Genomic DNA, 60,948 nt, shown 5'->3' with positions numbered 1-60,948 from the left:
TTGTGGCACAGGCCGAACCTAAGTGTCTAATTTGTTAATGGATCCCTGCTGCTGTTTGGACTGTGAGCGCGTGTAATTATTTGTCCTCAAGCGAGGTAACTGAGGAATAACTAATAGAATGAGAAAATCATTATTTTGCAGTTGGCTCCCAAACTCAGGGCACTGCAGCACATTTTACCTTTGTTTGCTGTCCACAAAGCCTTGGTGTCATTCACCCACAGAATAGGGTCATTACTAATGCTGACAGAAATATTTGACAAACTTCCCTGGAGTATAATGTAAAATCATAATGGGTTTTCTCTCAAACTTTCTAAATGGGAAAAATATATGGTAGTATGTAATTAATTTTAGCTGGGTATGAGCAAAAAATTTAATTTTCTCAAATCGGATTGGATGATTTAATGAAAGACAAAACTCATATGCACAACAAAGGCAGTGTGAAATGGTTCTCCCTTTTATGTGGGAAAAGCACACTTATAAAGGCAGAGGAAGAACCCAAAAGGCAACTTCTGTTAAAGTGTAGTGTACCATGCAGCTCTGAGGAATTTTGACTTAGACCTATTACAACATGAACCTGCAGAACCTGTTCTGTGTTCCCAATTATTTCAATGCCACAAGCTCGAGTCTCAACATTTCCCCCCTGAGGGATATTAACTTTGCTTAACTGTCATGACACGGTTACATTTGTTGAGATGTGAAATTTAGAGAAGTGGAGATAACTTTATGTGGTTTTTAATTGAATTGCTTACAAGGAGGTCACGCTGCCATTCACAAGGCTCTTTGGTTTAGTGGCCTCGGTGTGGTTCAGCTAGACGGTAGGCTTAAGCTTGCCAAAGCCTCTGGGAGGTAGAGATAAGGAAAGGCAGCATAAAACCAAATAAAGCTGCTTTGCACTTGGTGTGAGACAAAGTTACAAGCACGCTTAATGTGCCTGGATAAAGCGATTATATCCGTATGGAATTAATTTAACACTAAAAGTACATATTGTATCATGCAAGACAACTGTCACGCATTCAGAAAAACATCAACAAAACCCTTCATCCATGATATCATGAATGCCAGTTTCAAATAAGAGGAGATCCTAACATCAGACAGCTCTTTGGACAAAGTGAATAAATGATGACTAATCTAACACGGCAGCATTTCCAAAGCCGAGTCCTGCTGTCAGATCCCAGTCTGAGGACTACTGAAGCACTGTGCCCCGTGGCCACTCATTCAATTGCAAGCCAAAGAGACCAAGCTTCTCATGTTTCCTATAATGACTTTCCCTGTATAGTCTGTCTGGAACTTCAATTATCACATGAAAGATAAGAAGCTAGTGAGATGCATAACAAATGAAAATAATATAGCAGACCATCACATATTGTGCAGGGCTGGCAATTCATTTTGGTCGCCCTTCTCGATCGGAGTTCTTTTCATTTTAACACCAGCCAAAGCATGGCGCTCATTAGAATTTTGGTTACGTGATTCCACATCTATTATAAAACTTGGTATGCCATTATGAATATTATCCTAAGTGGCATTCCTCTGCTAGTATCTTGGGAGGTTTAAAGGGCACAAGTATGCAACCATTTGCCAACTTTAGAATCATGGCATAACAAATTGAATTAATAAGGGTAATTTTTCCAAGCCACATTACACAGGGCAGCACAAAATCACACTCCATTGTCAGGAGATTATTTCTAAATTAATTATACCAAAAAAAGAAACCACCACAATGTTCACTTCCCATCTCATTATGGTTCCATAACCGGGTCGGTGAATTGTTTTTTTGTTTTGTTTTGTGGAAAGATTGAGATAAACAGTTACTGTGTATGTGTTTTTGTTGCATTAAAGACTTACACAATGTTAGGAGAAAAATCACAATATATTATTTCATTTCCACAACAAAATGAACAGCAACCAATAATAAAAAAATAAAAATGCAGGCAGTGAAAAATAAAAATGACAAATCCACATTAAGTTTTTTAGCTAAATCATCAAACCTGTTTTTGACAACAGAGAATTAAAATGTGCCCACAAAGCAAATACTTGTTCCCCATATGTCCACTGTCAACAAATCTCCCATCGGGGCATTAACAGGGTTTTGCCTCGGGCCTAAATGATCTATAAGACAATCAAATTGCTTTGGTTTTCAGTCAAGCATCTGTGCTTTGAATGTGCAACTAATCTCTTTAGTATATGTGTAAATTCCACTATTGCCGACTGTGATTCAGCTTAGGAACTTCCATCAGTCAAAACATTTAAGTAAAAATAATTACAAGTTTAACATTTATAGAAGTTTGAGCTCAGAATTTGGCATGGAAGCAAATTGCACTTGCTTTTAACACTTAAACTTACCACTTTGCCCCTTTAAATAGTTTACCCACTTTAATCACTCAGCATGAAAAGTCCAATTTTCCAAATGGCTGCTAAATCCTAATCTACTCCTTCACTTAGATCAGACGATTGGGGTTAACCTGACACAAAGCTAAAGTTGCGTTTTTCACAGATAAAGAAGATTTGTGGTTCAGCTTAAGTTGTTACTCTTATTCTCCCTGTCTTGAGTAATTTAAGTCCAAGAAGTACTTTATCTTTTAAAATAAACTGCCGAGGTATTTGATAACTCCACAATAAATACAATGTGTAAATCATATCAGAGCACCTTTTTTAGTCTATTGAACTGTAAATGTTAAGACATAAGGAACTGTTAAGATGTTTTCACTCGCATGTGGTGTGACATTAAGTGGCCAAGGTTTGATGAGGTGTATTCAAACCACAACATAAGGATGCTGGTTTTAAGGTGAAAAGTATCCTAAGACATTGTGGAAAGTCTTGGCGAAAAAAAAGGCATGTGGGTAAAATATTCAGCTGTGTAAATTCGCCAAAGTGAAGAAAACATTTTTAATCTTTCTTCACTTAGTATCTCAGCAGTCTCTGTAACCACTGTGTTTAGCTTATCATTATCCAAAGCAGTAGTATTCATCTGTTTCCACACGGAGTTTCAGTGGTGATTTGCTGAAGGTATCCCCATCAATAGCTGTTTTATCAACAAAACAGTCAAGATCTGTAGGTGAGGGGTCATCCGAGAGGTCCTCTGCTAGAGTGTCCAAGTAGCTACCCACAGACAGACTATCCAGCCCGTCACTATTGCCGTCATTCAAGCTGTTGAAGCTGCCTCGCAGTGAGGTACCGTCCTGGCTGTCTGAAAGGCTGTACAAGCTGCCCGTCATGCTGCCCTCTTGGCTGGCCACGCCTCCTTTGTCTTCTATCATCCAACGGATGGACTCAATGCCCTCGTTGATTGACATAAGCTGATGCATCAGCTTCACATCGATGGCTCGTAGATGATCCTATGTGTGGGAGAAAAGCATCCAGGTCAGGTCATGATACGTACGGTTGATCAAGCATTTAACATAGCAGTTCAACTTTTTGTGAAGTTAATTTAGTAACTATTCTGGAGCTTTCCAACATATAAAATATGGTTTTCCTTCAAGGATGCGAGAGCAGAAAAGATTGAAATTCGAAAATCTTCAATTCTTTATCTGCAGATGAAAACAATGTTATATGAAGGAAGGCTCCAGATCAGCTACTTACACACTACTACATTTCCATTTTAAAACACGTTTCTTTTGCTGCGTTTACGCTGAATGTCCACACTAGGCCGGAGTTTTAGGTCATCGAAAATGAAGGAGTTTAGAAACGGGCAAGTTTGAAAACGCCATGGTTACCTCCTAGTGTATACAGGTGTATCGGCATAAGTATTAAAACGATAAAGTAGATATCTGCGTTCTCTACTTGATCTTGACCTTGTTGCCTACACTAATAGCTGTTGAGCTCTGCATTTTATAATACTTCTACTGCCGACCTTGCAGGAGTAAGCTAACTTTTATTGGAGCGATTAGCCAGCGTTTGATGTTACGGTTGGCGGCTTTTAGGTTGGCGATTGACACATAACGGAGGTAATTTCATTTTCTTATTAATGCTTATTGTATTCTGCACAACTACGGGGAAGTCCACACAGACACTGTAAACGAACAAAAGCATAAATGCTTTCCAGTACGACAGGACTTAAGCCAACGGCAGAGCAATGAGTGGGAAAACAGACAACGAAACCAAGGAAAGGAGTGAGAGATGTGTTCTGACCAAAATGATTGACCCATAATCTAGTAAACTTTGATTTGTAAGGGTTCATTTTAAAGTACATTTGATGTGTGTTTGAGAGACATAGCGCAAGACCTGCAGAGTTGTAACTAGGTTTGAAAAATGTAACTTCTAAACTTCCCCGAAATTGATCTGTTTTAGTATATAGAGGAAGATCTTAAGTATCAAGCAAAACCTTTTATTATTAGAGACAACTAGTTTTTAAAAGAAAACCTTTGTGTGGATTTAGCCTTAATGAACCTTGTGGTCAGTTTTTTTCTCATCAATTGTTAGTATTCTTATATCCTCATGTGGGCAGAACACTATGTGCTATTATGTTTAGACTATCATGCTCTGTTGTGAACAAAGAGACTTGACTATGTTGCACCGGAAAAAGGAAATGTACTACTCATATAATAGCACATCCAGGAAACCGTTTGCCTCCAGGATTCTCAATGATATGCCTACTTTACACAGTATGGCCATTGATTTAACTCCCTGCCATGACAAACCGTGCCATTGACTGGGCATGGAAGTGGACAGCATATGGGGTCAATAAACGGGATTCCTGTGTCACTGGATGACTAACACTCTGTCAGAATGAAAAATGGTAAGCGAACAGCTGTAACAGCCTGCCTCATTTAAAATGCATTGAGGCAGATAAAGGTAAACAGGGCTGGTACAGTGATCCAGACAGCTGGCTTGATACAACAGCCCTTCTTAGGAGTGGATTTACAACGCGGCTTCATTTGACTCATATTGCTGCCGGTGTGTTTGTTTCGTGAGAATAACCACCCCGCTATACACACACACACACACATGGAAGACGAGCAGATGGAGTCCTATTGCTATTTAAGTCCAAGCAGCGATCTCGTGTTAATAAAGCGGCATCAGAGGGTCGGTATCACAAAATGAGTTTGGGCAACACAATTAGAGCTGCATAATTTTGTCTCTGCTGGATAGTAACACATGTTTAATTTGTCATATGAAACTAATAAGAGCTGGTCCATAACCTATTTCTGAACTGCATATTTCAGACTTCATTTGCTCTTTTGATAGGCCCCTCAAGTATTGTTAAATGTGGCTAAACACAATGATGTTGCAAAAAGTCAATGTGTGTGCACGCCAAACAGAGCATTGTGATTGGATTACTGATCAAGTTGTGAAAAACACAGAAGCCCAAGATGGCCCAAATTAAATAACTAGGTGTACGACAATAACAGACCACTAAGGGCATTACACGATATTCATTTTTCAAAGTAAATGAGTCATTTTTTTCACATATCAACCCAATTGCAAGACTGTCGGGTTGAAACACAAGCAAATTAAACCAATGTCTGTTATATTTAAAGATACTGTTATCGGTCTGTTATAGATCTCATTGTCTCTGTCCCATAAATGTAATCCTATCAACACAAACTCTCTGGGTGATTGGTCAGTCTGCTGCAGTGGACAAAAACTCTGTCAACTAGGCCATCTGCTCAGGAATCCTAATACCTTTCATGACCTTACTTAATTGTGTGGTGGGGGGGGGGTTGCTGTGACTCTGAAGTCAAAGCTCCGGAGTCTAACAAGTATGACATTTGAAAATAATATCAGTGTTGGTAGATAGAACTATGAGATAAATCAAAAAAGGTAATTACACAGGCACTGTGTCTAATTACCTTTTCTCACAGAGTGTTTTTGAATAATCAAGGGTAGGTTGGGGGTGGGGTATTGCTCAGGTGTTAATGGCTCTCACACAGTGGCCGGTTTCACAATGCTTTAGAACACAATGAGGCGCAACCACCCATCAGTGGAACTTTTGCATTTAACCACCGCATGTTGATATGTAGACCTGTTTTGCATCTAGCATAGGCCTCTCCCTGTGAAGCCTTGGCTTGGTTGCCAACAGTTGTGATACATAAGGGAGAGCCATCTTTTTTTTTTTTTTTTTTAACTTACCTGACATTAAGCCATGCATAATTGGCTGGTTCAATAATACAGTAAAACATGTTTTACTGTTTCCATTAGCCTAATTAGAACGTGTGTGGACGAATAAACTTTAAACTTTCAACACTGGAGCCAGGGGCGCCGAAAAGGGGGTAAAGGAGACGGATTCTAGGGGCCCATGATGGAGGGGGGCCCAGAGAGGCCCCTAATGATGATGAAATTATAATACAGAAAAAATAATGACACTAAGTTATTAACTAACATATAATCACACATGTTTTATATTCTTCCCCTACTGTACATGTCAACTGTCATGCTGTTCTTCTTTCACAAATATGGTAATGATAGTCAAAAATACCATTAAAATGCATAATTGTATGTAAAATAGCATCAAAAATTTTTGCCGCTGTGTTGGGGGCCCTGTAAAGATTCTTTTCATGGGGCCCAAAATCCCTAGCGGCGCCCCTGACTGGAGCATCTATATTTCTTGATGCCATACGGTTTGTAGCATTAATGGCCATTTATAATAATTGGCACATTGGCACACCCCTTAAAAGTTACTGTAATAATTCCCCAACGCCTCGTTTGAACAGGATACAAAAAAGAAAAAAGAAAAAAAAAAAGAAGCTTACCATTTCTTGTTTTAGGAACAGCATTTTGCTCTCCAGTCGTTTCAGGTCTGCATTGTCAGCATGCCGTCCGCGGTGAACTGAGTGCGGTGCCGCAGACTTCTCGGGATGCTTCCCCGCAGCGAGAGACCGGACGAGGCTCTCCGGGACCTTGAGACCCAATTTGGTCTCTATATCCTTCAAATCAGGCATAACGTTGTTATCCTCGTCCATTGTAGACTGGGAGAACTAATTTACACGTTGACACTTTTAATGTGGAGAAGTTTTAAAGGACAGTTGCTGCAAGTTGTTTGAGGGAGACTACATCCAGAGAAGAATCGATTCCAAAGTTGCCATGAGCGCTTTGCTCCTCACGACTTTCTTTCCTCTGTCTGCAAGCAGAATGCAGTGTTGGGGCCAGTGACACTTCACACTGAGTCATAAGGGTTACGCCAACAGACCTCCCATTCAAGAGTCCGACCAGTGGTGAGGAAGTTTACCAACAACGTGCTCTGCTAGACCCTCCCATTATGGAGCTTCCTCTGAAACCAGACACCAGACAGGTGAAGTGACACCGGGCTGTTATGGAAAAAAACTGACTTATTAGCTCCAATAATATGGGATAAACACGTTGAGCTATTTCCTAATTTATGTGTTTCTGCTAAGACTTTCAAATGCAAGATAAATGCTTGTAAACAAAGTGAAGCAAAATCATTAATAGAAAGCAAAATATACAGTAATACCCTCTAAACATGTGATCCGGAGATGAGAAAATATTGTATAGAATTTTTTTGTTGTGATTTGTTGTGTACATAAATATATTTCTGGTGTGTTTATCAATGTTTTAATCACCCAGTGTCAGTGTAAAGTGGAACAAACAACTGTGTGGACATACAATTGAATCAATTAACAACAACAACATTCTGGGGAAAAAAAAAAAAAAAAAAAAAAAGTATAAATGTAAAAACAGAAAAGCATTAATGAGCATTTTGCATAGATTTTGTATCAATAAAAAAAAAAATGCATATGGTTTGAGCACACAGTCACCGGATTATAACCACTTTATAGGCACTTTTCTTTGAACGCTTCTTTCGTTAATTACATTTCAGATGGTCATGTGGATCAACTTATCTTAACACACCATTAAAACACAAACCTCCCTCACCTCAAAGCATTCCTCTCTTACCAACAACATAAAGAGTTTGAGAAAATGAACTCTAGCACCCCCTTGTGGGCGTTATGGCTCCATTACATAGGAATTGTATTTTTATAAAAAAATCCTAACGCTTCACTTTTATTATGATAAAAGTGAAACATGGTTGAATTTGTAGTAGTGTATGTTTTAATTCATTTCTATTACTCCATTCCTTTAAATGTGTTCAAAATCAGAATGGACATCCTCTACAGATTGACTTGTCATTTACATTTGACAGCACCAGTTCAGCACCACCTGCTGGCATCACCATCACACCAACACTTCGGTTGGCCATGTTGTCTTTATTAGAACACATTTCCAAATTTCCCGATACTGAAAATGAAGCATATATCTAAACCTTTAAATTCAAGAAAAATGCATCTTCAATGAGTGCTTCATATCTGTAGCTACATCAGCTTTGCTAAAGGGACATGAATGTAGCCAAAAGATATTGCTCTTCAGTGAGAACAGACTCATGCTTCAACAAACTGTATTTCTGTGTCACATTAACAGTAAAGAGAAGAGGGGGCATGTGTTCAAACAAAGATCTTAGACCACAGACTGGCTTTTGACATCGTCGTAGCGCTGGTAGTGGTCTCCAAGCAGAGGCTGGTGGCCCTCCATCTTGTGCGACTTGGCACGCACGGCACACGTGGTGGCGGCGAAAACGACTGCGGCGAGCACGAGCGCAGCGACTATTGCCATGGTGATGATTTCAGTCAGAGTGAAAGCTTGAGCTAGAGAGATGGAAGAGGATGATTATTACCTGGATTTATTTAAAAGGCAAGATTTAAAGCAGACCCACAAAAATGTGCCGAGTACTAGAAATCATCCAAAAGGAATACCTGGCCATTCAGCTTCATAAGAGTAACCAAGATTTTCGGGGGCGGTCAGAAACATCTCGGCGTTAGTCACTGGAGGCCAGAAGGGCACCATGTTGTAGCCCCTATTGTGACCAATGGGGGCATTTTCTTCGGGATACAGGGTTGAATCTGTAAAGAAATACTTGAAGTGAGCCTATAAGATCACCATGCTATATATAAAGTATGAATATGCAGGTTCAACTAGAACAAGTGCTTTGAAAAAAACATAAACCTGGGCTGTGTCTCCTCAGCCATTCATCAAATATAGCGTCGGTGTAGGTGTGCAGCAGGACGAAGATGGGGTCATTGGGTGAGAGGTGAGTCTGTCCTCCTGTCCCGTTCAGGAACAGATGAGCCAGGTTGTGGAGGCTCCTCACCACAGGGTCGTAGTTCCCCTTGGGGGCGCTGTAGCCTGCCGAAAGAACACCAACGAATTATGAAAATGCAGAAACGTTGTTTGCCAATGTAAGAAAAACACTGTTTGACAGAAATGTCTTCGTTGTTTGCTCACCTTCAATTGTGTTTCTGAAGCTTTCGGAGGAGGTGGAGTAATAGGGCGGTGTGTCAAAAGCGTTAACCTGCAGACAGTCTGCCACATCCTGGGGCTCTGGGAGACGCTGGACCATCGGCCTGTTAACGTTCCCTGCTGGGTTCCTTCTGATGGGAGACGTCTCAGTGTCTGGGAGGAGACAGGAACCAGATTAGACACACTATAGAAATGTCTCTGCACTAACAACATAAAGGGGATCACTGTAACAACACTAGAGTATTTCCCATGGTGAATAAACAATAGTCTTACTGTTGCAGATTGTTCCCAGTGTGTCGTAGTCTTCTACGCTCTCACATATGACTCTCCACTGGGAGAAGATGGAGTTGGTGCTGAGGGAATTCATGTCAAAGCTGCTCCTGGCTCCCATCAGGTCATCCGTGCAGATGTCACATGTGCTTCCACCGATGGCAAAGTTCCAGTAGGGCAGGGCGAAGGACGGGTCTTGCAGCATGTCCTGGTTGTTTGAAATACATATATGAAAGCATGGCTGAGTTAGTTTGTGAATGTGAAGATCAAGGATAGGAGTTTGCTAGAGGCTTTATTTTATTATGTTGCTGACAATGTGTTTCCGCCCTCCTAAGGTAATGTGCCAATGTATACCAACAGTCTCATAAGGTAATGGAGCCAAGGCACAGAATGCATTGGTTATCATTTTCACACACACACACTGAGAATTGTTTTAAAGAAAGTCTATGGCAATATCTGTTTACCATACATGAATACATCTGCATATTTGTTCTTTAAAAGCCTCTGTGAACACAATTTTAGGAAAACATTTTTTTGAATGCACATGCAACCAGTGGGCAGCAAACAGATTAGTAAAAGATGATGGATTTGGAAATTTAAGAAAGCTTTCTGGAAAGAAAATACTTTTTGGGAAATTGAAGCGTGATTTCTTTACCACCAACTTTTTGGGCATTCTAGTGCAGAAACCGGTTGTATTTTTTGTCATTTTAGTTAATATATTGAATCCTTATGCCCTTGAACTTGAAAATTGCATTAGTTATGGCAGTACAGTTGTGGGGAAAGGCATTAGTTAAAATAAACAAGCTTGGGAATGACAGCTGGGGTAAACTAGACAGTTAGACTGTTATGCTGTTCATTCTGTACACATGACATCTATTGCATTCTGTCCATCCTGGGAGAAGGATCCCTCCTCTGTCGTTCTCCCATAGGTTTCTTCCTTTTTTCTCCCTGTTAAAGGGTTTTTTTAGGGGAGTTTTTCCTGTGCCGATGTGAGGGAAGGACAGAGGATGTCGCATGTGTACAGATTGTAAAGCCCTCTGAGGCAAATTTGTAATTTTTGATTCTGGGCTATACAAAATAAACTGAATTGAATTGAATTGAAGTTAGATGGTGATATATTGGTAATTTAAAGATGTGGATAAACAATGAACCATCACATTGTGTATGTTATTACGTCACCCCTCTTTATACAGCATTTTACCTGCATGTCTCGCTCCAGCTGCAACAGGTGGAACCTGTGCCAAGTGACAAACCCAGGGCCTTCATGGGAGAAGTCTACTCCCCCGAAACTGGCCTGCCCCGCACCCAGGAACGTCTTGCTGACCGAGAAGTAGTGGGTCCACACGAAGTAGTTGTAGACGGTGATGTTCTCGAACTGCACGGTGTTACCGTCGGGCCCGAAGATCTCCGGATAGCGCCGCGTGGCGATCACCAGGTCGGGGTGCACCGTGCGCTTGGCCTGGTCCAGCGCGTTCACGAACGCACGCTTCTCGTCCGAGCTGAGCTGCATCACGTTTCTTCTTACTGGGGGATTAGAGAAGAGGGAGAGTGGATTAAGTCAGTCAGTCATGCGTTAATTGGGGATCAGTTTTTTTTTTTTTTTAATGACAGAGAAAAGAAGTACAGAAAAAGGAGGTTTGATCAATTCAGCTTTTTTTTTTAATTTTTTATCAAATGCCCTTTTCTAAATGTCAGGGCTGTAACTATTTGAAATACATTCATCTTATTTTATGAGGCAATAATGTGAGATCATTTAAGTTAAATAATCTCTCTTTTTCCCTACAGAATAGTTCAATCGACTATAAGTAAGACAAAAGTGTATTTAGCTCCAGACTGTCTAGCTCTGTTCTATGTTAACATTATTACATTACATTACATTACATTACAGTCATTTAGCAGACGCTTTTATCCAAAGAGACTTACAATAAGTGTATTCAACATAGGTATTCAAGAGAACTACTAGTCACCAGAAGTCATAAGTGCATCTCCTTTCTTAAACAAGCATCTAAAAGCATAAACCAGAGCAAAAGTACAGTACAGAAGCAACATTATAACATGGTGTTTCTCACTCACCGACAGTGACTCGCTGGTCACATCCGGGTCCCGTCCATCCGTGTCTGCAGCGGCCGCAGTTATAACCGCTGAAATTTCCATTACACTGACAAGTCCGGTTGAAGAACCGCACCGGCCATCGCTCCCGGTCGTCGCGTCCGTCGTGCGGGTACTGAGGACCGTGCGGACGGGCGTCCACCGTGATGGAGACGCACTGACCTCGACCCACGCTGGAGCCACACGGGTCGTCGTCGAGGCCAGAGGGCGACGGACAGCACTGCCCACTCCGGAGGCCCTCGGGGGTCACACACTCTCTGGGGAACTGAGCACTCACGACCACCACCCCCAAAAGCACCAAAGAGCACTGCCACATGATCCCAAAGAAAAAGGTTGGTCTAGAAGATTTAGAGTCAGTTTACTATGCACTAAAACTAAGCTTTTAAACACAGCAGGAATTATTTGTATCTGTGTGTAGGCCTATAAAACATCCTTCCATGCACCCAGGCCCCAGCTTCTACTTCCCCCCAACCTGGTGAACTGCAGATCTTAAATACCAGATTAGCACATGACCGGATTTTCCCCCTCGTGATGCCATCACACATCATCACATTTCTTACTGGGCATAGAGGGACAGAAAGGTAGTGTGTGATCCCTCATCTGCAGTGTTATTCTTCTTAAAAACTCAACACTAAAGTTGCCTAAATGAGTCCAACATTAAATGTGAAGAAGACTAATACATGACGAGTACATGATGTATTTTAAAGATATTCACTTTGGTATGGTACTTTACAGCACAATGCTTAATTCATGTAATTCGTTCTTTATCGAAAAACAATGGAACAAAGAACTGCATTTTATAAAACGATTCAAATGCCTGTTGAATATTTGTGCAGTCAAAATCACTTGTTGCAGACAATGTTACCGTCATAACCGACCATAAACGTTTATTATCGTTTAACATTTGTGTCAATTTCCCGGTACTCTTCATTGTGTCAGATTAAAACACAAATTATGATGAATGAGCAGACCTGTGTGAACTTTAATATGTGTACGTGGACTACGGTTCAAGCACGCCTTCATGAGCACTATATGAAAATGTATCTGTTATGAAGTGGAAGCATTTTTATTAAAGCGTAGCCGCTGGCACACAAATAGATGTTTTTGGAATTCAAAATAATCAACTTGGTGCTGCAAGCAAGCTCATAAATACAATATGGCTTTTGTTTATTATAATTTACTATTTCACTTGTACATTTTTACGTTTTTGTCCATTACTGACAACCAAATAGAAAAGCAATAAATGACCATAAATGTATTTATTTTGAATATCCCGAATGTCCATTCCACTGTCGCAGTAAAATGCCAGCATCTAATCTTGAAAAGCCTCAGAGGTTCGTGTGTTTGCTCGAGTGATTATATTTCGGGTCATTTGACTTCTCAGAAGGCCTCTCTCTTTCTCTCCACCTCCTCCTTCTTCTTTCCCCCACCTCAAGGCTCAAGGCTGCTCTGAGCATGTGAGACGTGGAGGCATGAGGGCATTTCTTACACAAAAGACACCTTGTAGGAATGCGCAACTCATTCTATGATGTCTATGTTTCAAATCAAAGTGAAACAGATGCAGTATACAGTGAAAAGATGTTTCATAAATCCACCTCGTCGTATTTAAAAACACCTTTTAAAGTTTTTTTTGTAGTGGGAATATTTGTAATATTTGCAAAAGCCGGCACATTTTTGAAGGCATTAAACATTCCCAAACTTTAAAGGGATACTCAAGAGATGTATCATTACACTCCCAATAAGTTAGATGACTTAAGGTTAAATGGATCCTCCACTTCCCATGATGCAAATCAATGGCGTCTAGCTGGATGGTAGAGATGGGAAAAATACCCAGCATTCATTTAATCTGACTGTTGTTAACTGGCTGACACAAGACATCCATGTTTGTCTGTCAGAGTTGTCATAATGACATCTTGGTTATTAATTTGAACACTCCAGACAACATGGGAACCGGCAATTCTGATAACTCCGACATGACAGGAAAGCATCATTGGACCCTTAATGCCTGGTAAATGCCCATATCTTTCAAAACCAACTCATCTAAATTGAAATTATGTTCTTCATTTTCGCCTTGAGATGATGACATCATCCTTGTTATTTTTCACAGTTGACAAAGCTCCTCCAGAGCCGCGGAACAAATTGTACACCTGTCTGTCCATTAAGAGTGGTACTATTCTTAACTAGTAACCTGTAAAATTGGTGGTGAGCCCCTATAGATGTACCATCAGTCAAATGTGAACATTTCAGGTAAAAGCAAGTATAAAAATATGTTGTGTACCTTACCACTCCCGCTCGCTCTATCATGTCGTTTTTGCTTACCTTTCTCATGAGCTGACTGTGCACCATTCATTTGAATTCTCCCCCTGATCGCCCCTCCAGCGTGTTCACCGTTTGTTTATTTGGTTCAGTGTTCTGCCGGTGACAGAGTCAGTCTGAAAACAAAAACCTTTGATTAGTTTAAATTAGCTGATGACACCAGTGGCAAAATCAAGATTTTTTTGACATTCTGCAACTATAACCTCAGCACATTTTTTGAAAGAGGGGGAAAATGATTGGCTGTTATTGTTGACAAAACCTGCAGCTAACCCCAGGGGAGTTAGAATCTGGGGCAAGATCAGCAAGGAAGGTTCTTTCAAAAACCTCCAAAGTCTCACACTCTTCCCATCATTCACTGAAAGTTATACATGAGTCGCAGAGAGGACACTGGATAATGTGAACAATAGCTTTTTGGGTGCATTAATTGTTCTAACGTGTATATCAGTTTTCCCCAGGGGGATCAACAACCACTAATTAGCAAAACAATGCTTCATGAATTCACTCATCAAATGATGGTGATGGAGAGGAAAAACATAGTAACAATGTCAATGCTTCCACTTTAATACAAGGCATTTCAGTAAAGAGTGAAGCAGCAGATAACCAGGGACCCTTACAAAAAATTAAACAGCCACTAAGACACCACTATTAGCAGTTAAACAGCCCTATCAGATGGCAGTAAATGTGAAATCCAAACAGTGGTGGAAAATAACCAAGTGCATTTACTCAAGTACAGTACTTAATTACAATTTTGTATTTTACAAGAGTACATCTATTTTACAAAAACAAAAACATACAAGAAACACACAATACACAATTAAAGATTAAACCTTTTTTGACTTGTGATCCCTTACAATAAAAAGTGTCTGGTTTGGGCCATGTTTCAAATGAGACGAGTTGTTAAAAGTTTCACTGAAAGAGTGATTTCATTTCTCAGATGGTTTGATTGAAATAACTGTTCAAGGCTCAAATATGTTAAAGTATACAATATTTCAGAACCTTGCTTTTTCCTTATTTTCTCACAACGCTTTCCAGATTTATCTTGTGCCCGCTGGAGGAAACAACCTCAGTATATATAAAATAAAAGTAATCCCTTCAATAAATGCTTCATAATGATGCAAAAGTATAAAAAAATATATAATTATATTGGTAGTAGGGGCATAATTATCTGTGCATTTGGTACTTTTACTTTTGATACATTTTGCTTATAAAACATTTGTAAGTTTTAACTCAGTAGTATTTTGAAAGCAGAACTTGAAATTAAGTATATAAACGTGTGTTAATTTGGTACTTTTAGTCCAGTAAAGGTAATGAGCACTCTTTCCAACCCTGGTTAAAAATAATTTATATAACTTTTTTCTTGGAAAGATGTGATGAACCCGATGCTGTCAGTATTATTAATTAACATGTTAAGTTGAAACCAAATCATTCATAATGAAATGTAGCCCTTTAGGCATATAAAAAAACATCATAACAATACAGCAGTTTTGTAGGAAGAGGGGAGTCGTTTTCCAATGTGATCTGAAACACTGAAAGGCAAAGATTCTTAAGCCAGTCACATGTGTTTCACGTAGGTTATCATTATTCCAGTTGCATGTATCGTTTCATAATTGGGGCGTGACGGTGAGGATTACACAAAGCTAGCGCTAAGCTCATTCCATGAAGTACACTTGAAAAATACAGCCACATTCCTTATGTTTGTGCAGTTCCCATGTTTCCCTTGAGAATTAGCAGGAGACCCATTAGCGTGTCAAGGATGTTATGACCGTTTAAACATAATTAGTCTGCAATTCTTTTAAAAAAGGTCAAGATGAATGCTGTAATAGTTCCAATGATCGATTCTTTTGACCTTAGAGTCTAATGCTGGCCTTAAATACATTTTCTAGGATTTTTCATCATCATCATGGACCTGTGGTTATTTAATAATTCAGAGTGCTATTGACCTGAAAATGCACCGCAGTGTTTTTACGGTCACATTTGGGTAGAGAAGGCATCTATTTACTGGTTAAGTCTGTCATAAGTTTATCATCTCTAAAGCCAATTTGTCAACTATCTTTAAATATGTGCATGTTAGATTAGTTTAACAGTCAAAATACAATTGTAACTTAAAGGTCAGTGATCATGTCGTGTAGTATGCTGATGTATTAAATCGAAATGAACACACCAAACCCAAACTATGTACAAAAGTACAACATATTGGTGTACTGTTAAGGAAATCTACTGCTTCACTCCGCCAGGGTTACTACACGTGTACACATCCCCTCTGTTTGTCCCGTGACCAGCCCTCATCCAACCTCCATTTCATCTCCACTCACCCCGGCTACCAGTCTGTGTGTGCTCACGTCGGTGCATGTGTGCGAATAAACCTCGGGCAGAATAGAGGATCATGTGAGAAGATGTGACTCGGGCTTAATGGTAATCCTTGCCTTTGGTAAAAATGGCACAGTGGGAGTCATTAGGGGGGAGCTATACAAGCGGTTCATATGCCTCTGTCTCTCCTCTCCCCTCCCATCCCCTCCCCTCTAAGACAATGCCTGCAACTGCTTGTCATTCTCTTTCACTTTCCCATCACAGGCTGTCTTCCTGCCATTCATTTAACCTCAGCCCCTGCTTTTTACACATGTTCATTTGCTTCTCTGTAAATGATGGGGGAAGAAAAAATACAAATATTTCTCACTATCTGAAAGAATGAGTCCCATGTGAACACACTGTTAGAGCTTGAGGCATCTATGGTAAAAGCAATGAGTCCACAGCTATTCACACTATTGCTTGGTTTCTTTTATCCAAGCTTAGTCTTTTAAACACCAACCAAGATGGTTTTCCAACATTAACCAACCAGTCATTTCAACCCAGACCATGCTGTTTTCCTAACCCTAACCAAGTGTTTGTGCCTGAACTAACAAAAAGTAACCATGGCGATATCAGATGATATAACAGATGTGATTTGAAACAGCTGGAGTTGACTGATTAACCAGATTTCAATACATATTTAGGGCAAATGTTAATTTTCATAAAAACAAACATGTGAATTAATAGGTGTTTCCATCTTGTACCACTGTGCAAATATTATGAGTTGGGTTAGGTCTGTTTCCAGTGGACTATGTTGCATTTTGCTGTTATTTTACATCTTTCCACTCCTATTTTTGAGATATTTTGACATATTCTGTCATTTAGACTAAAGAAGTGAGTAACCATAAGATATTGACAATCATGGAGCAAAAAAAAAAACACAACAGGAGAGTCTATTAAATTCATTTCTACCGCAGATGATTTTATCTCAGGGACAAGTACTCCTCTTCTGATCTTTAACTACTATGTAGTGTTTGCAGAAGATAAGGCAGGGTGAAAATGAGTCCATATTGGTTTTTGAGACAGATGGGGCTGCTATTTGATATCATATCATATCATAATGTAATGACTTCATTAAGAACAGCTTATGAAAACCTTAAGCTGAAAATACAGTATGACTTTTACAGAAAGTTCACTTCCTAATTGAGCTGGGAGTGAATGGAGGTCCATCCTGCGGGACTGTCTGCTGACAGAATGAAGCTGGCTCATAACCAAAGCTCTGGGCTGTAGCAGGAGGAGTGTGAATGTGTGTGGGGGGAATTTGCATTCACCAGAAGCTGTAAGTGCCAAATGAAACTGTGGGCCACAAAAACAATGTTAGAGTATGTATTTTGTTTTCCTAGCTTGTAATCTCAAACAAAATACCAAAACTAATGAAAAGCCCAACAATTTGATAAAAAGCCACTACAGGTCTGCTATCCCACAGTGAGAACATTTCTTACATACATTTGCGGTGGTCATGACCTTATATTTTTGCAGAGGAGAAATCAATTTGGATCCTTGAATGGAAAACAAACTCCATTAAGTTTCACACAGAAATAAAAATAAAGCCGGGGAATAAGGGAATGCATTTCTATTGCAAATAGTATAAGCCTATGTGCTGGGAAAGACAACAGAGATTTGTCAACAATAAAACAATTAATTCTCACAATGTGATAAGCATGTTAACAGTCCCACGCTTCAATTCCAAATGCAATTGAGTTTTCCTCAGGAGCATGGTGACAGAATACAACTAGTTTACTATAGCTTATACAAATTCTGAACAGGTACTGTATAAAGAATGATTAAAGCTTCAAAAATGTTTTACTTTCCTTTTTTTTAAAGAGAAAACAGCCTTCAACGTTGCTTAAAATGGATCTCTTCACTGTAGGTGTAATACAGTCTAACAACCAACAGAGGACAGTGACATCTTATGTAAAGATTTGTGCCAAGACAAGCATCCAGACTGTGTTTACAGCAGTTCTGGGTGGGGATCCATCCACTGTGCAAATACTGTACACTATAGAAACAAAATTACAATTAGTTCTGCCAACATTATCTTGATCTTGAAGAATTTGACCCCTACATGAAAACTTATGAGGCTTTCAATACCTTTCTTAAATTGACAATATTAATAATATCCCAACCCCAAGTTTACAGGAAATACGAAGCAAGTAAACCCATTACAATTAATGTGCTTCCACTACAAGCTATAGTTCCAAACTTTTCGGCGCTTTATTTCACATCAGTTTTGCAGAAATACAGAACAAGCATTTTATATGCGAGTCAGAGAGGACTTCATTTGTTCCGCCAACGAACTTCTCAGAATGTAGTGCCAGCTCGAGGTGGACTGACATGCTGATGAATTGCAGGAGTTAGTCCCTCAAATGAAGGCCTCCACGTATATCGGGATACTGTCTACTTAGCACATGCGCCTGCATCTTAAATCTGCTGCTTTCCGATACCAAAGCACTTCAGGTGATTTACATGGCAATAATTTAAACAGCAGAGGTGCCGTGACCGGGCATTGGCAATAAAATACGGAGATCTACCGCCCAGACTGCTGCTACCACTTGATTGCTTTTTAACAGTCATTAGTCTTGCGGGAGCCTCTTGAAAGGGCATCATTTTTCAGTCAATCCTTCGCTCTACTTCACAGAGTTTTTTCACTGAGGTATGAAAATGAGGGAGGATATTGACAGGTACTGTAAATGGGAGAGGTGAGGGTAATTCAGCGGGAGCATGCTGTGTCACAGATCAGCGCAGACAGCAGCGGTAATTAGTGAGGAACACTAGTCTTGCTCCAGGATGTAGCAGGGAAACAGCTGGGTCGGGAGGTTGTGCCAGCCTCAGCCAATTAAAAAATGCTGCACAGAAGTAGATGATGAGAGGCTGAGGTTAAGATGGGGCCTGCTCATCATTACTGGAGAAACACAAACACTTTTAAATGAACCTCTGCCGGGGAAAGGAAAAGGTTAGGGATGTCGCAACTATCTATGGTCAAACGAGGCACAAATCAACGGAAGTCTGGAGTCAAATTTGATGCATAAACAGCAATGTAGTTCGCTTCGGTTTTTCAGAATCGGTGTGTGTCTTGGTTAAAGTTATCCACTTGGTTTCTTTTCACACTGAAACATTTCAGGCTATCGCGGGAACGCTCACTCGGTTTATTGATTAGATGTGTCTGGGTGAGAGCGAGGAAATAAACACAGGAAATAGGTACTATTTGCTCAAATATCAAGAAGGCAACGTACTTTGCTCCTAGTCCCGGATCCAGACCTCGAGTCATTCTCTAGCTAGCTGCTAGCAAATGTTGAATTCACTCATCCTCATTCCACTATGCAAAGCACAAATTCTAAAGTGAGCCATTTTGCTTAAACTTCCAATGTACACCTTATAGGTGGGTAACACCTGATCACCAACTACCACAAATAAGACAGAGACAGACCAGACCACTTCCTCCAAAAAGTATCTGTTTGGTTGTTTTGGTCAGCACCCAAGTACAATTGATGTCATCAGATCTGCCTAAACAAATCACCCAGAGTTCGATTCAATTGGTCTAAACAATGCAGGTTGGACCTTAAGGGACCTGATCTATGATAAATAGATAAGGCCAATCCAGTGAATGGAATACCTGACAAATCAAGATACATGCATGCACAAAGTCTGCCCTGCTTATGGATTCTATGGTGCAACACAACCATGGTGTAACAAAACCAGAGATATTTAAGGGATAAAAACTTGGAATTATTGCTAACATATTGCCCGACCATATTTTGCTGCTGCTTCCTTTTATCAAATACCCAATACTTTTCTCAACTCGTGTATTGAGTGCACAACATACTGCCATTACCTTGTTCCATCTGTCGTTCAAATACGAGTCCTGCTGATACCATCATTAGCTGTCACCTTATATGTTGCTTCTTAAGACAGCTACCTCAAGCCCACAGTCAACATGAACAAAGGGATTGAAAGAAAGATACAAAAGATCAAAGACCTTGGACAAGGCTTTATAAATTCCCAGATCCGGATCATCCGAACAATGTGTGGACAATGTTTCTTTGAATAACCCTTTCAGATTTCCAGAGGTTTGTCAAATGAGAAATATTTCATACAATGTACAGTAGAGTGCTGTATGTGTGGAGTATATAGCAAATCACCTCACTCTGTGGGCGGATGAGAGTCAGGCTCTGATGTGGCAAGTCTTACAGAGATGGAAGCACATTGCCTGTGAGGATGAGGCATGCATGAACAATATAATAAATCAGAAATGAGCTACTCACTCCTGGTGATTAGAGTCAGAGTTGAGGACTGTTCGTCTCTTTAAAAATGTCACACTCCCCTTAGTGCCGTGTCACATTTTTGGGCGATAAAAGTTTCGTGACTGATGCCAGCTTCTCACAAACCCGGAATAGAATGGCAACATGTTAATTTGTGCCAAAAAAGTGTGTGAATAAGCTTCTTCTGATCGGTACGTGCTGGAGTTTCCCTGAAGGAAATTAATTCAGTAGAATGTCTTTAATATAGACCCACATTGATCTGCTGCTGCGACACGTCTTTGGTTCGGTAGAAACTTTGATTACAATCCAACCTTCAAACAAAAAAGAAATGCAAAGCCTCCCTGCGTTAATGATGTCACGTAGATGTTGGCCATTTTTTTTAGGAACACACAACACTCGTTACATTTTCTGAACAAACTCTCAAAGGTGGCGTAGATCAGTAATCTTCTTCCTAATGAGACATAAGGTAAACACATGCTTGAATTCATAGAGCCGATGCAAGATGAGAGCAGAACATTGCCGATCAAGCTTGGCATAGTTTAGTAAAGACTTGGGCCAAGGTAGATTATTCTGATCTCAAAGAAAGCATTTGAGAATGTTTGACTCTCCCCTATTCTCAAAACTTTCCAGGAAATGTATGTGTGCGCCTCACTTCTTTCTTTAACTCTCCCAGATGTGATAAGGTGCTTGCAAACGCGATTCACCTGCCACAGTCTCCGTGTACCTCACTCGGCTGGCGAGTAATTTATTAGCACTCCATTATGCCGTGTAGCCAAATGTATTTCATTTGTTATGCTTGCCAGGGTGACAAAGGTGGAAATGTTCTTGCTAATTTAATGCCTATTGAGAAAGAAAATTGGATCTACTTCAGGGAGTTGTGATGAGTGTCGTGATGCCCGAGCCACGAATTTCTGCCCAAGATTAATTAAAATGAAATTTCCTTGGGACCTGTGACAGTGGCCCATCTCCTGTACATATTTCTTCATAATTGGAATCACAGTCAGCCTCTGGAGGAGGAAGGGGGTTTCTGGTGTATTTCAGGGTACCAGCAGGGATTTGCTGAGGTTTGCACCTGGGACGGTCTGACTGTGCTTGGGGAAAAAAAAAAAAAAAAAAATCACGCACACACACTTTGAAATGCAGGAAGACAATAAGAGAAAGAGAATATCTCATTTCTGCAAGCAGGTGACATTAAGGACTTATACAGTATAGCTGTCGCAGGATGAAGGACAATGAAAGGCAAGTCCACTTACACTCTAGAAGTGGGGTTACAACCAATATATCAGGACGATCCCCAACTACAAAAACACACAGTGTTTAGCTGAACTCATGCATAACTAACAGGCAGGTACATGAATGGATGCTGCATTACTTAATATGCTGGCCCAGCGTGAGCAAAACACAGGTAACAGCAACAAGCCATTAAACTTTAAAATTCAAGACAGGGGTGCTTCTTTCATTCGACTGGGTGCTCTCCTACAGTTACAGCAGGGAATCAATTCAAACAGCGGCGCTACAAAACAAAAATATGTTGCACCACAGGGGGCTTAAGTTTCCCACATCTTTCCGTTAGTTTCATGCGTTTTGGAAAACAGGCCTTCATCAGTTCTAAATAACCTGGTGCCACCTTCATTTTTTATTATATAACAGCTATAATACCCAATTTTGTAAGCAGGGATTAAAACCGAAAAAGAGCCCTGAATAAAAACAGCAGGGGCTAGGAGAAAAAAAGTTTCATGTTATCTATTAAGCAGCTACCTTACAGACTCATTAAACGTGGGCTGTACTACTTAGCTTCACTTAAAAATGTAGCAGAAAGGCTGTGTTACAAACTACAGATGTGAGGTTTCATATTATTTAATAATAACTACTGAGTTGCCTTATGGGAAATGTTGGCCTGTACTGCACCCATTTTGACCCCGTCTCTCTTTTCTAAGTCCCCTAAAATTATGGAAGTGTAACACCAAATTGCCTGTTAATGACAACGGCAAAACATTTGCTGGTTCCAGCTTCTCAAATATGAAGAGTTGCTGTTTTTCGTGGCTGCTTTGGTGATGTTGGTGTGCAGGTGAAAACCTGATGCCATCCATGCTGCTGCAGTTTATTTCAGTTCAGTTCTTACTTAAAAGATAATTCCTGTTTTATTAAAATCTATGTTATTCTCTTATTATTTTTATAAGTTTGGAGATCCTTTTTTTCAGTGTTACAGTCACCAAAGAAATTCTTGAGATCAGGGAGCATCGCTAAAATTAGGTCAGATGGGGTACCCTTCAACAGATTGGTTAATAATTTTACTGTTTGCTTTCATCTTCTCTTCCAAAATCGGACTCTTTATCAGAGCGTTCTGAGATCCAAGCAATTAACTTGGTGAGTACAAAGTTATGATTACAGATAGGAATCACGGCCAAACCTTTGAAAAGAATATTCAAGTTGTGATAAACCAGAATCATCAGCCAAAGCAGTCTTCTGATCATTTTTTTTGTGTTCATTGATTAGCAGTTTTATCACACCACAGAGAACATTCAAGCAATTCACGAAGAAAAATAAGTAGAGCACGATCCATCTGTCTTTTTTTTCATCCATATTTTAATCCTTAGTCGAAAGATCAAGCTTCTTTTTTACCTTTCTCGGTAGAAGGAAGCTTAAGTACTGTCACTGGATGGATTTGGGCTGGACCTGAGCTGTCTTTAAAATCTGGTAATGTTTTTTTCTCTTTTTAGTTGGACAAAGCAACAGTGTTCATAAGTTAAATGCAGGTTTCTGCAGGAATTAAGGTCTCTTTAAGTGACTGAGGCAGGAGTACACACACACACACACACACACACACACACACACACACACACACACACACACACACACACACACACACACACACACACACAGAGTTTTCTCAGAGGAAACAGAACCAAATAATGAAACAAGAGGGAGCTAACAGGACTACAAACGGAGAAATGCAGACTGTTGCAAAAAACAATCTAAAAACTGGGATCCCTAAAACTAATTAGCGAGCTACATAGCACATACATTTGTCATTGTTTCCTTTGTACATTTCTTCTTAACACACAAGGATGCGAACAAAGCAACCAGCTCAAGTTAAAATGTAGTTTGGATGTGTTAAAGGAAGAAGACTATGAAGATGATTGGCATTGGTAATGGTGGTTCTGAATAGCAAGTAGGTGCATGAACTCACATTAAATCCTGAACACCCAACTAACCCCAAAAGTCCTCAACTTATTAAACATTGTTCATTGTGATAAATGGAAATTCTCAAGAGTGTTTGCTCTTGATAAATTAAATGATTTGCAAGAGTATCAAACTGAACCACAGACTTAACCTAGAATGCACTCAAGGTCTAGCTGGAGAACACTGCCCAAGGATACTCTGCATTTTGAATTCAGTTTTTATGTTCTGCATAGAGGCAATTTATCTCAATAGCAGGTCATTCTTGTCTCATAATAACTTCAGTCTGCAATTTTAAAATATCCCATACCCACTGCTAAGGACAACAATTTCTTATTTCCCTTAAGTAATCTTTTGTTTTGTTTTGATTGGAATATTGATGAGAAAAATATATTCTACATTCACTGATATTGACGATATCCAACTTGAAGAAGAAGAATAAAGACAACTCAGAGGAGGCTGGTATCCAAACCTGTGTGCGACACACAAAACTGGCATGTAGGGGCAATAATTTGTTGAGCCTTGGGATCCTCTATTTATACATAATGGTTCTAAGGGAAATACTGTAGCCTGCCTCAGTCACTCCGGCATCAGGCAGCGCACGCTGGATGCTGAATGAAAGCAGCAAGAAGACAGCGCAGGTCGAAATTCTTCTGGGAGGGCGACAGACTAAACAGACCCTGACACCGGAGCAACTTAGAGTTTTTAAAAGAGACTGTTCACTGCCTTCGTCTTGTCCTCATTCTTAATGTTCCTTTCAGAACATGAAAGTGTTCTGGCACATACAATGTATAAAAAGAAATAAAAATAAGTATATATAGTGTTCACAGAGGAAAGTAAGTGCGTGGCAACATACGAACCTGGTCACGACGACACAAAAACAGACTTGCAGGCACACCCATTGCCATTTGAGTAAGAGACAATACCCTGCCTGTTCTTCATATTTGGGCCGCTTACATAACCAACCGTCGTGAATTATGTAATGCACCCCATTATTAATTTTTAAATGCATCTCTCTTTGAAGCAACTATAATTGGGCATTTATATGTTTTGTGCCTCATCTCTGAGGTATCGACGCTCTCTGACGCGAGTTCAGTGGAAGCGAAACAAAAACTCTCCAAAGCAGAGCACGCATTTTCTCTCATTTCTCTGTGGCTCAAGAGTACAAGCTGGATCTCTCCGATTAAAACGAAAGTAGAAGAGGTCTCATCCTGTCGTAGGGACTGAAAGTGTGACAGGCTGCTTTTTATTTTGTTGAGAAAGTTTCACAGAAAAATCTTGCAGCAGAGGAAGCAGACTTAAGTGTGTTGACTTCTTGACAGCTGTCACCAAGCTTTGACAGCTGTTGTTAAGCTTTGGATGTTTTGATAGCGCTACATTGAAGGCTTTAGAGCCACGGAGCAGGTGTGCTAATTTACGCAACAGTGAGGTTCAGTCAATAATGCTCTCCTGATGCTAGCTGCTTTGCTTTGTCATCACGGTGCCGGCAAATTAGGTAATGTTAAATAGGGGAAACTTTGCTTTATCATTGGCAAAGACCTCAGTTACCAAAGCCATCATCATAAGACTTAAAATACTCATTAAATGCTGTATCTTTATTAAATGTATGCAGTGAGATATTGTCAACAGTACCCATAATTACAGCAAGGAACGATCTATTAGGTACTATGGTAAAATATTGTTTATACATAAAAGGAGTACCAATGGAGGTAATTGCTAAACAGCTCCCTGGTTTTAACAACATTTTGATTATAAAATATAAATGTTGCTTTTATATGGCCTTGTGAAAAAAGTATAGAAATATACTGTAGCTCAGACAATGAGACTGTATGAAAAGACGTACCGTACACCCAGAGCAAAATGTCACACTTCATATACCAAAGCTTGCTCAAAACCAATTAAACACCTCTGTCCTAAACATAAACTTCACACAGTTGCACTTCTCCACAATTCCTTTGGTTGACAGACTCACAAGTTTAGGTAAGGCAAGTGCATTTATATGGCACATTTCAGCAACATAGCAATTCAAAGCACTTTTTTTAAGACATCAAAAACGAAACAGACATGCCTTGATTTAAAAGAAGTGAGAGCAGAAGCTGCAGTTTATTGGGAGTTAGTACCAGATATATGGTGCATAAAAACTGAGCGCTAATTCACCATGTTTAATTTTGACTATTTCAATCATTCAGTGCCTTGGTTTTTTTTAGGGAGACCTGTAAAGACACCTCTACAGTAACCAAGTTTACTTAAGATAAAATGCCTCCAAATCCTGCTTGATGTGATAGGACAAATTTGTTATGGTCTTAATGTGGCTGTTGAAATTCAGGTATGGGTCCATGACTAAACAAAGTTTTCTGGCTTGGTTTGTGGTTTTTAACATTGCTGATTAAAATTGAATAGTGACTTTTAATTGTTCCTCCTTGGCTAAAAGAAACAACAATTATTATTTGAGAATATTCTGGCACATCCAATCCTTGATTTGTTCAATGCATTTAGTCAGTGCTATTACTGGACTATAGTCCCCTGGTGATATGTTTATGTAAATGAGTGCGTCATCTTGAGAATTATGGTAATTTATCTGTTTTTTTTTCAGAATCTGAGCCAGTGGAAGCCTGTAGATGTTAAACAGAAGAGGCCCCAGAATGGAGCCTTGGGGGAACAATGCCAGCCATATTTATCCGCTCCGATGTGTAATAAGCTAAAGACCATGTTGGCACTGTACCAGAAAGTAAACCCAGTTTTCAAGTCGGTTTAGTCAAGTGTTGAGGTCAACTGTTTGCAATGCAGCACTGAGATCTAATAAAACTAAGACTGAAATTCTGCCACTTTCTGTGTTTCGTTGAATGGAGCAGTCTCAGTGCTTTGTGGTGGAAGCAGTTAGAGAACCTGACTAGAAGACATCAAAACAGTTGTTTAGCGACAAACATCATTTTTGCGGTTTGAAAGCAGCCTTTGTAATGATTTTACTTTAAAACAAGAGGTTTACAATGGACCCGTAATTGTTCATTAGTGATGTGTCTTAATTGATATATTTTTTAAGAGTGACTTGATCACTGCAGTTTTCAGAGCCTGTGGGAAGACCTCTGAGAAAAGAGATATGATCACAGTTTGTAAACTGAGGCCATGCAATTTGAAGTATTTTTGAAAAAGCTTTTTGGTAGAATATATGGGCAGCAGGAGGAGGATTTCAGATGTTGTATTATGTCCTCAAGATTTTTTATGGTGATTGGATACGATTGTGTCATGGTATTAAAATTGATTTAAGGTGGACTCAGGGTCAACACATATTAGAGTTCAGAAGCTACTGGCACAGGAGGGTCATTTAGCAGATGCATTATTATTGTTTTTTACGATGACATGAGAGAAAAGGGTTTTCATTTCCCAGTTCCAAAATCTACATTATTATACATAATGTATTCATTAATAATTATTCTTAACAGAGTGGCATTAATTCCTGGAGATGTTTTCTTACCAGAGACAGCCTTCACCTTACTGGGTGCTGTATCATCAATAACGCTTGAAATGATCTACAAGCTCATTGCCAAGAGAAGGCGGGTGTTGGAGAGAAAGACATAACATATGTTGTCATTGGTATTTTCAGTGGCATATCGTTTTTTGATTACCCAAAAGATGTGACAAAAAACCCACATTCATAGTAATGTTTGGTCCGCAGGCCCATTAAAGTAATCAAAGTTCAAAGTGAGACATTTAGGCTCCTTATTTCAAGCCAACAGCAGGCTTGCATGTCTGACCTGTGTGGTTTTTGTTATCACAGACTATAAAAATGGCAAACCAAAGGGGGGTCATTTAAAAACACCCCTCGGCTACGAGTTTAGACTCTTGATAATACAATCCTATCTCACAGTGCACTATGACATGGCTGGTCTCCCCACAGGGATCATGAAAGTTTCATCAGCGTTGGCACAAAGAGAGCCTAAATACATTTTTCATCATTGTTCGGCATTCATCATTCATGGTAATCATTTGAAGTCAGGGGCCTTAAAATACAAACATGAATCCAGGGGCTCTCACTGGCTGCTCAGCATTCCAGGAGGTGCTCCATGATTAACTGTTCCACCCAAAGTGCAGTCTGCGTGGAAGCAGCTAGAGAAACATTCAAAGGAGGAAGCCAGGCCTTCTCCTCACACAGACTGACAGTGAGGGAAGACTACTTTATCATACCATTGATCAGAAATGTGCCCGTTATTGTGAGATGCCCTTAGGCCTAATTAAATATTAAACCTTTTATTGGCTCCCACTAAGGTATTTCTAAATACATTTCATGCCAGGGAAAGCATCAAAGATTCCAAATTCCCCTCCTGACACAAAGTTGTGGTTATTGGCGCTGAACCCCCCCACCACCCAAACCATTTAGGTGCATTTAGAATGATGAAAGAGGCAGGAAATTGCTGGCGATGGCTTCCAGGGGAATGGATAGTATATACATCTCAGTCTATCTGTGAGAAATTATATGTTCCCCCGACTTATACGAGGTTCTAAAATGAGATCGTAAAGCAATGCTATGTATAAGGTTGCCTCACAGTTTACAGTCATTCCCAACATCAGATGAAAAGACGTCAATTTTTTAATGAAGCTGGAAAAAATATATACTGCCAGTTTAGCGCCTGCACAAATTGCACATTGTTTTACTGCCTCGTGTCAGAGAGTAATCACAGTGGTGAGCAGAATGAGTGGCGAACTGCCCCATTCTGTAGGAAGCTAACACTTGAGGGCACAGTCAGTCATAAACAACAGGTGACAGTACATTCGGCATGTCTGTCCTGGCAAAGCGCCTTAATTGATGGTCGTGCTCGACATGAACCGATAAATCAGGGAGCCCATCATCAATAGAAGCGCCACCTATCAAGTCATAACCCCAGCCAAAATAAATGGAGGGGAGCGTGGTATAAAACATATATTGGCCTTCACTTGCCTGGTATATCCATAATTCAAAGGGCATAAATTATACTGCCTCAGCGTCACTGCCGAGTCTGGCTGTCCCTTTTCGTTAACGGGGCAGGCAGCTGAAGTGAGTCAGCTGGAGCATTGTCAGAACACACAGTATGAAGTTCACGTGACCAAACAGCAGATGGAGCCCCTTGCATTGGCTCCATCTGCAGCCAGAGCCACGCTTTCACAGGAAACATTACATCAGTGATTTATTTTCCCCCTCCAGCTCTGTGTCATCACCATTACATGCCATTTATGTCATTAAGGTTGCAGTGTGTTTCTGTGCCTCCATGTGTGTGCGCTCGGCTTTAGGTTTCTACACAGTGAGAGAAACAAGGAGGCACACGAAATAACAAAAGACTGCCATGAAAAAAAGATTACTTTCAAAAGATAGGAAGCGCTGCAACAAATGTGAGTCATGCTAGGTTGCATGTCAATTAGATGTATTTGTCAAACCCAATTTATACCATATTTGTCCATCAGATCCCCTTGGGTTAGTTAGTTTCAACTTTTGACCGCTGTCCCTCTTTGTTTAAGCAGTTTCTCTGCATCTAGGGCATATACTGTCATGATTTTCCCAGACCGTTTGACCCATGACCCATTATTTAATTTCACTTTTATTTTTTTTACTGATTTTGTCAGAGATAATTTGGACTCATGTTGCGTTGAAAAGCCCACATACTTTAACACTGTGCAGGTTACTCAAACACAGTTGTTAATTGGCATCCATCCTAATATGGCCGCATCTTTTTTGCTCTGTATGTAATAATAAGTTAGTTCAAATACGAGACTTTGACATATTTTGTCCACACACAGTGCATCTATCTATTATCAACTTGAAATCCTAAACTTTGCCATGAAGAGCAGGAATTGATCCACACTCTACTGCAATAGTGACAGAGCACTGGTACTTCGATGTTTGTTAGCCTGAGGAGCACCATGGGACATGAGCACAACGGAAGATGACATTTATGAAAATGAAAAAAAAGAATAGTAGAAGTAGAAGCAGTGTGGAAAGCTTCTGGCTTGGGCACCGAGGCACGGATGGCACTTTTCAGCGCTGATTACTGCCACAGCTGAGGAAACTGAGGAGAAACCGTTGGCATTTTGAACTTTCTTTATCAAAGCCCGGATAGAGTGAGCTTGCAGCTTGTCACATGCTTTGGAAATGTTGTGGATGCTTCCAGACACCTGCAAACCTATCCCAACACTGTCCAAAATATCCTCAGAATGTGCACAAGAAATCTGTATTCCCTGTCACATTCAGACACACACATGCACACCCACACACAAACATTCACACGGCATAAGAGCCAGGCCAGATTGCTCGGGCTGAAGACACGTGGTGGAATCATCAATCACATGAGACTCCCTCTGGTCAAATCAAGTTTGTCCTGGTGTGATCAGAACACAATGCCAGCCAAGCAAAGACAGGCCCCTGCTGGTTGGCGGGCTCAAGGGGCATGCTGGGACCTTTCCACGACATCGGGAGGCATATCAATCACGTGGTCGATTGATGGACGGACGATGATTAGGACAAGGCTGTGACTTTGTGAGACCATTTGATATGCAGCTTCCTCTGCTGACGGATCCCTCTGTTCCTCAATCCACCCGACAGCGAAATGAGAAACAGCTGGAGGGATGGAGAGCTCATTGTTCAACCTACATCTGCTCTCTGAAAACTCCAACTCTGAAGGAAGACTGGCTTTCTGCCTCTATATGGTACAGTTATGGAGCCTGATGATTAAAGTGACCTTGAGCAGTTTTGAAAGGGCTTCCTGAAACAAAAGGAGGCTGAATCATGCTGCTGGCCCTTAAAGTACAGTCATTGAACATTGTCAAGACCAGGTTAACTCATTAAAAATTTTTTCCAATTGCCTTTAGAATGATCAATTAAATCTTCAGTCACATTCACGCATACCTTAAGCAACAAAGCAGCTGTGTCTTTTGTTCATTAAAATACAGACTAATGTAGCTAATACACAGCAGATATAGCTGCTTTCCACAGGAACTGCAGATAAGTTAAAGTACTCCCATGCTGTTTCCATGTTACCAATTCCTCTCTGCATTCAGCTATTTGTCAAGGTCAACTATTTCATCGGCGTGGAGAAGAAATCTGGGCTATGACCATGTTTGAGCAGCAGGATTCAGGGGAAATGAGAAAGCTGAAGTGCAGCTCACGAGTGTAATTGGTCTCCTGGCATCTTCACACGGGGCTTGATTAACATGCCTTTGAAGCATTCCAGGCACATTTGCCCGCGGAACAAAGACACAGCCGATAATGATGATCAGAAATGTTATTGACGGACAAGGTGTTCGAATGTCTCGGACATCCGCCTTTGATGTGAATTGATAGATACGCTCAGTCCCTTAAAATGTGCAGTTATCTTCAAAAAGCCAGACAGGATTAAAAAGAAAATGATAGTATTTGGGGCGAGCGGGAGTAACATTAATATTAAGGCTCTGTCAAGCAAGGACAGAGAGCCTTTAATGTCTGTCTATACTTAAACCAATCAGTGATGTGTGGATTCTTTGAATAAACACCAATGAGGGTTGATTGATAGACTGCAGTAGTTCTGCTACCCAATGACATAACTAATCATTTATTTATTGCTTTTACCAGTGAATTTTAGTCAGGGTCACTGGAGGATAATGGGTCTACCACACCATGTACTCACTAAAAAGCAAACAAAGAGAAACTGTCCTCACAAGAAATATGACAACTTTGGTCGTGTGTTCAAACACTTAAAATGACCTGTGTGTTTAAGGTGAGTATCTAGTCAAGTGGCCTGAAATGCATTTCATAAAATGAGAAGCATGTGAAAAAAAAGCAGCTTCCAACAAAACTGTTCTAGGATTTTAATTAATTTCTTGGTTATGTATTTGTACAATGATGGCACCCAAAATTGAATTCTTGGTGGATTTTTGTCATACTCCTCAACTGAAATCAAGACATCTCTCTTTAATGTAAAAAAAGTTATAAATATATCCTGATCTACAAAGAAATCTGAGTCACATAGCAACTTTCTTTCTAAAAAAGCATTCAATCAGGGAAGCCTGGAGGAGAGCATCGTTTCAGCATCACAGGGTCACACAGCTACACACATTTGCACTTAGGAAGCGCCTGATTCAACTACAGTGCTCTAATGTTGGACACTGTGCTGCTTCGCCGGAGCAGTTCGGGAGTTGAGTATTTCGCTCAATGACGTTTTTTTACTTCTGAGGGGTCAGCCATGGATTTCCTCTATCCGGAAGGAATAGAAACCACACTTTCATCAAAGGATGGTTTTAGTCAGCAAACTGGTCATGGTTCCAGATTCAGTTCAACTTCTTCCATCTTTCCTTTCTACCATTGTCTGTCTTGGTTCATAAATATTTTACTGAACTAAATGTCATCTCATACCTTGGGTGGTAGATGCCCTACGCAAAGTGGCAGTGATCAGAGCAGCAATAATTAACTGATCTTAAGCCTGCTGTTAAGTTTTTTTTTTTTTTTTTTTAAATGAAATGGACCCAGAGAGAAGTTCAATAGATTCTGCTTTACAGAAAAAAATCCACCAAAACTGCTCAATCAATCGATACAACATTAAACAAATTTAGGTCTTAAACAAACTTATCTGTGTTACTATCGCAAACAAACCTCCACATGAAAGACTGGGTAATGCTTTTGTCTTCAAAAAGCCATGTTTTTTTTTGTTCTTTTTTTTTGTCAATGGAACACCTGCAAGATTTGCCTCAGTCGTTGTTTAAAGCAGAAAGAGAAAATCTGTATTTGTGTTCATGTTCAAGCTCAAACCAGACAAGAATATGCAAATTCTGTTCTGGGGTGACTATTCCATTTGAGTCACAATGTAATACAACTATTCTATTAAAATGTTGCTTTTTAACTGAAAAGCAAATTGAAGAAAGAACAATTTGAAGAGCCCTTGTCTGCAAATCATGTGAGTCATTTAGAGAATGAGATCCTAAAACCAAATCAACGTCATACACTTCAACATTTCCTGACAAAACGGGTCCATCTCCTTAATGCACTGTTGATGTCATACCACATTTCCAATACAGCAGAGGTAGCTATTGAGTTTATTTTTAAAAGTACAGATAGGGAAAAAATAGTCCCCTTTGTGGCATATAAAGTAAAGATCAATCACTATTGCCTCTAATGATCGCCTCCCTTGCTTACTACATAGGTCTATACAGCCATATGATCAAATGGCGGACAGTGGTCTGGACCTTGACAGAGGGAGGATTCTAACCAGACCATTTTCTGATTAATTAATGAGAATAAATAAAAATCTTCATAGAGCGCTTTTATTCCCCTGAGTGTTGCGGCTGTAGACGTCGGGTGCAGCTAATCGAGTTAATACGGCAACAGCTTCACTCAATTGAGCCAATCAAATCGATGGTTTACCATGCATAGACAGCGCAGAAAGATGTGAGGGAGATGACAGCATGGAGCATGGAGTACATGAACCTGCTACTCTCTGGTTACAGACTGTGTCTGGGGCTGTTTTGACCTGGTCTAACCAAAGACACACATTGACCAGGTTTTGATCTACTTACAACTGTGTCAACTTCCCTATACATGCATAAGAATGGCACAAGCTCCATTCAAGCTAGGTTTCAAACTACTGGCAGGGCAGACACAGGCCCATTTTATCTCTAGAAAAGGAAGTAGAAACTAGAATCACCGCCTCGGGTTGTGTGCCTCCGTCAGCCAGACAAGTTGCAATTTACATCCATGTCTGTCCAAAAATGTCACCACTTTATCATTTTGCCCTATTAGACATTTGTGTGAAATTGTCATAATTAGCAATTCTTGAGATATAGTCAGAAACGTGTTCTTTGAAATCACAGTGACCTTTGACCAACATATTCTAATCACCTCATCCCTGAGTCCAAGTGGATGTTTGGGCCTATTTTGAAAAAAATTCCTTCCTAGTGTACCTGAGATATCTTGGTCACAAGAATGGCACAAACGGACAGAGAGGCGGACTTACAGACGTACAGAAAGACAGTTCAATGCGTCAGTATATTAAAGTTGTCCTACTTTAAAAAATTGACAATACCTATTGTTGAAATGGAACGGAAATGCATGTTGTCGATATATTTGATACACATTGGAATGGGTTATAGTACGTAATTTAGACATTATGAGGTTCGGAAATTTTCTAGGAGGAAATCTCAGTAACTGGACATCTTCTAATTTTAATTATATAACCCTTTTTGCAAAAACACATGAACAATACTTTGAACACCTCATGGAACTCTGATTAGTCTCAACTAAACACTCCCAAGATCAAATAAAGTCGATTTACTGTATGCAAAAGTTTCAAAATCTTCACCTTCTTCCAAAACACTTTGAATCAGATCAAGGCAGAAAACAAGGTTAACTCCTCTTTGAGCATCATCCAGTTTAAGCCAGTTCTGTTTTGATCCAAACTCTCTCAGAGTATATATCCTTGGGATTACAAGTGCTTTTCCTCTGCATGCATATTCAAACAGAATGGAGAAGAAAAAGGGTAAACAATTAAAGAGACACAAAATCTGAATCTGGAGCACATCACTGTGGGTAGAGGGGAATTAATGTTATACCATATGATATTCTTCAGTACAATACAGTCAAATACAAAATGCAAAATAGAGATGAGCCCATGCTGGGATCCACATTGCGCCAAGCATCCTTGAAGAATTCTTTGTCCTTCACCCTTTTTGCGTACAGCTAACATTAAGTTAAAGGATGTACAATCACAATTACGTCAGAATTAATGAACCTTTTATTTCTTGGCGGAGTCAGCGCAAGTGCTTTATCTTGGATAAGTTTCTCATTGCTTTCAATATTTTTCTAAATTAAAGTGTGGCTAAGATGATTATGTCATGACAAACTGCCGCTCCTGGCTGCAGGTCATTAGCTTCACTGTCTAGGAGGTCACGTGTGGGGTGTAAAAGTTTTTTGTCATTCAAAGTTCAATAGATGACTTAATTTGTCGCCTTGGAGAGAGAATTAATTAGATAATGTCATCACCATGGAGCAATCTGCTGAGCAAATTGAAATTCAATAATTTGCTACAAAATCTCATCTTATGCCCTTAGCAGGTTTGGGTTTATATTCATCATTACCACTGTAACATCATCTGTATATAATATGCAGCTGCAGTGATTTGAACCCACTCCTTAATTTGCTAGACTTGATTTCCCTGACATTACTAGTTATTCTTAATCTCAGTAGGAGCCCATGTGACAGCGCCCCCCCACAAAATCAACATGTTAATTAAACTCTGCATATTTAATACCTGCCTTAATTATGAACACCTGTGTGACCTATGCCAAGTCAGCAGGCAACATCTAGTACAAGCTAATACAAGTACACCTCTGTCACAGGTGGAAAGGAAGGTTTTTAACCAGCTGCTTGCAATATTTAGTGGGTTAGTTTCTATAAATATGCAGTTTAAGCCTATCTGTTATGTATCCTGTTCCACAGCATGTGTTAATGGCCATATGGGCAGATAGAGAGAGGGGTTCTGCTTATCACCTAAAATATGTCCAAAAAGGGAAAAAAATGAGAGAGGCGAATGAATCATCACATTCTGTTCTTTGTTGGTACAAATGAAGGCAGTGCTTTTGAAGTCACTTAGGAGTTGGTAATTCCCAAATGGAGAACTGTTTGAGTTGATGTTTAACTGTTCAAACACAAGTCTGAACAACTAAGATGAAGAGGGAGCAAATATCAGCAAACCGCACATTAAAAGGAATCCTCCTACAGCTATGAAAGTCTTTCTTCTTATTTATTTTTTATTTTTTTTATGAAACCCCATAAGGTTTAACATAACTGGCACAGTTAAGATGTCTTCTAAAAAGTGACAGTCCAGTGGCAATGTAACACCATCTGCAAGAGGAATGCAATTTTCCACTGGCCCTGAGTCAAATAAAATGTCTTCACACACAAAGGGAAAGCATTTTGGGCGGCCTTGCTGCTCTACACATTTCATCATATCCCCTTCAATATTTCATGGGGTCAATATTTTGCTTTTTGTTTTACAGTCAATAATGCAACGATGTATCGAACAATATTTTAGTCTAACGTGGTCTATCTAACACCATTTCCAGCTTGAAACACTGTCAGTTCTTGGGTAGCTTTTATGCGAGAGATCAAAGCATCGCCAGGCTTCTGTTTTTTACCCGACTGCATAAAAGATCAAGGCGTGTAATGAGGCAACCTGAAAGGTGATAGTTCAGAAGATGAAAGTATTGGCTGCTTTGGTTATGTCAAAGAGATGTGTACTGTTGTAAAATTCAACCATGACATGCTTCCATTGTGATCCTAATTGCATTAGAATTAATTGTATAATTTGCACTACTACATTGAGTAATATTGATGTATGTTATCTGATATGGAATATATTGCATTTAAAAAAGACTTTCAGTACCTATAAGATGATATTTAAAAAAAATGCGTGATGAGCTTATTTGTATTAGTGCAAAGTCATTAACATTTGCTGAGTGCTCCATTGTAGGCATCACTTTAAAACTTACAATGTCAACTAAACCGTCAGTTCCAGTACGGAGGCCCAAAGTGTCAAATATTAAATAAAAAATAAGAAATAAATAAACTAGAATGAATTTTGTCAAATACTTTAATGAACCTATACATTGTGAAACCAGCCAAACTCAATCGCATTGCATTATTGATATTTTCTTAATAATACATACATTTTTATTTCATTAGAGTTATTTTATTTCATAAATGCCCTGTTTATTTCATTTGGTTACTTATTTAATTGCATTTCACTTTCAATGTTATTAGCGTTTCCTCTCAGCAATTTACAAGCCCCTGGAAGCCCAGCAGGCTCACTAATTGTCAACTACTGTACCTAGCTAGATGCTATATCCTGTTGGCTGGAGTGAACACAGGGGAAGGCTGCCTCAATATATCTTTTTTTTCTTTTGACAAACAAAAAACAAATAACAGTAGCTTCGCCCCAAGACATTTTTTAATTCATATTAATGAGCTAAGTTTTTAACAATTATTAAATTATTTATCCAGTTATTAGTAAATTCGATACATGTACTGTATTTATGTATTTATATCATAATCGCTTGTTCATTTAGTCAATATTGAATACGTTGGGGCTCAATGGTCAAGTAGGTTATTAATGTAAGCATTAAAAACAGAGACACATTAAAAAAAAATATCAGAGAGCCTCTTGAATTTGAATCGTACAGTATGAACCAGACAGCAATCAACTTATCTAGTTATTATCATTGACCCCTGTAAGAATGAAAGGGCACTGCAATCATGCAGGCACCACACAGTGATTTAATTCCAGTGTTTCGTCAATACTGTGAACTATAGAAAAACTGAAATGAATCTATTGGTCATACCTTCAGTCATGCTGAGCGCAGCAAGACGGCTCGCCCCCGGGGGGGACATTAGCGCTTCATTTTCACTTAACCCTCTGTGGCTGGGTTGTTGAGGCATGATCGGACATGCAAGTGTTCTGTTAGGAACCATCAATCTGTCATTCATATGTCAGAAATGCCCAAAGCATTGGGAAACTGTCTTGTTAGCTATTGATCACCACATAAGTCCTCAATATGATTCAATCAAAATTACGAGATGTTTTTAACATTTTTGCTGTTCCCTTTCGAACCGTAGTGTTAAGCGTGATCATTCCAAGTATGATAATAGACAATTAAGCTGATCATAACGAACAGAAGTGTAGTTGTGAAATAGTGTAAGTTAAATGCTGATTGTAAGACAAAGATAATTAGGACAACAATGCAACAAAAAACACATTGACAGAGATGTCTATAGTCCTCACATATCTTATAGCTGAAGGAGAGGCCATTCAGTGGTTAACTTGACCTTTCCTCAGTGTTTGTGAACAATGATTAAAAATTACTCAATTATTCATGTGGTTTCAAACACAGCGGGGCTCTAATTTGACTCTAATAATGCTCACACCCTTATGACTAATTCTGTGAAGGGCGCAGCTAAAAACTCAAAATATACATTACTGTCAAGAGTCTGAGCACCCACACTGCTTTCTCCAGCTTGTTGGAAAAGAATAGCACTATTGAGGAGGGCCATCTGGAGGAGGCATTACAACTAAGACTATACCAACAACAACAGACTACATCAATCTCATCCAGCGTACAAGGTTGTCAAGTAAAAAGACTGAAAAACATTCGCTTCAGTGCTATTATCACTGGTTTCATTTGCTATATTGCTGAAAGATATTTATTCCATTGAATATTACATGTTTTAGATTAAATCACAAAATGGGCAGTTCAAAGTAATGGAATCTGTACTGTTATTTTCCTCTATCATTCATCATCTTATGTATAAGTAGAGATGATAGATGACTGGTGACTAATTTAGCTAAATGGTGTCCATTGAATCTCTATCACAATGATAAGATTATTCAAACAATGGTATCAAAAATGCTATAAAAAAAACATGACAATGTGTAAAACGAATGAGATCTGGCACATGTGATCATCAGGGAAACTATGTTCCAAACAAAAAACACCAAAGCACTTGTGTGTACTGACAGGCTTTTAAGCTTTTTTCTCTGAACTCGGTACATTTTGAGTCTCTTTATTCCCTGCACATGTTCTCACCATTTCCTTTTCCAGCACAACATAATTTTACGAAAACTTCAACTCCTGATACGAACTTGTAAGGTTTTTGGCACAAATGCAGGGTTCAGAGAGCTATCCACTTAATGAAGGACAAAGAGGATGTGCATCGATATACCAGGAGAGATCACAGCTGGACAAAGATGTTTAGGATTCCTCAGCTGACTTCCTCTTTCACCTCCTTCTGTTAGGCGCTCCCCATTGTATTGATGCAGAGTAATAGTAATGCTATTTTTACAAAAGTGTGTCGTCAGTGATCAAAGCATTGGTAAATTAAATTAAGTCACTCCTGGAAATCACAAATGAGAAATTCAGCTTTGTGATATGACAATGAAACCCTTTAAACTGTTATCTGACAAGACAATGTGATCCCTGACTGATGACACCTAATGCTACTGCTGACAGCGTTGTCTCGGCTTTTAAAAGCTGCCTAAGCTCCCGCTAGCTTAACAGAGTAACTGGAAGAGATACCTCAGAGCCTTAGATACCAGAGGTTTCAATGCAGAGCTTTTATTGTGAAATCTTAAAACTGGAATATAATGTGCTTCACTGCCTGTCTATCACAGAGGCGGCAACGTCTGGGTCTGAAAAGTGAAGTCAATGCTGCAGTGCCTTAAACTTGCATTCTTTATAATAGCCTCACTCATTTGGTTGAAAAAAGAAATATGATTTAAAAAGTTTCTCTCATTTGATTTATTACCTCAGTAAACATTGTAAACATGAGTTTATGCTCTCAAGTGCTTGTTTTCGCTAGTTTTATTTAAAGAAGTCAATGCTGTTTCCCTCTTTTTTTTAGACTTTATGCTAAGCTAAATGGTGTCTGGCTACATGTTAATCATTCGGACATGAGAGCAACATCAGTCTTCTCATCAACGCTCGACAAGAAACCAAAGCCTAATTAGTAAACCGTGGAACTATTCCTAAATATCACTTCCACATATTTTACTCAATGAAAACTTATTTGTTGTACAGTATTAATTCAAACATGGTGATATAGTGTTGAATTTTCCCCAGCTATACTCAAATTATTTTAACAATTAATGACTCTTGCACCATGGGAACGAAAGCCTACATTGAAGCATGAAAAAAGTGAATATTAGAACAAGTCTGCTGGCTCAATCTGAAGTCTCCCCCGTCTATTTTCGTTCCATTTCTGTCAAGGAAAACATATAGAACGCTGTGATATGACAACATTTTCTTCCAATTTGGCAAATAAACAGAGTCAGTAAACATGCTTCTCCATCCTGTTCATCGGCTCTGAAGATTTGCCACTTCTCCTCTGTAGCACATTAACATTGAACGTTAAACCATGCTTACCTGGCTTTTACATATGAGATGTACCTCAAATTCAAATAATACCAAGCAATTATAAGACTAGAGGACACTTTTTTCCACATTAGTGTAGCTAGTGGAAAAGTATTAACTAGAAAAATATATATTTCCTCACAATTTTGGGCAACGCAAGTTATGATGATAACAATGAGATAAATAAAAAGCCCACAAGGGGAAAAGCAGAATGGTGAATAACCATGCAGTGATAATGTTATGATTCTTTGCAGTTACAATGAAAGGGTGAAGAAATACTGAAAATGATGCAAAGCTAAATTCACAAGTATAAATCTGTTGATTCTCAATATTAGGTAATTAGGTCTCGTTGATGGGTATTAGAGGTCATGATGAAACTAAATGTTGGTATTTGTATACACTGTATTGCCACTTCATGTGTGCTTTCAGCTGCTGCCATGGTTTCAAAACCTGAATTCTCTTGCAGCTTCAAAGCAGATAGAGAGCAAAGCTTTTCACCCTTGTGTGCCAACTTTTTGATAAGCACAGAGACATCTTAACCACTTGTCAGTCAGCTATCGTAGCAGCAGTGCCAGAAGACAGGCAGGCCAACAAAACAAACAACCAACACTCCTCCATCTAACCTATCTTGGAATAAATGGACAAAAGCAGCAAGGAAGCAATAACCCGACTGCTAAACCCGCTCTGCTCACACCGGTGCACCAGCCAATTCAGCATCGAGACACCCAAATGATATTGCGCATGTGGAGGCCTGGCCCAGCGAAGTGTAAATAAGCATTTCCACGCTCAGCACTGGGTGTATAACATGGTGTCAGGTAGCCACAATCAATGTAGATAGAGGCAGAGGGAGCAATCAGCCCAACCCTCGCCTCGCTGAGATGGAGGGAGATGGGGGGCCACCGCCACACACACAAACAACCACTCACCACGGGACAGTGATTGATGTCTCATCCTGCTTTGAAATCTATCATCCCGACCAAGTGGCTGTCGAAACGTCGCCTGACAGACTGTTAAACACGGCTTAATATGCATCACCCTGGCAAATAGTTCATTAATTCTTTATTATGTGGGCCTGGATTGTGTAAGCCATTGTCCAAACCTGTGTTTAATACACTAAGTGCTTTGGTGTCCAGGGTGAGACATAGTAAGTAAGTAAGGCTGCATTCCATTTAGTTCACATCATGATAAATAATTACTGCATTATGCGAGAAAAAGAAGAAAAGAGCCTTAATGCTGTAAACCACAAGGTGTACTGACTTTCTCAAAAAGAAGATGTGAAAAATGGAAGGACAAAATAATCTGACAAGAAAAGTATCATATTGATTTATACTAAATGGTCATTATTCAGGACACAAATGAATTTGCTTGGAGACAAATTTAGCGGAGTGGACAAACAAAAGGAAGGAGCTAGACGATACCTGGTGACATTCACCGGAATTTCTGGCCTCAACACTTCATTAGCAAACTCACAAGTACAACTCTACATGGAGCGTGGTGAGTCAACAGTTTGGTTTATTCTTAGATCTGTGAAATCACATTGCATCTTGCCAGTGTCATTCTTGCTACCCTATCTCACCCTTTAAAGTTTACTGAGAGACTGCGAATAATACAGGCAGACACTGTCTTCTTGCCAGGTTGGTCCCCCCTGAGATTTCTTCGCGGCTTACTTCTGCTCAGTTTCACAAAGACCTATTTTGTTGCAAACAAAATATAATCATTTAATGCACTTTGGCATTCTGACAACAGTTTTTGAAGCTCTTATGGCGGTGCCCTTGCAGACCACATCCTGCACAAACTGTTCCTTATGGATGGTAAATTGTTGCCAAAAAGGTCTGAATGATGAATGCCAATGCGAGATAAGTCGCATTCGTTACAAAGTGAGTAAAACCACCCAAGGGGCAAGCTGCATCACTTAGTCCTTACACCCGCATGGAGCTTTCTGTTTATCATCCACCATCTTGACAAGTTTTTCCTCATCCACGCACTTAAGTGTCCTCCTCGACCGCTTGTCCCCTCCCTCCGTTGGCTGGGGAAGTCACAGAAAAGGGGGAGGAGAGGTGCCTTCACAGCGAGGGTTATTTTTCTTCCCTGATCCTTGTCTGATAAGTGTGTTTGCTCTTTTTTGTGTCTGGGGCCACTCTTAATCAAGAGGAGGTGGAACATAGAAAGAATTTAGAGGGGCTGCTGATAAGGAAAGCATCTGTTTAACATTTTTTTTTACATGAAGGGTTACAGACCATAGGCAATTTGGCCACAGGAAAGGCAGATAAAAAGAGTATAGTGCATTAATGCAGATGTATTCTGAGCACTGCAGACAATACCAAAGCTATTCAGTGAAATTATCTCTCCGCTTGGATTTCCAGTTCGTGGTGAAATTGATAGTATCTTTTTTTGATAGCAGTATCATCGCTTTTATGACACTGTAGTATATGAACTACATTGTCAATCCTGGCACAATTTTCTTGGTGCTTTACTAGAGATTATTACATCTAGTCATGTAATGGACACATCAAGTAGCGCAAATCTATATAGTTTATATGCTGAAATTGAGTAAATCACAAAGGATGACAATCATCCTTTTTAAGTGCAGTATTTGTGACAGGTGGGGAGTGGACACTAATTTAGCATTTCAAAGCTTTTCCTCTGTTCACATCCAACTTTATACCTGTAATCGCCTCTCACAAATATATTTTTAGCCTCTTGGATTCTGCCGCCCCCATTGGCTGCTTCCCCTGGGAAATAACCATTCCCGGTGCTGACATCTACGGTGTGTTCTCTATAGATCAAACAAGCCTGGTCCTGAATTGCCAAAGCCCTGAGGGTCCATGCTGCCAAACACATGAACTGTCTTTGCTAATGCCTGCCGGTCAACTATCAATAACTCCTGAAGGGGTTTTACTCCTTAGGCCACATCGAGAAGCATCACATTCTGGGTAAAGTTACAAGTTAGAAAGAAAGCTAAACTTGATCTCCAGCAAGTAAGATTGTGAGAAGCTTGAAGTCACGCGCCTCCTTCGCCCGAGATCAAATTTAGGCTTCCTCCCTCAGTTTTGAAGCTTTCCGTCTTCTTCCTTCCCACTCTCATCCTTTAAAAAAACCCAATTAAGAGAAAAGTATTTGTGTGTGGGCTTCTACTCAGTTCAAACAAAGCCCTAATCATAGAGCATCACTGGCATTGTGAATAAAGCAGCACTTGGCAGAGGGGTAAAGCATTGGCCTGGATTCTGAGGAAAAGTTTGTTCCACTTTCTCTCCACTTTTTCACTGGTCTCACAGTACTTTATGTTTGTTGCTTCAAAATCAGAGATCAGCATATTTGTTTAATGTGGAAATTAACTTTCATCCTGTCATGCTAAATTTAACATAGCACAAAGCAACATTTTTATTTATTTTTTTCGGGGGGGATGGTGCTGTTTCTCATTTAGGAAACCTTCACAGAGAGAAAACAAAAATAGACATATTAAATTCTCTTTTCCAGCAGCCATTCTCACAAGGGGATTTCTGCAACATTGGTCCATCAAGGAAGCTATCTGAAGATGTAGAAATGAGGGAAACATGTTGGTTCTTTCATTTAGAAACCGGAGGCAACTTCTCATTGTACATCCAATTTGGTGTAGGTTTCCCATTAGTAGCAACTCTGTGGTTATATTCCACACCGCAAAATACTTAATATTTCATCTGTTCATGTCTGCGGCAAAGTTTGTGAACAATACAAATTGGTATGAACGGATCACCCCAAGTAAGACCTTAACAGACCAATTATCTACACATTTTTTTGTAATTGTCACTTATTGATTCTGGTATTGAAATTTCCTTTAAGGGTGAGTAGTCACTCAGACTGTTGTTCAACAATTTAGTTTATATGAAAAGCGTTTAAGGTTTCATTGCCTGAGTAAAGAGAAGCCAGTGTTTGCGTTATGATTATTTCAAAGATTTACACAGCTTTATTCCCCTTAGCCATTCTGATCTCTCAGTAGACTCACAATGTTTCCCCATGGGTTTAATTATCTGTAACTGTTGAGAAGGCTAGAAAGAGGGCAGTTTTTATGCATTGCGACCAGCGTCAATTCGATTCATACTTTCAACCAGACAGAGATAAAGCGATGCTTCATGGTAGGTATGTGTGTTAAAAAATGCCTTTTCCTTCCTAGGCAAAATTCAACTTGATTGATTTATGAGGCTTTTTAAATGTCATTTATAAATACAGTCTTTTGTATATATGACAAGACAAGGCAAAAAATAAAAGTATTTTTCCCCTTCATCAATATTCACAGGCACAAATTGTCAGCGTGGCCTTAATAAATTTGATAACATGCCTTTTTACTATCCCATGTGAGTGCCGCGTAAGATTACAATGAAAGATGAAACAGTGTTTGCATAACAACACCTTTATTATTCATATGTTTCATTTTGAAGTGGCCTCCTCATTAATCTAGGCTAATTATGGCTGTAACACTTTGGAGACTGGATAGCGGAAACATGCTTGGAGAGAGAAAAGCTCTCTCAAAGACACTCAAAACAACTACTGAGGCAGTGTAATTTACAGCAAGCTGCCCTAGATAACAGAGAGCACTTGTTTGTGCATGTGTATGGATCCTATGTACACCGTTTACTTTGCACCTAGTTAGTCTTCGCTGCATTCTAAATGTTTACAGGAAAAAGGTGCTACTTCACGTGCATATATCAATCACAATACTGCCATTCTGACGGCGAGTGTTCTTTGTTCCACAGTAATTGCATCAGTGACATGAGAGCACTAGAGACATGATTAAAACATCACAACAAGTGGAATTATTTGCTTCAATACGCTGTATGCGATCGGGATGAGAAATAACAATGAACTAACTGGGAAATGGTCCCTCATCAAGTTTATTGGGTAAGACAAAAATATGTTTATATTACAATAAATAGAGCTATCTTTTAGTGTTATACTGCATCCCAGGGGTATTTCTGCAGTTTCCATGGGCAAAGACGAAAGATTGTGTAGGATCTCACCTTAGAAATGATGCATTGATTAGAAAACAATACCTGCATATTGACTCAGCTGTAACACCTGAACATTATGTGTGTTGATTTCTAAAGCATAAAAAATGTGGGCGCAAGCTAGCAGTGGCATCTTAACAGTTCACTAAAAGTAGTCTGGTCAGATGAGACCAAAATTGAACTCTTTGGATGCCATAATACACACCATGTTTGGAGGTCAAATGGCACTGCACATCACCCCAAAAAATCCATAGCAACAGTGAAGTTTGGAGGTGGGAACATCATGGTGTGGGGCTGTTTTTCAGCATACGGCACTGGCAAACTTCATATAATTGAAGGAAGAATGAATGGAAAAATGTACTGAGACATTTCTGATAAAAATCTGCTGCCATCTACCAGGAAACTCTCAATTGGTTTCAGAGAAAGAAAATAAAGCTGCTAGAATGCCCAGCCAATCACCTGACTTGAATCCAATAGAAAATCTATTGAAAGAAGTATTGATCAGAGTTCATAGAAGAGGCCCACGTAACCTTCAAGATTTGAAGACTGTTTGTGTGGAAGAATGGGCCAAAATCACGCCTGAGCAATGCATGCGACTAGTTTCTCCATACAGGAGGCGTCTTGAAGCTGTCATTACCAACAAAGGCTTTTGTACGAAGTATTAAATAAATTTCAGTAAGCGTGTTCAATACTTTTTCCCTGTGTCATTCCATTTTATAACACATAGCTTAGTTTCTGAACTTATTTGTTTGGTTTTCTTTGTATGTATGGATTACTTGGGTTGTTACCGACATCTGGTGAAAATGTCATGTCAATAGCACCTTTAGAAATACATTTACTGAGAAAAATGGTGACGTGTTCAATACTTATTTTACCCGCTGTATATGTATGAATTTATTTGTTACATTTTGTTTGACAAAGTTAGAAAAGCAATGCTTAAGTCAAGCTTGTCTTACACATTAAAATAATGATCCCAATCACTACCACAAGTACCAAAAAAATATGTTTGTCAATGACCTTTATTTCCATGATTTTTTGTGCTTGAAATGATCATCCCTACAACATTGCATTCTTTATCATTCAACCTGTGTTTTTTATCAGATAAGGATAAGATGAAAATTGCTGACAAAATTAAGAGAGAAAACATTTCAACAAAAAGTAATGACTAAAAGTGAACTAAAATGTATTGACTTTTTTCAGCTATTCTGAACTAAAACCTTTTGCGATATCATCAACTAAAACTAGACAAACTATGAAGGATAAAAATGACTACAAATGTGACAAAAACAAATTGTTCTGCTTAAGGCTAAGACTAAATCCTAATTAGCTGCCAAAATAAACACTGGTATTGGATCCATACTAAGTATCAGCAAAACCGAAAGCCCAGGTATTGTTATCAGGAGTGCATCCTTAGCAAATGCCACTATTCCTGAAAAAATTAAAAGTTTCAGTAATGTCTGGTGTTATTCAGTTGCTTTGATGTGTGCAAATATGGATTAACCAGCAAATAAGAAACAACTGTCCGGTTTTCAGAAAACAATAGGAGGCAAAAAAGACGTGGGTTAAGCGGTGATTTGATGAAAGCCTTCTGTACTTTGTGCCTTCAGGAATTCTGAGTTGGCCATGGACGCGAGAATGACGCAGCATGCTTCCAGAGGAGTGCAAGGCCACACTAGCTAAAGGTGCAAACAAGCAAAAGGACAAAGGACTACTTGAATCAGTCAAGAGCAGCAAAAAATGTGCATGATAAAAAGACTAGATTTGGTGATTCATAATGCCCTACTTTTCCTCCTTTGCGTTTGGAATGTTTGATTTATTTGCTGTAAAGGGCAAAATTTGTACTATTTAAATAATTTATTTAAAAGTTAATTTACATAAACTTAAATAATTAAGCTAAATAACGATACAGCTTTATGCACATTTTTTGCTTTCCAAATTAGTAACAATATGAATACTACGCTATAAAGTCACCGTGGCATGCCATCTTTTGTAACTTATTTGGTATTGAGAAAGTAGGCAACCTTAGTAGAAATACTTTGCTATAATAACAGAAAAAGAGTTGAAAAGTAATTGATGAATAGTTGAAATCCTAAAAGTTATTAACTAAAAGTGTTGGATAAATGAGTGAAACATGCAGCTCCTGGCACTTCATCTAGTAGTACAAATGTAAACTTGAGCAAACCAATACCCCCAGTTCAATTATATAAAATAGTCTTATAGTATTAATTGAGTTAGAGAACATCTGGATAAAATCAGTTCAGATGAAGCCATTTGGAACATGATGGGTAATAGACATTTATCTCACAGGGCTATAAATAAACAATAACGTTTGGGAGTCACTGTACAGTGTCTTTCTGTGGAAGCCATCAAAACACTTATTTCTGAGCTTGTCAAACCATTCATGAATATGCTTTGCCGTTATTTGAGCCTCAAGGGCATAACAATACAAAGCTGCCCTAAATGTTTCGATTTCTTGACTTGTATAGGTTAATCAAATATCGAGGACCACATTGTCAATATCTGCATTCCTATAATTAGACTAGTGGTAATTGTGCCAGCCGGAGTTCACCTCAGAGACAATATGTACTTCACTAACTTCAGTAAAAACATTAAAGTCCCAGTGAGACCTGCTGGCAGACTGATACTTGCTCTTTGAAAGTAAGTTGGAAAATTTTAATCAGGTTGTTTGTGATCCAGTTTGCACATTAACTATTGATATCCCGATCCGTGTGCGTTTACATGGCATGGTAAGACTAATTCAATTATATTATAATACTAATTACATTCCTTAGGGTCGCATGAAATTGTTTGCTGTCATTTCCATAGCAAACTAACATCCAAGGGGCAGGGTGTGCATAATTAGCTTTCAAAATGAGATGCGTGCGTATTGAATTACACTGTACTTATCCTGTCTGTTTCCCTGCGCCTCTATTTTCATCCACATTCATTGCAATAATGCAGGCTGGCGACCGGGTGTGCCTCTTAAATAAGCAAATCACCCATACAGAAAGAAGATGTGCTTGTATGTTAATCTGCAGAGCGTAAACAGGGTATCGTTTGCTTTCATATCCAGAGTGGAGGGCTTTATTATTCTGGTTCTGCTGTATGACACTTCTGGGTTGTGTCCCAGTAGAGAACCTCGCTGAAACTGGGTCGAATGTTAAATCGGCTGTTGAATCAAGAACAGAGCAGGAAAGCCTCACAAGGAGGCTTGACGTTCTCAAAAAAAGGTATGCTGGTAACAGCATAATGATAATTTCATCATACAGTGTGGACTGATTTGACATTCAAAAGCAGATTTGTTAATGTGAAAATGAACATAAGTACTGCTTGTTAGTCAAGTTTTAAATAATCAATTACACATTTTGCAGTGTGAGGCATTAGTATGCCCTTTGAGCGAATGTTGTTAAGCTATCTAAGCTTAATAACACTGCAGTGAGCTGTGGTGCTCTTTTGAAATGCTGTAATTTCAAGGAAGTTATCGTCCTAGTAAATGGCCATTTTTGTAGAGTGATTTGCATGTTCCCAGGATTTTCATGCTTTTGCAGATCAGTACAGAGTGAACTTGATGATAATATTCAAATATATGTGCACATAATTTTAGAATGTTCAGTGCAAGTCACCTCCAGATGTAACACCTCTGAGGCTCCATCTCGACAGTGTCATGATGTAAATTGGTCCCCAATGCAGTGTCTCTCTCGCCTCCTGGTGCACGTTATTCTTGGCTCTGATATGGAGCAGGAGTTTGCTGCTGAATCTTTTTTTCCCCCAAAAGCTACCAGGGTTTTTAATGAGATGCATGAGAAGCATTTTCAAGTACTTTTCCTGTTTTCTGTCTGGAATGCATCAAAACATTTGAGTTTCTAGTTTAAACTGTAGATGGTGGAGTGACAAGTTACTCATCAGACGCAGCAAGGAAAGCAGTCATTAGAAAACAGCTCTGACAGGCTTCAGGATGTTCCAATAATGTTACAACATTTTGTGATGAGTGTTACCCCAGATTACTCACAGTCATAGTGGAAGCCTGATTTCTAGCAAGTTAGGTTGGGTGGGTTGATTCGTCTGGGTACACATTAGTTTGTGAATAATGTATTTGAAGATAATGGGAGGTTTACTGAAGCAATACTTGAAAATAGCTTGCAAGAAAGAATAAAATACTTAAGATTCATGCCATGTCTGTTGTAAGATTTTCTATATTAGTTTCTCTGGAAACAAAGAAAAGGTAGAACCCCTAAGGTAGAATTTTTTTGTGTGCAACTATTATGTTTCAGATGAGTATCTTGACTAAAATTTGCCCTTTCTTGACATGGAAGAATTACTGACTGTATATAAAAAGTGGACGTAGTCATCGTGATGTCACCATCTTGGAATACGGCCACTGCCATCTTGCAACTAGCGATTGAGACCATAAACTCTGGTTTCCAATGTTGACTGAGGTAATAAATCAAGTGAGAGGTAAGGTTGTTTGGCTGTCCATGGTATATTGGTAAGTTCTTAAGTATTACTATTGGCTATCTAAACAGGATGCTGTCATTGAATACAGTCATGTGGTTTAACATATTTTAGGCAGAACATTTGCTGTTTGTTGATGAGGCATTTAAGTGCATCAATTCATTTTCTGTTTAAAGCTGCCTCAGCTGGATTCTGGTCAACCTGCATGATTTCGCCTGTTTTCATGCGAAATCCGGCCAAGTGCTCGTTATCCTGCTATCTTGACATGGCAAGAAAGTCCTCGACAGCCCTGTGATTATGTAACAGTGCTCCAAGTGGAAAAAAATAAGTGCCACTTATTCACATGTTGGTGTGTGTATCGAACAGCATCAGCCATATCTTCCTACTTATTCCTATTTATTTTTTATTTCTTTAGGCATGTTATACAGTGTCAGTCATAATCAGTTTTTGATTTTTTTGTTAATTTATTATACTTGAGCTATTCAGCTTCTCTGATAGGCCTATACTACTCCAGTTTTTTATTTCCACCTGAAGCTTCATTGGGTTAAGGCGGTGTGTTTGTATATTTAACCGTAGTGTTAATGCTTATCGTGCTCTCTGGTGTTATTTGTAGCCTATATTGTCTAGAACCTGGAACCAACACCAGCCAGTCAAACAGGCAGGTATGCATGCAGATCCTGTTGCAGATTTTACAAATTACACAACCGGATAAAGAGACACGTTCTCAATTTTTACAAGAAATAAAAAATATATTTGGTTTGGGGGTATTTTGACGTAAAATGATGCAATCATACATGATTTTGTCCAACTATTATTTACTATTATCATTTTAGATAACGCCCCAAAAGATTAAACTTGCTATAGTTAAATAATAATTTTATTATTTATACATATCACAGCCTCTGTCTGAACGTTTATTTCTAATTATAAAATCTGATTCCGTTAATTGAAAAAGCAGATTCAGAAAACTTTTTGATAATGTTTCATTAACTATTCCAGTTTACATATTATTTCACAAAAACGAAGTGAAAACTTGAATTCTCACCCCCCTCTTCTGTGCTGAGCCGTACGTTGGCTTGTCAAGATGCTCTCCACATTGTTTTCAACTTCTTAAAGATTATGAAGCACTGCACAATTAAGCTAACGCTGCTGCGTTATGATTCACCCAGATAATTTGATATGGAGAGGGCAGAAAAGAGCACCAGCAGCTTGTAAGAAATGCCGGTGCGCAAGAAAAATCAAGGTACACCAAAGAGTAAAATAAGTAAATAGTCCTTGTATGTATCGCAAATGTATCTATTTAAACTGCTTGGCATCATGAGGCTAAAAAGTAATACCTTTGTCTACATTAGGCTAAATATCCAGATAAATGTGGCATAGTACAACCCAACTGGTGATTAATTACAGAGTGAGAGATACTGAGCACCGTCCAGAAAAGTATCCTGAACCACAGTCAGAGACAAATAGGAGAGTCAAGTAATTCCAGGAACTGACACAACAAACATATTATCGGGCCCTTATCTTAGCAGGGAAAACTGTATTTGGAGCACTCGCTCAGTAGATAGAGCAAATTGCTGCATGGGTCCACGGCACTAAAGCACAAAACCATACAGCACAGACTGTATCTGATGAGGTTCTGAGGCAGTACATGGAGGTTAGTCACACTGATCAGTCTCTCAGGGGACAGTCATTTCATAGGATAATGGTATTGAAAATGTGACACGGTACTACCAGAATTACATTTTCAAAAGAGGGTATTACTTGAATATTGCTGGTAAAAGATTTCCTTTCTCTTGAGGACTGCTTGTTATGAAGTAAATGCCATGAGTTCAATGTCATAATTGGAGGAATATACTTAACGCAGTCCTAAACTTGGCATGCTTTATGCATACTCAACTTCAGAGTTGGGGTAACACATTTATTCTCAACATCATCCCGCATTTTGTACGAGTCTAGAATAACACCAACTTTTTTTTTCTCAAAAGAATAGTAATTAGGCTGTACACCTTGCCACTCAGTGTGCAGATAGAATTTAATAATAGACAGATTCAGCTGAGAAATCCGTCTGCTCTCTTGTGTCGAGCGTTGCATACATTTTGCACATTCACACTTCAAAGTGGAAAGTTGACTCCTGGAATCACACAAACAAATTTTGAATTCTCATGCAGCACAGAGTGATCGAAAATAAGAGCATGCACTTTTCATATTGTTACTTTTATCAATTTCACTTTGGAGACTGAAGTAGTTTTTGACACTTGCTTCCCATAAACAACAGCTGGGGGTAGAAAATAGCATTTTTCTCCCTGCGTATCACAGAGGCTGATTCTCACATAAAGAAAACATGTCTTCAGTTGTCAAGCTGCTTTGTGAGCCTTCCAAAGGGGCTGCAGACAAATATACTTCACAATAGGGGAAAAAAAAAAAAGAACGCTAGAGTGGGCTTTCACACAACTATTTCCTCTGCTTTTCTCTGACTCATAAACTGTGAGCCCTAACAGCGCGGACCATTTTGTTCGCTCCAGCTCAGATGCACCTTTAATATCTTTGCTCTTTCTCCCCCGATTGTAAGGTTTCAAATTTTGGACAGAATGAGAGAGGACATACGGCATGCAACAGTGTGCCATCTCCAAATCACCAACAGGCAAACAGATGGAAGGCATGCATCATTACTGTGAGTTAATGGAGCAGTAGTTAAGATTCTGCATATATGCAGACTCCTAGACTCTGTGTCCAAATTGTTTCCGGCTTTGCATTGTGCATGGTAAGCATGTGTGTGAATGAAAAAAACGCATTCTCAGTTCTCACCAAGGAGGAGGAAGTTTATTGTTGGTGAGGACTAGCGGAGGGAACAGACTCTTACCATGAGCAAGAAGTCTAAAAACATCAAGAGTTGGATTATCTTGGAGAAGGCCACCAGCTGTTCCCGCTTGTCTTTAACAATGCATCAGCCTGATGGCAATTTTCACTCCATCATGGAGCTCAATTTCCAAAATGTGCTGCCAGACTATTTGATATTTATCGTGGAACTGGCAAGAAATGTTAGCTTCTGTTCTGAAACGTACCAGCAGCCAAGACCCTGCATTACTCATGCACCCACAGTATGGTAGACTTTGGCCTATTAATTTTGTTCCAGGATATGAGTAATGGCTCTGCCTTTCTTTATATGGCCACCGGGGCATTTACCTTTGATTTGTGGATCATGCATAAACTCCAAAGTTCAAATAATGCAAGTCTGTGTTGATTTTGTCTTAACATTGATATTAATAGTAGCATTGAAACAGCATGAATACACAATTTAAGTTTATAAATCAATTTAAGTTAAGTGTTGTTTTATTTGGAATTTAATTGTTGTTTAAAACAGGAGGTATTTGTCTTCCCTCAACGCACAAATTCAGCACATGAGCTATGAGTGTACGTTATGAAGCCTCTTCCTCAGATGACCTTATATTGGCAGATTTCTGCTGTCCGTCAGACGTTCCCCCGTCATCTGAATTAGTCATGCGAAGACGGCTGCTCCCTCTCATCCTCTCTCTCTCTTGCCATTTAATCAATGCAGACTTACACCCACAGTCTTGCCCAAGCAGACGACAAATGATTAGCAATCATTTTGTTTAGGCTGCTGCCGAGGGAAATCTAAGTCTCAGGGTTAATGTCCTATATGACACGAGGTAAGCTGAGGAGGAGGGATCTCCCTGCTTATCTGCTGATCAGCACTTTGGGTCATTCCTCTTCTCGTGATTGATATTAAGTCAGGTGCTGCCGAGGTAAGAGGTTCGCTGTAATTGTAGGCAAATTATTTTGTCAGGAAAGTTACTCCTTTCTCTGATGCATATCAATGAGAGAGCTGAGAGTTCCACCTAATCAATCAGTGCAAAAAGCCAAATCGCTGAAGTGTTGGTCATCAAAGATACCCTTCTCAGTATGCTTGATATCCCATTTTCGAGGGAAGGAAAAGCAGAAAGATAGTGTTCTGCTGGTGCCATTTAAGTCCAATTTGATAAGGAGTTTTTTGCTAATTAACGTAACTATTGAACAGAATTTTTTTAATTAACTAGAGCTCATACGGTCTACTCAAAATCGTAGAGAAAGTCAATATAGAACGAGATCCGAGGTCAAGGTTTTCTCCCTATAGCCATGATTTTGTCCCAACACCTGCTGTAATTGGTCTTCATAATGAGTAGAGGGACAGCAATCAGCCTCTTGGGCAGTCAAATAGGTCAGTAAAAAACACTGGCTGCTCTTTTGTGTTGAAGCAAACTGCTCTATAGCTAGGACTTTTCCCACATTTCTTTAAATAGCCCCATTCGGTTTGTTTATCAGAAAAAACTAACATTTGTAATCAAAGGAGGCAGTTTGAAGGTCCTGGAAAACTTCTACAGTTTAATTAACACTGGGGTGAAATAATATAAAAATCCCATTTAGCACAAATTCAGAGATAAACAATATTATTATTATAAATTGTTTTGCCCTCTCAATTTCTGTAAGACAAAAACCATGCCAACCACAAAAGTGTTCAAGCTTCGGTTTTCTGTTTTGCTGCTACTTCACCAGACGCTGACCCTGCTTTAATTTAATGTAAAAAAAACACTGTATGAGGACACTGTACAAGGAGGGAGAAAGTCAATAATTATAATGGAAAGCCCCTGAGAGATGTTGGAGACCATTAATAATGGGTAGAATTTCCCCACTGGCTACTCTATTGCATGTTTGACGGATTATTTTCCCATCTTGAATGAAATAGAACAGAGGCAGTATGAACAGCAATGTTTTTACAGATGGGAAGAAGCAAGTCCATGCAAGTTGCTTAAGAATGACAAGTTTGGTTATAAACTTATTCTACATGACAGCTTTAAAGAGTTTCTTTAAATAAGAAATAACCATTTCTACAGTGTCTGCCCTACTGCTGTGTGTACACCTGATTCCAATCTGAGATAGATGGATGCAAATAAAGACAGCATGTTGTCAGTTTCCACCAGACAGTGTTTTTCACATAAACTTAAAAAGAGTCAAGAGAAAACAAAGGCATGGAGAACTTTTGCAAAGGTTGGCTTAACATCTTTAAGCCCTGAACAGTGAGCAGAGACCCATCGTCTACAGTTTCTACATAACACAGGTAATAAAAAGCAGGTACGTCAGCAAGAAAAGGACCAACTCCGTAGAGTCCAGGTGGGAGCGATGGAGAGGAGGGGGCAGATGCTAAGAAAAGAGATGGCGGTGGAAACTGTTAATGAATGGCTATTGGAAACTCTGGGCCGACGCTGCGTTGAAATGCTTACTCGTTTGTGATTAATGACTACTAGGCTGCTGTAATAGGTTCCACTGGGACCTCAGACACCGGCACCTTTTTATAGAATAGCCCCAAAAGAAAAAAGATGAAGTCCCCATTAGAGTGCTTCTTCAAGGCAAAAAAAAAAAAAAAAGGTCTCTATGTGGCCCAGGGAGCTACAGACATATCATAATGTAGCTTTTCTCCACACAGCAAAAGTGTTTTGTCAAATCAACTGAAAAATGAAACACCTGAATTTTTTCATTGCTCTGCAACTCTGAGTTGTTGCAAATGTGGACGGTTGCATTTTTTCCAACTGTTTGTTGATGAAGAATGTCATTAAAATATTTTTGTAATTAGCAATGATGTAGTGATTGTAAGTACAAAATCTAAAATCAAACCTTTTTGGATCTATATACTTTTAGGGTAAAAAATGGTTTTAAAGGCAAATATTCAAATATTTCTTAATGTGTCTGGTGTAAAAGTACTGCTAGTTTGCAGTAATATCAGCAAGAGAGTTTTGCAGAAAGAGAAAGTATGTTTCATTTAAGGTAAATATGAGGAAGCTGTGCATAAACATATAATTTACAGATCTAACAAACTCTAAAAGGGTCCTTTCTAAATCACGCATGAATATGTAATTAGTTTCACACACCGATTCAGAAACCAACACTTATATGTGCATGACCGCAATGCATGCAGTGGCCAATAAATTATTCACATGTCTTTTGTTCTACACATTACCTAATCCTCAGAGTAAAGAACAGAGTGCAATCCAGGTTCCTGTTACAATCCATTTGACTTTAAAACAACTTTGACTGTGTGTATGTTCGTGTGTATGTGAGTGTGTGTGTGTGTGAACCATACACTGCTAGGGCCACAGAGTAACATCATATCTTGGCCGCTTTATCCAAATAAACATTCATCTTTGCACATTCGGAAAGCACTTTTGTGAAATACATAAATTCACAAAATTAAACTTGCTGTTTTCCACATGCAGTCAGGCACAGCAATTCAGAAATGAATTAATCACCCCAACACAATTGCCTTGTTTGCATTTTTCAAGGTTGTTTGAAACCAATTACATGTAAGCAAGGTTGGTTAAGGAGAGAATATTTGTTATTGCTTTTGTCTATTCAAGTGCTGGAACTGGAGGATTTTAAGGTGATTTTTTAAATATGTAATACAGTTGGTTAAGATTCCAATTTAGTTTCAATTTGTCTCATCTCCACTGCCGGTTACTGAATTGTAAATGTCGGTATTTATCTTTCTGCATGATGATTTACCTTTGAAAAGTTTACTGTCAACAAATTGCAGTCTTATCAGTAAATTAATTTCAACCCAGCATGACAGCAGGGAAATTCTTACAGCACAGTTTGAGAAAGGTACTACATTTATAAAACGCAAATAACATGTTGTGAACACAAGGTATAATACTGTATGTTTTTATACAATGATATCATTCATGTGACAATATTCCATGCTGGACACAATCATTTTTTCCCTGTGATCAGTGTTGGGCAAGTTACTCATGAAGTGCAATAACTTACTTTTTACTTCTTTTAAAAGTAATATTACTATTAATAAGCAGGAAAGTCAGTAAATCACGTTTCGTTGATCTATGAATGAATGTTGGTGACTTTTACAGTATCTGTTGTACACAGGTGCTTTATATTGAATTAAAAAACTTCACCATCAGTTCATTAAATCCCTGCAGCATCCGCAGGCATCAGGACACATATGTTGAGAAATCTGCAGCCTCTGAAAAGTGCCACGCCAGATGTGCTGGGCCTGCCATATCGGCTCCGGATTTGGTCCTGCCTTTACAGATGACATTACACATTAAGATTGGCTGTATGTGGGAGAGACCTAACTGACTCGCTGGGCACTCTAACAATCTGCCCTTACTCTGCGTCTGATTGGCTATACCTCTCCAGACCTTTGCCCAACACTAACGTTAGCCTAGCTATGATACTAACCAGTGCTACGAACAAGAAAGGCCCAGGAAGACAGCTTTTGTTCCTGTACTCCAAAATTACGCTTCTTGGTCTTAACAATGCAAAGTGAGCTTTCTGTTCATTTTTTTTACATATTTTATGCCATCATCATTAAATTCACTTCTGAGAAATTTTGAGGCAAAAATATATATCTTGAATATGGGCAAAATCTATGGTGTATTGAAAGGGGTGGGAGGGCTCCAGGGTCTGAGCCCACTGCTAAGGGTACATTTTAAATGAAGGCTATTATTACGGCTTTATTTCTAACCGGGTCCAGTTTTTATAGCTGTGACCATCGTTTCAGTTATGATAACAATGATGTATTTTCTGCAATCTGGCGGTTACGCAAAACACAAGTTTTTACACATCAGATTAACAAACCAACATATTAAATAACACTTTTTGTGGAGGTGAAACTCAAAGCTAGGCACATCTGATATGTCGATAATAATCCCCTGTTTTACAGGATAGTGGTACACAACTACACAAAGTCTGGTAGGTCAAATTTGAACTAGGAAGTTGGTCTATAATGGTTAAAGATGTTTACAACTTAAAAGTTTGGTAACAATCTTACTTTTTGCCTCCATTTTCTTTTCCAATAACTACTAACCGTTTGTTAAATGCCTGTATAATCCTTTGACTGCTCCAGTTCTTGCCCCATTTGACTTCTTTTTAGCAGTTTTACAGATCTCAATATAATAACCAATAGAACAGGTGGATAAACAAACAAAACTAGACACATATTGTACTTAATTGGATTTATCCTTTACTGAATGCATATTTACCACACTGACCTCAATACAACAGCTTTTTACGCTTCAAAAATCGTGTTATCTAATCCTATTGTGAGGAGATGGAGGGTTGGGAGGCAAAACGCATATTTAAAATTTTCTAATGCATGTGTGAATTCACAACTAACACGTTCCTGATATTGATGTTCTCATTCATGTAACCTGCTCATTAGAGCGCCACTTATGTTCAATTTGTTGAATTGGTTCAAGGATTGGGCTTAACTGAAATTTAAAGATCAGTCCATGATTGTACACACCTATAGAGCACAACATTTTCTGTCAGACGTGACAACACTACATTATCTGGACATAATCAGAGACCCCCAGCTACATCCCCTCTTTCCAAGTTTATTCTATATGACATAATCCCTCTTTGTCCCTTTTCAACACGGAAAGCCAACCTGTTCACAAGCCTCTTTGAAAAAGTCTCTTTTCATGGGGTCTGTACAGGACAGCATAAAAAGATTTGGCTCTGAGATTAATTGAAGAGGGACCTTTACAAGAAATGAGAGAGGGACAGTGTGATTGTCCCGAACCTTAGCCAGATAATAGTGTCTTGGCTGCAGGGATCCCTCTGGAGGTGTCGCTAAGCCTCAAACAATGGAAGAAAAATAACCTTGCGGTAGCCCATGCTGACACAGGGCCCACCCAGCACAGATTGGTACCATTGTGCTACACAGGCAATCTTAATTAGTTTTGACGTCACTATCCTGCCGATTGATCCAGGTCTGAGCTTCATCTCTTGAGATCACAATTTCTGTAGAGAACTTGCAATTCGAGGTTTTTAGACCATGACCAATCAACGTTTTTTTTTGACAATTCTACCTTACTGGTAAATTGGTAAGCTGTGTGTAACCCATCTGTGTCTCTTGGGGTCATTCCAAAACTTAAATAAATTCGGTTGGAAGAATCAAGCCGTATTGCAACAGTGTTCCCAAAGTAGTACATTAAATCATAATGAGTTCAAAGACCAGGATTCAGCTGACCACTTTTAAAATGCAAACATGACTGCAAAATGTGGGGGTGTTGAATTGAATCTGAACTTGCTTGGCCCTCCTCCTTTAACTTTAACAACCACCACATCACACAATTTCTTTCCATTTCATTTTTTCATTTCAACAAGTTCTCAAACAGTGTCAACAGATTTCAAGGTGGTTGTGAAAGGAATCAAGGCCGTAAGTCAAGCTGCCATGTGCCGCCACACCTGCGTTATTCCATCTTCACAGAAGCCATCCCTCACCACTCTAAGGTGCCGTCATACATTCTTTATGATGGCCCGATAACAGCTCACGGGATTGGTTGGGAATTCGGCTCGGAGGGGGGAAGGGGGGAGACAAATGCAATGCTGTCAATATATCATGGGAGACAGGGACAGATTTGATGATCGGGGCCTGACTGAGACAGCTTTAAGCAGCAGCATCAGCAACCTGTTTGTGTCTGCCGTGATCCTGACGGATAAGCAATCTGCCTGCAACATCACCTCAACCCTGACAGAATGTGATTCAGCTTCAACGAGACATGAAAGGATGGCTCTCTCCAAGTGGATTGGGAACAAGCAGAAATCAATTCAAAAGGCACTGTGAAAGGAAACTATTTGCTGAGACCATATTTCCTGAAAATCTGTATATTTATGTGTTTTTGTCTGCAGGCAAGGAGGTGTGTCCATATAAACATAACAGGATTTACGTATTATTTGTGCAGTAATCATTGCATTCATACAACAGACCACTTTTAGGGTTTGCGTGTAGCATGTTTCATAAAATCCCCATAATATCAGTCATCAGGACAGGGAGAAGGCGTCAGCAAAGGTCCCCCGAGGACTGTGAGCGCACGCCTTATGAACCCCTTTCTGTCACACCCACACAAGTTTGTCCGGCATACTAGCTCTTCCTTTTAGCAAACTAAGGAAGGCATCCGCAGCAGCTGCAGCCTGGCTAATGGCAGCTGTATGCTAATGTCCTCCTCTGAGTCAGCAAACGCAGCCAAGTTCATGGCCGGCCGCCACGGCTTTCTATCTCCTGTGTGAGTGTTCCTCTCCAACAAGTCGGAGGAAGAATCATCATGGAGGAAGGTAACTGACCCAAAGACGGATTTCGCTTTGTTTGAGATAATTTTTGCTCACGCTTGCAGGAGCGTACGCTGCAAATTGACAGGAAGGATTATCCAATGCAAGATCTGGAAAGTTTAGAAGGAAATCTCTGTGCTTTCTCAGTTTGTAAAGAAACTTTTGTAAAGAAAAAGATATCAACCATTTCACTGTAATTAAAATCAAGCAGCTTAGAGATAAGAGATTTTTTATGACACATTAGGTAACAACTAGACTTGCCAAATCCAAGCAGTTTCCTGAATATTTTTTTGATGTGTCAATGCTTGATTAATCATTTAGAAATGATGCAACACAAGCGCATATTTTTCCATAATAACAGCATTTTTAAACAAGTGGTAGCCCATAACCACAGCAAAATCAAAGCAAATGGAGAATTTGAGTTTAAAGTAAAAAAAAAAATCAGCAAAAATAAACATTTTCAGCAATGCTGCAACCATCGTTAGTTTCTAGCAGATAAAACCATTTTTCCTGTATCAAACTAGACTAGAACACAAACTAGAACCGCTTAGCAGTTATATGGGTCCACCAACCAATCAAGTGTGTCCAAAATGTCATCAGTTCATAATTTTATCCTATTAGAAATTGTGTTAAATCTTCGTAATAAAAATATATATTCTTGAGTTTCTTCCAAGGTCACAGTGACCTTTAAACCTAAGTTGGAGATTCTGCTGCCTTATGTTGGATTTGGGTACCGAATCCTGGTTTAAAACGTGCCCCGAAGCAAAATGATTAAAGACTAAAATATTGATAAGCTACAACGTTATTGGTTCTTTAAGCTTTAATGAGCACAGCTAAACCTTTGTGAGTAAAAAGCTAATACTTTATCAATACACCTGTACAACAATCATAAACATGTAGAAAGGTGATATTTCAATTTGCTCTGTCCGGAATGTCTTTTACTTTTAGTAGTCAATTACTTGTAGTAATGTAAAACGCAGCCCCTCTATCAGCAGTATCTGCAGGCAGTGACTCACTTCAACAGAATGAGGAGAACAGGAGGAATGATGTCTGTGATCTTTATTCTTTATAAACTTCACAAATGTAATTTACTGACATTTGAGATTTGTTTCCAGATAATATTGACTTCATATAATGACCTGTTGCGGTTTTAAACATTACTGTTGATGCTCTTGAAACAAGACTCAGTTATCTTTATAATATAAATGAATTATATTGCTGTTTTTAATCTATAATTAAAAATATAGATATTTAAAAAAAGCTATTATTTAATAATACAAAGGAACCCATAAGGGTATAGATAAGGAAAATAAATGATAAAGAGTATTAAAAAGAGTAGTAGTATTGATAAAATCCTAATGATAGACATCCCACTACACTAAGTGATATTCCATGTGTGCAGCCATTATAGATGGTCAGCACAAACACCTTTAACTCCATCTCATTAAACAGACAGTCACTGCCTCGTATCACAGATTGAACTACACCAGCACATTTGCTGGTAGTTTAATTACACAACATAATAATAATCCTCCATAAATAAAACCTCCATTCAAGTCACATCATTCCCTTTACATCAGCTCTCCACCAAATTCACTGACAGATGCATTTCTTGTTCAAACAGTGACAGCTGCCGTGATAATAAGTTAAACATTATTCATGGACAAGACCTAATTGCACACATTATGTGGTGAAATAGACTTATAAAGCAGAGGAAGAGATAGAGTGGCTCTCACTTGAGGATGAAACGCTGTACCTGCATATACTGTACTTCA

The 60,948-nt window shown here is 39.2% G+C and overlaps 2 protein-coding genes across 2 annotated transcripts; both read right to left on the bottom strand.

Moving 5' to 3' along the window:
• Positions 1–391: 391 nt before the first annotated feature.
• LOC129093553 (leucine rich adaptor protein 1-like) lies at positions 392–7,058 on the bottom strand. The gene is made up of 2 exons (XM_054601603.1): positions 6,687–7,058; positions 392–3,332 (listed from the first exon to the last, which is right to left on the bottom strand). Exons 1-2 carry the CDS (start codon positions 6,894–6,896, stop codon positions 2,943–2,945), a joined length of 600 nt encoding a protein of 199 aa, XP_054457578.1. The 5' UTR covers positions 6,897–7,058; the 3' UTR covers positions 392–2,942.
• Positions 7,059–8,406: 1,348 nt separating this feature from the next.
• On the bottom strand, positions 8,407–11,941 carry LOC129093542 (5,6-dihydroxyindole-2-carboxylic acid oxidase-like). Its single transcript, XM_054601592.1, has 7 exons — positions 11,590–11,941; positions 10,718–11,040; positions 9,520–9,724; positions 9,232–9,399; positions 8,953–9,132; positions 8,703–8,849; positions 8,407–8,594 (listed from the first exon to the last, which is right to left on the bottom strand). The coding sequence occupies exons 1-7, from the start codon at positions 11,939–11,941 to the stop codon at positions 8,407–8,409; spliced, it is 1,563 nt and encodes a 520-aa protein (XP_054457567.1).
• Positions 11,942–60,948: the final 49,007 nt, after the last annotated feature.

Source organism: Anoplopoma fimbria, chromosome 7 (assembly GCF_027596085.1).
Source record: "Anoplopoma fimbria isolate UVic2021 breed Golden Eagle Sablefish chromosome 7, Afim_UVic_2022, whole genome shotgun sequence".
In the NCBI taxonomy this organism is placed as follows: Eukaryota; Metazoa; Chordata; class Actinopteri; order Perciformes; family Anoplopomatidae; genus Anoplopoma; species Anoplopoma fimbria.
The sequence above is the reverse complement of the archived record's forward strand: the minus strand, read 5'-3'. Positions and strand labels throughout refer to the sequence as shown.

Coding starts and splice junctions, on each gene's coding strand:
- LOC129093553 (XM_054601603.1), bottom strand. CDS start 6,896: ATGGACGAGGATAACAACGTTATGCCTGATTTGAAGGATATAGAGACC. Junction 3,333..6,686: donor TGTTCCTAAAACAAGAAATG/GTAAGCTTCTTT, acceptor TCCCACACATAG/GATCATCTACGAGCCATCGA.
- LOC129093542 (XM_054601592.1), bottom strand. CDS start 11,941: ATGTGGCAGTGCTCTTTGGTGCTTTTGGGGGTGGTGGTCGTGAGTGCT. Junction 9,725..10,717: donor AGCTGGAGCGAGACATGCAG/GTAAAATGCTGT, acceptor TCAAACAACCAG/GACATGCTGCAAGACCCGTC. Junction 9,133..9,231: donor CTTCAGAAACACAATTGAAG/GTGAGCAAACAA, acceptor TTCTTTCGGCAG/GCTACAGCGCCCCCAAGGGG.